The following is a 72,089-nucleotide window of genomic DNA, read 5'->3' on the forward strand; positions in this document are numbered from 1 at the left end:
TGGATGAAGACAATGTTGGATAAAAGCTAAATGGAAATAAGGAGGAATGGATAGAAACAAAGGATACATTGATGGATGAAAGAAAGAAGGATGGATAGATGGAGGATAGATAGAAGGAAGGGATGGATGAATAGAGAAAATGACGAATGATGGTTGGATGGAGAGAAGGAGGAATGGAGGGAGAGAAATGATAGTGTGATAAATGGAAAGAAAATGTGTATGGATGGATGGCTGGATGGAGGGATTGATCGATGAATGGATGGATGAACTGACAGGTAGATGGATATCTGGATGGAAGGATGGATGTCTGCATATATAGGGAAGGAAGGAAAAGACAAAGAACAATGAAGGGAATTAAGGATGGCTGGACAGAAAAGACAGATTAATTAATGGATGTACAAAACTGATGGAAAGAAAGAATGAAAGCAAAATGAGAAAAGCACAGAATGAAGTATGGAGAGAATAAAGGGTGAAAGAATCAAAGGGGGTGGACAGAAGGAAGAAAGGAAATTTAAGACTTTCAGGTTTCCCTCATGTGGAGCAATCCCCTGAATGAACGCTGGGTTTGTTTGCCTGATCCTCTTATGCAGGGCTATATGGGACATGGTACAAAGTGGGGTTATTTTATTTTTCTGACTACTCCCTTGTGGGTATTTAGTAGTAACTGTTCAGAGAGAAATGTTGTTACTGAGTAATAATCAACTTTTACAAATGTTTGGAGGAATGATGAAGATTGGAAAGAGAAAGCAGTTCTCTGCTTTAGAAGGTCTGATTTTGGCTTTTTTGGCAGCACAATATTAACTGCACTTCCGATTCTGAAGGTAAAAGCCCTTGAGAAGGTGGAACTTTCATAGCAGAAGCCCAGTCTACAAAGAACTGCTGGCAGGAGTTCCTTTTCTAAGCCTGAACACTTGCTGTATGTGTCTCCAGATAATGGAGGAAAACAATCTCCTTTTGGATAAGATGGGACAGTTGCTATTTTTTATCACTGGAACTTTTGTTGCGATTACAGCACAGATGTTTTTTATTGTTCTTGGAGAAAGTAAGGGCATTGTGCTGTTGTAAAAAAGGCATAGAGCATCTCACTACACTGTGACTCTTTTGCATTAACTAATTGGATGTTATCATATACATCTTTTTCAATCTGCTGTTTGAGCACTGGGAGCACAGATCAGTTTTATATTCTACTTGTTTCTTTTTAGTTTGGTGTCACACTTTGGCAGTGGGGGTTTTGGGACTGAATGGCTAGAAGCTGCATTTCCTAAAAGTGGTAATTTATTTTCTTGTGGTTGATTACCTTCTGCCAGGGAGTGTGAGAGCACGACACAAAGTAATTTTATTTGCTGGCAAAATTATGCGTCACAAGAAAAGAGTCAACTTGAAAGATAATTATGATATCACTAGAAGACAGAGTTTCCTGATGAAACGTTTGTTCAGCCCCTTAATTCCAGCAGCGTAGCTATCAGTGGTGCCGCTGGTTCAATGGTACTAGGGCTCTGAGGCGGGAGGGGTCCCAGCTTGCCTTTCACTGGCTACAGATAGTGTTCTGAATGCTTTAAACACAGACACTGCTTGGGGCCTGGCTCTGTATTTAGTTTCATGGCAGAGTGGAAAGGCTTTAGAGGAGAGAGGATAGAGGATTTAAGAGGAACGGGGAGAGAGTTGAGAGGAATTAAAGAAAATGAGACGGAGAGAAAGGAGAGGAAAATTGACAGGAAGGAAAACACAAGTGAAGGTGCGCAAGAGGGCATAAGGAAGAATAAGAGAAAAGGGCAGAAGTCAGGATATCAGGGAAAGAAGAAATTAAGAGAAGAAAGGATGGAAGAAGGTGAAGTGATGACGAGATAAAGTTGTGAGAGTAAGAGAGGAAGGAGATAAAACAGGTAGATTAAGAAGATGTTGTGGGACCGAAGGATGGAACGCAGATAGGAGGGAGGATAAGGGTGCATTGAAGGAGAGATGAAAGGGGAAGAGGGAGAGAGGACACGTTTTAAAGGGAGCTAGATGAGAGAATGGAAGGAAGGCAGTAAGTAAGAGTGAGAAAAAGGAAAGAAAGAGAGACAGAGGACGGGAGAGAGAGGAGGGTGTATGAAAGAAGGATGGGCATGAGAAAGGGATGGAGTTAAAGAGAAGAAAGGAAAAGACTGATACAGTAAGGAAATTGGAGACCAGTAGCTACAATTATTACAACAGGTAAAGTGAAATTCAGGCCTGTGGATGTAATGGGCTCACAGCACCCAAAATATGGCTGCGTTTTACAACCACCGTTGGCTCAAGGGGCCTATTTTTAAGTCTCTCTTAGACAGCACATGTGCTGTCTCTTTGAGACATGTTGTATACACTTATAGCACACCCATTCCTTTTAATTTGGTATTCCAAGTGTCATTTGTAAATGCTTGCTTGTATGTGCTCCTTCTCTTGTAAATGTACCTCCTTTTCGTGTGTTGTTCCTTCCCATGGAGCAGGACCCAATTACTTATAGCCTTACACTTTTTGCTTGTAGGTTCGTCTTTCAGGCACTTTTTTCTTTGCTTTCTGCAAGTGTTTCTGCAAGCCTAACCTTATTTGTGTGCCACCTGTAAAGCAAACCTCTTGTTATTTTGCTTTCTGTTTGCAACTTCAAGGTAGTGTGCGTTGGCTATTTATAGCTATTTTTAAAAATATCTTTCCTTTCTATTTGCGGTCTTCTTTATTTAATTTCTGTATGGAATTATTTATTTGCTTTCTGTGTTTCTGTATTCTCTGTACAGCTTTATTTCTGTGTGCATCGGCAAGGCTTCCTAAAACTATCACTTTTCTCTCTCTTTGCAGCATGTTTTGTCTTTTTAAAGCTATTTTACTTATTTATTTGTTTTCTGTGTTTATATATATTCTGCAAAATTTGAAAACGTTTTTTTTTTTTCTTGGAATAGCAGAGTTTACCCTAAGAGAGCCATTTATTCCAAACTGCTTTTGGGGTGAAAAGCTGCAGCCATCTGTTTTGTGGTATGCTGGCCCGTGGAAGGAAAGCACAATCATGCTTCTTTATTTAGTTCATTTGTAGTTACAGCAAAGCAGTCAGATCCTTCTTATGTGCTGCAGTGGACAGAAGACCTCATTTAAAAAGCGGCCCTCTGCTCCCCTCACCCTTGTGCATCTGATTTAAGCCAATGCCGTCCCTGCTTGTTTCATTTTTTAAGATAGGACACATCACTGTCTTCTCAGGATTGCCCACTCCACTTGTCTGCTTTTTGGAAAACTGCACATTGGCTCCCTACCTCGGAATAATCACACAGGGTGCCTTCTGAATTCCTCAGCATGATAATAAGAATAATGATTATTCTTTCTCACGCTTTGCCTTATGCTTTTGATAAATCACTGGAGCTGAGATGTATTTTCTCTCATAAAGGGCAGGAGGAAAAGAGAGCATTTTACAGTTGATATAGCTACCAAGTTTCCCATGTCTACGCATGATGAGCTTCTCCTGTGCAAGTTTTTTCTTTGCATTTTGGAATGTGCAGTTTTACAATGTAATAAACAATACTACATGTCCCTGAAATAAAAGAAACAGCCAGAACTGGAGCAACTGGTCACACATGGATCAGGGAGACTCAGCAGTGCTGAGTTGAGAGTGATACTTAGGAAGAAAACTGAGTATTTCACAGCTCCAGCAATGTTTGTTTGTCTGTCAGTCCGCTGTATCTATCTGAGATGTTTTCTATTGTGCCTTAATTCATGGCTGCAATTTAGGACTACTCATTAATTTTTTGAATCACACACAGAGTAGCACATTTGATTTTAATGCATTTATTGTGAGCACAGAGCAGACATATCCGTCAGGAAATATGCTAAAATAAAGTGTGCATACTGGACGTTATCAGCATCAGGAAAAGCAAGCAAGGTGTTTTGGAAAGGGCCTTTGTGGACACTAGATGACTCATTTCAGCGGATGAAGGTCTTGGCTCTTGTATATCCTCTGCAAGAGAAATACGTTGTTATTAGTGCAATGTGCATAGCTAAGCCCCTCATCTCAATGTGTCTCAGTGAATTTGCTGGAGAGATTCATGTAATATGATTAGAAATGGTTTCTAGCGAATCTAATTCCAGCATGCAGGCATTTAGTTCTACCTTGACAGTGCAGGCGTCTGCAGACCTTTGTTTCCAATTCTTTAAAATATATCTAGACTCCTTCAAGAGGATTATTTCTGTCTCACTCCCATGCTATTGCCTGTTTGGTGTATCATTACACCACTTATGAGTGCTTAGATTGCAAACAGGAGGGACTATTTTTCATCTCAAAAGTACACTAACGTCTCACATTAAACTCGTTCTCTCATATATGCACCATATACAGAAAGCAACAATTGTATTTTTTTCTATTGTAGCTGTGTGTTTTAATATTCTGGTATGGACTCAAAATGCAGGCTGGAACAAGTGGCCTTGCCAATGGTTGTTTGGCATTAGCTTACAAACAGCAAAAGGCAAAGAGGACCTTTTCCGGTTTCAACAGACTAAAAGAGATTGAGGACACCAACTGGCAGTTCTGAGAGGCGAATGGACTGAACCGACCTATTCTCCACAGCAGTTCAGCAAGAGTTTAAAATCAAGTACACTGGCAAATGGACCCGTCTCCAAGCAATGTCATGGAAGTTACGCTTAGGCTGTTAAATCCAGATCTCATAATAGTGGGGGTTGCAGGTCAGGACGGAGGTGCATGAGAGGTGCTGTGGGTGCTAAAGTTCTAGGCGTGCACTATTCAACTTGCATTGATTCATTCTTGCATGTCCTTTCTCCACTCAGCAGCTCTGCCCTTGTGTTGCTACTTTGTAGTGTCATGTATGCTGGTGCTCATGTTCAGGCACAATCCATGCCAGAAACCTCTGCCTTAATTCAGAGGAAATCCTACCAGTTCCAATGCCATGTTGGCACCAGAGTCCTTAAATTGGAAAGTCTTTCACCCATTTCACATATGCGTATTACATTCCTGCCCTTTCCTGGCAATTCTGCCTACCCAGGGGAACACCTATGCCAGCACTTCCTACCCGGACCATTTTTTACTTACACCAATTCTACACACCTTTCAGTTCTGCCTCTGGGAATTCTGCCCACCTGTGCCATTTCTGCATGATCATTGCAACTGAGCCCACCCATAACGGATCTGTTTATTCTTGCTTATAGTTCATACCTTTAAATAAATTTACTTACCCAGCTGTTACTGTCAAAGAGAGGGCATTACTTGTTACAGTTGCATCTACCAGTGCCAGTTCTGTCTAACCATCAGTCCTGATTAAACATGCTAGTTCTTTGTTATCAATGCCTGCTATAATTTTTAATGTCAATTACATACATCATTGCTAGTTTGTTAAGAATCAGAACAAATGCCTGAGCTTTGGGTGTCCTGTTTCTATTCACTTGTGCTTCGTAGGTGCAATCCAGTATAGCGCCACCTGCCATGTAGCATGAACTTACCTAAAACTCTCCAGGGACACAGTCCACTGAAAGAAAAAAGAGCAGCAGCGTTAGGAGTGTTCTGTCTCTATCACCCTCTCCACTTTTCAAACACATAGTTTGTACCTGGGATATTTCTTCCAAGAGGATGCTCTGTGTGCAGGGGGTGAGACTGAGAAGAGTCTCCTGAGCATGGCTGTGAGGGAGGGTGCGAACATGAAGCATGTGTGGTAATGTGTTGCAAGTTACCCATAGAATAATAATTATTTATTTGCTTGATCAATAAAAACCTCTGTAAAACATATAAAACACATATCACCCCACAATGATCACTGATAAAATCTTTACAGGATTTTCTTTTCAAGAAATACAAGTAATGCAAAGACATATAAGCTGGGCCATAATACCTTTATAAACATAGCAATGCCAGTACGCATTGTGGAACCAGTAACGTGCAGTTGTGTCCAGCTCCTTCGTGATGCGAGCACTACAGGCAGCCCAGGATTCAATAGCGGATCATTTTTGGGTCTGACTAGATCGCTTTCGAGTTCAATAGACAATAATCTTTAGTATAAAGTGACATTAATCAAAAGAGAGCCCTTCAAAGTGAGAGTTAATCTCAATAGAAAAAGTGCTTTAGTGCCTAGTGTCCTCCAAGCGCTAATCATGCAAGTGGTTTTTAAACTGCATCAGTGAGGTTACGCATAAAAGGGATCATGCAGAGCAGGAGTTAATCGCAAATCAACAAACACTGCTTATTTCTTTTAGTTAATCATGCTGGTGATCAGGCCCTGCCTTTCCACGCTTGCTAGTTCAAGGTTGTGGCAGCAGTTCACAAAGGCTGCCTGCTGAGCCAGGTATTGCTTAAAAAGACCAAATTTCATTGTAATCTGGGCAAGAGACGTGTATGTTGTTAGTTTACAGATGATACTATAAATCTTAGTTATTGTTTTATCCATAGTGATACTGTTCCACCTCACCTCCATAAATCTGAGTGGGAGAGATCTTTGTTTGGGTGACTTGTAAAGACAGTGTTGGAGGTGGGCTCTTCAGTTGTCGATACAAAGTTCCCAAATCTGCTGTGAGAGTGTAGCCCTCCTTTTGATATCTTCCAGTTTGTTGCTAAACCTTCCATTGGCATTGAAAAACCATTGACATTGGCATTGAATACCCATAGGTATATATACTCGTTGACGGACTCTAGCATATCTCCACCGAGATGCCAAGTATGATGTTTCAACCCTTTTTTGTTTATGGTTAGTTTTTGCTCTTTTTTGTGTTGATTTTCATCCCATTACACTCAAAATAAGCTAGAGCTACAGCCAAAAGTTTTCATAAACCCCCCTTTATTTCTACTGATTAGCACCAAATCATCAGCATAATGTAAGTTGGAAAGTATGATTCCTCCCACTTGTGTGGCATGGCTGTTGATCTTATTTGGTGCTGATGAAAAATCAGAGAGGAGCACATTAAAAAGGTGGGTGCAAGCATGCAGCCCTGCTTTACACCCTGCATTGTTTTTATAACTCTCAATGGGTGAGAGCTGTGCCTCAATTTTACCCGGACGCACATGTTGTTGTGGAGCATTTGTATTGCCCTTAGGAGTCTGGATGGAATATTCCATTTAGCTAGTTTGTGCCATAGATTCTCCCAGTCCAGCATGTCAAAAGGAGCTTTATAATCTATGAAATATAGATGTATTGGTTGTTTGTAAGTGAGGAGGCAAATAATTGTACTCCACTATTACATCATGGAGAATTATATTGTAGGATGTTACATGGTTAAAAGGAAGTAAGACACATAAGCTCTACATAAGGGGTAATTGATGATGAAATAAGGGGAGGGCTACTTAGGTAAATGAAGTTCTGTTTAAAAAAATAAATAGGGGTGATGTTTCCACCCTCCAGAAGATTTAATGTCCCACAATGTTCTGATGACGATATGGGTGGCTACAATGTAGGGACAGTCGGTGTGGTGACTTCTAATACCATCCCGCTGAGGAGACCTGAGAGGTATGGAGTTGAACAGGTGAGCCTTACGAATCTGCCTTCATAGCTGCAGAAAGGGAGCAGACCAAGCACCCACACTAAAAGGCCCGTTCGAGTAGGAACAAAGGATGCCAAGCATGGGGACAACATGCAAAATCTAGGGTAGCAGAGCATAGGCTGGAGCAGGCACTTGTGGAGCCCCATCCACACACTAAGGTATGACTTGTGTAACTGGGATCTACAGATTATCGGCAAAGGAGTCACCAATGGTGCCTGGGTCACAACAACAGCTCCACTTACAACTCCACTTACTGCTAAACAAACTATTAGAGCACAGTAAGTTTTCGCATTTTAATGACACATAGCCCTGCAGGAAGCAATATAAGCTGCATGAAGATCTGCTCTTTAGTGCCCTTGTCCCAGCTTGAGGTTCTTTTGTACATTCTAAAACCGATACATAGGTCTAATTTGGAAAGGGTAGAAACCGATATAGGAGGTTCGCTCTCGGGAAATAGTCCATTGAAAATGGGTTAAGACAAGGCTGTGTATTGGCTCCTAATTTATTTGTCTTTTTCACAGCAGATTATTTCAGACCCTTTCAAAGCCTATATTGTTATCTCTGAAAATGAGTCCAACCATAAAAAATAAATATGGAAAAAAACTAAAATCTTTGCATTTTGGTCTAAAGATAAGCCATTTTAATGGTACATCTAAACATAAAAAGTATATGAGATATATAGGTATGAACTTTCAGAAATTTCCATATGCAATTCTCGTGCTGAACAGGTTAGGATTTATTCTGTTTCAACAATGGCTGTACTTAAGAAGTTTACCAAACACTTTGGTAGATCTTCATTGACAAATCTTTTAAAGGTACATGACGTGGTTGTTAAATCTCAGGTTTTATATAATCAGAAGTCTCCTGTATCAATGGGAAAAGGCCTTGGGATCTACTAGAGGAATGCTGCCTTAAATCTATGTTGTCTTTTCATAATGACAATGGTGCAAGCCGTAATTGTGGAATTAAAATTAGTTCACTGGTAACATAGAGCCATGCTTCTACCATTGATATATAGGAAATAGCTCCTTGTTGTTCTCAATTAAGAATGCTAATTATTGTATTAATGAGGATTTAAAGTGCAAACTAAAATGGTATCAGGGTATAGGAAAACAAATTATGGGAGTGAGGCGTAATGTTTTGGTGACTGAGTAATTAGTAGGGCTGTGCAAAATTCACCTTATTTGCTTTTCTGTAATTATGCAAAAGTATTGAACACTCATGTGAAATTGCAGATAATTACATGAAACAAAAATCTGTCATTTTGCGCTATATGTTTTTTATTTATTTATTTATACAAATTTGCATAATACCAACAACAACAGCCCAGAGAACTCCAAATAGACCGCAAGGGATCCATAAGTGTGTGCACAAGACAAGCCGGGATAACAAGGCAGAGTCCATGAGAACAATGTACTCAGCAGGGTCGAAGCCCTAGATTTAACTACCATCCCATATACATGCAGATAGGAGCTGCAGAAAGCACCCCCCATGGGGAATCTAAATATAGAAGTACTTGGGGCATGAACCAATAACAATCATAACATGAGAAGGACGGAGGCGGGCGAACAGATCCACACAGCAGGAACGTCCAACAAGCATCATTGTCCACACATGCGGGGGCAATATTCGATCCAAACAGATCTGCACGTAACCTCACACCCATCGCAAGGATTCTCTCAATTTTAACCAGTGGATTCCATAAAGGAGCAAAAAGGCGCCCAGATGTCTCTAGGGTGAGAAAGCGCCGGGGCCAACTCCCAGAAGATGGACAGCTGCTCCTGACAGAATGCCGCATCCCGCAGACAATCATCCTTCTGCGGAGCCCTGCCCCTCCCCCAGCAGACCGCCACTCTTCTCTTCTCCAACAAGAGCAACAAACCCACAAGACGTCTCCACTCCGACCGCACCCCATCCTGCAGGCCCAGCAACGCCACCACAGGAGAGAAAGGCAGATCCAAGCCAGTCATGCCAGTTATCGCACGCATCACTTCACCCCAAAAGATGCTGTAAGGAAATTGCTCCCTGTTGCAGTTACCCCCCACTTTTTGCCTGATACTGATGCTGACTTGACTGAGAAGTGTGCTGGGACCCTGCTAACCAGGCCCCAGCACCAGTGTTCTTTCACCTAAAATGTACCATTGTTCCCACAATTGGCACACCCCTGGCACACCGATAAGTCCCTTGTAAAAGGTACCCGTGGTACCAAGGGCCCTGTGACCAGGGAGGGTCCCCAAGGGCTGCAGCATATGTTGTGCCACTAAAAGGGACCCCTCACCTAACACATGTACACTACCATTGCAGATTGTGTGTGTTGGTGGGGAGAAAAAGGCAAAGTTGACATGGCATCCACCTCAGGATGCCATGCTCACAAAATACTGCCTGTGGCATAGGTATGTCACCCCTCTAGCAGGCCTTACAGCCCTAAGGCAGGGTGCACTATACCACAGGTAAGGGCATAGCTGCATGAGCAATATGCCCCTACAGTGTCTAAGTCTATTCTTAGACATTGTAAGTACAGTGTGGCCATATTAAGTATATGGTCTGAGAGTTTGTCAAAAATGAACTCCACAGCTCCATAATGGCTACACTGAATACTGGGAAGTTTGGTATCAAGCTTCTCAGAATAATAAACCCACTCTGATGTGTTGGATTTATAAAAAAAATACACACAGAGGGCATCTTAGAGATGCCCCCGGTATTTTACCCAATTGTTCAGTGCAGGACTGACTGGTCTGTGCCAGCCTGCTGCTGAGAGACGAGTTTCTGACCCCATGTGGTGAGGGCCTTTGTGCTCTCTGAGGAAAGAAACAAAAGCCTGCTCTGGGTGGAGGTACTTCACACCTCCCCCCTGCAGGAACTGTAACACCTAGCAGTGAGCCTCAAAGGCTCAGGCTTCATGTTACAATGCCCCAGGGCACTCCAGCTAGTGGAGACGCCAGCCCCCCTGGACACAGCCCCCACTTTTGGCGGCAAGTCCAGGGGAGATAATGAGAAAAACAAGGAGGAGTCACCCACCAGTCAGGACATCCCCTAAGGTGTCCTGAGCTGAGGTGACCCCTGCCTTTAGAAATCCTCCATCTTGATTTTGGAGGATTCCCCCGATAGGATGAGGGATGTGCCCCCTCCCCTCAGGGAGGAGGCACAAAGAGGGTGTAGCCACCCTCAAGGACAGTAGCCATTGGCTACTGCCCTCCCAGACCTAAACACACCCCTAAATTGAGTATTTAGGGGCTCCCAAGAAACTAGGAAACTAGATTCCTGCAACCTGAAGATGAAGAAGGACTGCTGACCTGAAGCCCTGCAGAGAAGATGGAGACACCAACTGCTTTGGACCCAGCCCTACCGGCCTGCCTCCCCACTTCGAGAAAAACTGCAACAGCGACGCGTCCCCCAGGGTCCAGCGACCTCTGAAGCCTCAGAGGACTAACCTGCATCTAAAAGGACCAAGAACTCCTGAGGACAGCGGCCCTGCATCAAAGAAACTGCGACTTTGCAACAAAGAAGCAACTTTTAAAGACCACACGTTTCCCGCCGGAAGCGTGAGACTTTCCACTCTGCACCCGACGCCCCGGCTCGACCTGTGGAGAACCAACACTACAGGGAGGACTCCCCGGCAACCATGACCCTGTGAGTAGCCAGAGTTGACCCCCCTGAGTCCCCCCCAGCGACGCCTGCAGACGGAATCCAGAGGCTCCCCCTGACCGCGACTGCCTGCTTTAAAGAACCCGACGCCTGGTAAAGACACTGCACCGCAGCCCCAGGACCTGAAGGATCCGACCTCCAGTGCAGAAGCGACCCCCAGGTGTCCCTCTCCCTTGCGGTGGCTACCCAGAGCAGCCCCCCCCTTGCCTGCCTGCTTCGCTGAAGAGACCCCAGGGTCTCCCATTGAAACCTATTGCGAACCCGACGCCTGTGTGCACACTGCACCCATCCGCCCCCGTGCCACTGAGGGTGTACTTTCTGTGCTGATTTGTGCCCCCCCCGGTGCCCTACAAAACCCCCCTGGTCTGCCCTCAGAATTCACGGGTACTTACCTGCTGGCAGACTGGAACCGGGGCACCCCCTTCTCCATTGAAGCCTAAGCGTTTTGGGCACCACTTTGACCTCTGCACCTGACCGGCCCTGAGCTGCTGGTGGGGTAACTTTGGGGTTGCTCTGAACCCCCAACGGTGGCCTACCTTGGACCCAACTTTGAACCCTGTAGGAGGTTTACTTACCTGCAAAACTAACAAATACTTTCCTCCACCAGGAACAGTTGAAATTTGCACTGTCTAGTTTTAAAATAGCTTATTGCCATTTTTGCCAAAACTGTATGTGCTATTTTGCTGATTCAAAGTTCCTACGATACCTAAGTAAAGTACCTTTCATTTGAAGTATTGATTGTAAATCATGAACCTGTGGTTCTTAAAATAAACTAAGAAAATATATTTTACTATATAAAAACGTATTGGCCTGGAATTGTCCTTAAGTGTGTGTTCCTCATTTATTGCCTGTGTGTGTACAACAAATGCTTAACACTACCCTGTGATAAGCCTACTGCTCGACCACACAACCACAAAATAGAGCATTAGAATTATTTCTTTTTGCCACTATCTTACCTCTAAGGGGAACCCTTAGACTCTGTGCTCGCTATTTCTTACTTTGAAATAGTACATACAGAGCCAACTTCCTACAGTTCCTCATTTATTGCCTGTGTGTATGTACAACAAATGCTTAACACTACCCTCTGATAAGCCTACTGCTCGACCACACTACCACAAAATAGAGCATTAGAATTACCTCTTTTTGCCACTATCTTACCTCTAAGGGGAACCCTTGGACTCTGTGCATGCTATTTCTTACTTTGAAATAGTACATACAGAGCCAACTTCCTACAGACCCGTACCGCCTCACAAGTCCACGCCAAATGCAGAAAATCAGCATCCGGGGCAAAGCATCATTCGCAACGCGCATCATCACGCAACCCCATAGCCCGTAGACTGAGGGGTGTATAATACAAGCGGTGTAAGAATTTGAAGTGTATGAGCCGCAGTCTATAATTGGGCGACAGTGCTCTCTTGTGCACACAGCAGCTTCCCCACATAGCATCAGTGATCTCCTCCCCAGCATCTCTCTCCCATTTGACTCTCGCAGCCTCCACCACTACCCGTCGCTGCTTCTGCGCGCATCTATACAGTTTGGTGATAAGCTGACCCAGGGACTGCACGCGCCAAAGCAGCTCAAGCGCCTGACAAGATTGAGGCATAGTCGGAAGACCAGAAAATCGCACCCGGATCATCGCGTACACCCGTAACAAGTACAGCCTCTGCAGCGCATTATCAACCCCATCACGTAGCGCCTCCTCAGGCGACCGCAGACGCTCATTCACAAACCAGTCCCCCAGCAGAGACAGCCCAGAAGCAGAAAGGAAGTCCCGCAATCGCACATCACTGGACATTCTCTCATCCGCAGCCTCCAACACCGGCATCGTAGGGACAAAAGGTTCACATCCACCCGACCAACGCAACAGAGCAGCCCAGGCCCCAGACGTACACGCGACAGTGTTCACACCCATAGGGCGAGTCCGAGTCATACATCCAAGCACTCTCGGCAGCCGGTCCGGCCATACTGAACCACTCTCTGCCACAAGATGAGGTAAATATTGCACCGGGCGGATCCAAAAGTACGCCAAGTGGGCCTGAGCACAGTAATAATACAACTCCAGATCTGGGGCGGCAAGCCCACCCAGCTCAAATAGCAGCGTCAGCTTCTCCCACGCGCTCCTGGGCTGTCTGCCGGCCCACACCAGCTGCACCAAAGCTGATCGAAGTCTCCGCAGAAAGCTCAGGGGCAGCACCAGCGGAAGATTAACAAAAAGATGCAGAAATTTAGGTAAAACCACCATCTTGGCAATGCCAATGAGCCCAATCAACGAAAGTGGCAAGGAGCGCCACATTTCCAGCCTGTCCTCCAACCAGGCCACCAGCCTACATAATTGGCAAGCCACAGGGTCTCAACATCACAGCTGAGCCATACGCCTAGGTAATGGACTGGGCCCTCTGCCCACTCAACAGGATACCGCGACGGGAAGCGCGCCGTACGACTAGTAACAGGAAGCACCACCGACTTAGACCAGTTCATCACTATGCCAGAGAAGGTACCGAAGCGGACAACCTCAGTGAGCAAAATATCCAAGTTCCCACTCGGCTCCCACATTTACAGCGCAATATCATCCGCGTACATAGAGATCAAAATCGGGCACTTCCGAAACTGCAGTCCCCTATGGTTGTGACGTTGCTGCAAATAGGCCGCCAAGGGCTCCATCGCAATAGCGAAAAGGAGCAGGGGCAGAGGGTACCCCTGCTGAGTTCCCCGGGCCACCGGGAAGGGTTCCGAGATGCATCCATTCAACCGGAGCCTCGCAACCGGATCCATATAGAGCAAGCGAATCAACCCTATAAAGCGCACACTCATACCTACCCTGCCCAGCAGCGCAAATAAGTAGGGCCAGGACAGGGAATCAAACGCCTTTGTCGCATCCAAAAACACTGCAGCGGCCTCATCTTCCGCCGTGAGGCTACCCAACACCGCAACAAATGTGCACAAATTGTGCGCAGTCGAACGCCCCGGCACAAAACCAGACTGATCCGGGAGCACCAGCCGCCACATCAATGGCTGCAACCGAAGCGCAATCAACTTAGCCAAGATTTTATTGACAACATTAATCATGGAGAGCGGGCGGTACGAATCGCAGCTGCAAGGATCCTTGCCCGGCTTAAGTATTGTAACGATCAGCACCTCCCGCAGGGAGGCGGGGAGAGAGCCCGCCTCCAACGCCTCAGCATAGAACTCCAACAGGTAGGGAGCCAGAATATCGGAGTACTCCTTCTAGAAGGCAGGGGTCAAGCCATCAAGACCCGGAGCCTTGTCACCAGGCAATCCACTAATTACTGCCTTGACCTCCTCCATCGAGAAGGGCTCATCAAAATAGGCTCTATGCTTGTCATCACAAGAGCAGACTGATGTCAGCGAAGTAAGCCTGCGCCACACCAAGGTTCGACTTAGGAGGGGCCGAGTACAAATCCTCAAAATATTGTGCAAAGACCTGCATAATCCCCGCCGTTCCTGTTACCCGCTGTCCTCCCCGCCCGTCTATCTCAGTGACATACCCGCTCATCCAAGGCTTGCGCAGCATATTTGCCAAGGTACGACCCGCCCTGTCGCCCTCCCCATAGCACCGGCCCCTGGCATATTTCCCCAAAAAACACACTCCGCGGTCAGATGCCTCTTCATATGGGGAAACCGCATCCCGCAAAGCCACCAACGTCCTACCAGCCCAGTCCGTCGCCAATTTCACCTCCAACTCCACTCTCTGAGACTCCAGCTCAGCTAATTACCGACACAAGGCATGAAGCAAACCGAATAAACACTTTAAAGGCCTCCCACAGCGTTCTGGCCGAGTTCACCGACCCATGATTCTCAGCAAAGAAAAGCAAAATGGCTCCCGCACCTCCTCACGAAGCACCTCATCTCAAAGAGCTCCCTGCGGCAAGCGCCAAGCAAACGCGGCCCCCGGAGCCCCAGGTATCGACAGCTGCAGCTTCACCTGAGAATGGTCCGAAAGGGTCCGGGCCAGATGCTCCACCGAATGCGTCCACACCTCCACGTCCCTGGTCCCCAGCCAGCGATCCAGACGAGATCAGCTATTATGGACATAGTTAACGCATGTGCCCTCCCTCAGATCTCCATGCTTAGCTCTCCATAGATCGACCAAAGCACCATCACTCATCACATTCTTCAAAGCAGCAGCAGCAGCAGCAGAATACCTAGGCCTAGTCGAACTCTTCCGGTCCCCCTCCGGATACAGAACCACATTAAAATCTCCCCCCCGATCACAGCGCCACTGCCCAATGATCCCACCAAACGCCACACCTCGCAGAAGAAGCCAGGGTCATCCACATTTGGCCCGTACACTGACACCAACCGGCAGGGCCTGTCCAGCAATGTCCTACCCAGCAGCACATACCGCCCATTTGGATCCACTATCACACGATGCATGCGCCATTGCAGCCCCCTGCGCAGCAAAACAGCCACCCCTCTAGCGTAGTGCCACCAGATGAGTCTCCTGAAGCAGACACACATCTATACGATGCCTTTGGATGTAAGCAGAGACATGACGCACCTTTCCACTGATCATTCAAACCACGCACATTCCATGTAAGGCAACTAACCGTCGTCATTGCCCCCAGCATCCTCCCAGAACCATTTCCAGGCATCCCGCTACCGATCCGAACACCACCCCCAGCCAGCTCCGTCCAGCACAACAGAACAGTAATACAAGTCTAACATCATAAATACAATAAATCAGGACCCAGTCCCACCCCCACCCAAGCGGATCCCCCAAACGGGTCGAAGCAGAACAACCCCCCCTTCCCCAAACAGAGAAGATCTGAACCCCACATCAGAAGAAAAGGACTCATCCAGGAGTCGTAAGGCTAGCCATCCAGCCCATCCGAAGAACAGAAGGCTGGAAGGTACAAAGGGCTAATAAAAAAAAGCAGATAAACTGATTCAGAAGCGCTGAAAAGGAAGTCAGAGGCACCACTGATATGGCACCCGCCATGATTCAGGGCCAGCCGTCATCACAACTGCAGAACAGTCAATCAGTGTCACTGAGGAGTGCCAGCTCCGAGCCCGAAGCTCCAGACTGTTCAGCTGCAGAACACCGAGGAAGCGTCTTGACAAACTTGGCCGCCAGTTTCAGATCCGTAAAGAAATGCAATGTTCCACCATGTTGTATCAGAAGCTTAGCCGGGTAGATAAGCGAAAAACAAGCTGCAGTCAGACTCGGAGAGAGCTTAACCGACAAGAACGCCTTATGCGCCGCCTGCACACTTGGAATGTAGTCCAGAAAAAATTGCAGCTCAGTGTTTCTATACACCACCGTGCGGAGGTCCCGAGCCAGACGCAGCACAGCATCGCGGTCACGATAATTCAAAAGATGAAAGATAACAGGTCGCGGCGGGGTCCCAAGAGGGGGCCAGGGGCCCAGGGACCTATGCTCCACCACTAGCATACGAGAAGCTCACCAGGAAACAAATCAGCAAGCATTTGCTCCACAAAATCCTCCATCCTGCCCATGTCCGTGGTCTCAGGGAGGCCAAGCAACCGAACGTTATTGCGCCAGGATCTCGCCTCCAAGTCCTCTTTCTTGGCTCTGATGACCTCCAGCACTCGCTCCATCTGCAACACGCGCTCTCTCTCACCGTGCCGCTGATCCTCCATCTCTGAAGTGCGCGACTCCAGCTGCTCAAACCGAGCATAATGCTCGTCCACCCAAGCCCTAATGCGGTCTATCTGCTCTGCCAAATGGTCCAACTTTGCGTCTATTCCGGCTAAGCTACTCTTAAGATCCATGAACATGGATTTGACAGAAGCCTCAGAAGGCCCATCCTCCATCTGCACCTCACCAGAATGCAGCGCGGCAGCACCTCCCTTCCGCCTACCGCCCTCGCTGCTCCGCCTTACCCATTGAGGCTTCCACGGAAAGCCCGGCCCCAGACCCTCCCCCAGGTACCCAAAGGCAGGCGGGCCCACAGCAAGCAAAGGGCAGCCGACAACTCACAGGGAATTCTCCAGGCACTGATCAGATCACACCCGCCGACAGGCGCACTCCTCCGGAGGTAATTGTCCAGCAATCGCAGCACCAACAGTCATCTTCTCAAGTGCACGTGGGGTAACCCAAATTCCTCCTCAGCTCTCCACAAGTACCAAGGAGAAAGGAAACAGAAGCTCTCCGGCACCTACAATAGGCAGCAGTAGACAACAGCAGTAGACACACCACCTCCACATGCAGGCCCGAACAAAAGAAAGGCCCCCGCAAGGCTCCCCTCCGGCCCGATCTGGCCGGCGACAATGAAGTGCAGGCCCCCTCAGCTGGGGCCCACTGCCCGAGGTCCAAAGCAAGGCCGCTTCCCACTAGGCCACAGAAGGTGGGCCCTCTCCAGCCTGCATCTCGAGGGGACCCGCACCGCAAAGGTTCCATGCCCTGAGGGCCCCCGCGGACCTCCTCCAAATCGGGCCTCTCTGCCGCCGGTCCCACCTCCAAGACGGAAAAGGCCTCACAGCCGCGACACGCGACGCCAGGCAGCCACGCAGCACCAAGCTAGGCCCGATCTAGGCCCACTACCTCACAGGGGAGGGGGGCCGCGGCCAAGCAAGACCGCCGATGGCCTCTCCTCCTTACTCGACAGGCCGCAGGGGAACTCACCCCCGGGCCCCGCAGCCATCTCCAGGGCGGGAAGGCCCAGTAGCCGCAGCGCGCGCCTCCAGGCAGCCACGCGCCGCAAAGAAGCCGTGTGGTCCCGGGCCAGGCTCAGCCCGGGCTCACAACCTCACGGGGGCCATGGTCCGATAAGACTGACAAGGGCCCCCCCAGCCAGCGCAGCCCCTCACCTCCTGCCGACGGGGCCGCAGGGAGAACCCCTCCCCGGCCCCCACAGTAGTTTCGTGGCAGCCCAGCAGCTCCGAGCGTGCCGCTCCTCCTCTGGCCTGGCCAGACACCGGCAGGGCACTCAGCACCCCACCGGCTCTCAAGGCAGCAAGCCAGCAAATGCACGAACCGGGGGGGACCCGGTCCGTTCGCAAAGGCCTCCGGCCGGGGGGAGCACCTCCAGCACCTCCGAATCAGGAGAAATTAAGAATGTTAGCCCCAAGTCCACCGGAGCCTCACGCTGTGACGGCCATCTTGCCGGCTGGCTACCTCCGCCCCCCCATTTTGCGCTATATGTTAATGTGAAATACATGCTTGCATCAATTTTTGGCTCCAGGATGCATTTAAACAAGTGCACTGCAAAGAACAGCTGTTCACTCTCTGTTCTTAATGTGTGTTCATAGTAAATATTTATAGTGAATCTTGATTCAAAGCAGTCATCAATTCTAGTGTTTTATGGGAAATGGATGCAGTATATACCTTCAATCGCCTTTTTTCTAAGAGTTGAGGAGATCAATTCTCACATTTTGGATAGAGAGGTTATTTTTTTATGCAATACTAGAAACAAAAAAGATGTTTCAGAACATATTCTGTTTGATTGTTTATTTTTAAGGGCTCTCATATTTCATTATCTAAGACCAGTTTTAATTAAAAAAGAAAGGAGAGCACAGGAGGCACCTAAAACAATTTAATAAAATATGTTTTCTTCAGATAGGGTATGTGCAGTGTTTCAAGTTTTAAACGGGATACAAAAGCATAAATATTTTATTGTAATATAATCCTTTCTTGAGCAAATGTTCTATAGATGTAATGATTTTAAACAGTTTGGAATGTTAAGTTCTGTGTTTTATCTATGTATTGGTTATAAAGTGTTTATATAGTATCTTTTAGAGACGTTCAATCTAAATAAACTATTTCCTGAATCTGAATCTATAAAGCCTGATTGGTATCAATGAAACACTCCTGGGCTACGTAAGTCATCTTTTTACTTGGAGACCTTGCATGATTAAACTCAGTAGCCATTTACTGCAAAAAAAAACCTGGGTCATGGGTTTCACAGAGGCTGGTTCTCACACCAATATACTACATATATGTAAATAACGATTGGCCGCCTAGTTGCTGTAAGGAAGTGGTCTGTAGAGTCATGTATATGGAGACAATTTCAAGATCTTGATCTTGGCTGAGACATTGGTGATAGAACTGTCCAGTGCTGCCTGAAAGAGAGGTACCTGCGCTTTATTATACCTGGAGAATAGGTAGTTATGCCTAAAGATTGTATGAAGGACAGCTAGCTGTGTCTTAAGGTGGACTGGCGGTAAGTTGGCTGTACCTTAGGCTGTCTGGCAGACAATCAGCTGTGTATTAGAGATGCCTGGAGGCCAGCTACTTGAGCCTTAAAGCTGATGCTGCCTGGTACACAGCTAGCTGTGTTTTAACACTGCTTAGAAGACAGCTAGCTGTCTCTTAAGCGTACCAGAATCACATCTTGCTGTGCATTCATTCAGCTTGCTTGGAAGTCATCTAGCTGTTCTTTAATGCTGCCTGGTGGGCATCTAGCTGTGCCATAAGACTGACAGTGAGAGGTGTGAGCTTCACGTTTACCTGACATTCATGCTGTTAAAATTCATCATGTGAGAAGCAGAGAGCATGAGAGAGGCTTAAGTGCAGTTGAAAGGGAGGGGAATGTGGACTGGTAGGAGTACTAAGAGAGAAAACATAATATTTTGTAAAATAATCAACATTTTCGAGGACTTTCCAAACTGAGAAGAGGAGAGTGTATGTGTGTTTTAGTCCCAGGTGAAATCCTATAGGCCTTACTATACCCAACTGAAAGTAACTATACCCAACTATTAATCAGAAAATATGTTTACTGGGGGGGTCTAACACCCCATAAACCACCCCCACTGAAACTACACCACTGTTAAGAGTGCTTGCAGGTCAGTTAACTGTGCCTTAAGTCTGACAGAACCGACATTCTCTTTCTTGCTCTGTCCCTTCCCTTGGCCATCCCATCTACTTATTCTCTGTTACCGGACCGTCACACTCTATGTTTTCCATTGCAGAATCTGGGGTGATCTCTGATGTGGACTTCTCATTTTGTTATACTCTTGACAGATATCTTGGATCCATGTATGGAGTAAAACTGATTTGTGGCAAATGGAAGCTTCTCTAACTGTTGGATTGAATATACTTGTGATCTGAGATCTCCCTACGAAGCAGAAAATAAACATAGCAGAAAATAAAGATCAGAAAAAAAAAAAATGGGACTTTTGAAGAGGCATTTTGTTGTCTTTGTCGGAATATTTACTTAAAGCTGCTCACCTGGCGTCTAGTGATTTAAAAGAATATGTAAGATAAAATGCATTTGTAGTGCAGTGAGCCGCATCATTTATATGATAAGTGATTGCACTTTATCCATTTATCTTCTTGTTATGTTTCCCTAACCGCAAGTGTCTGATTGTTGTATATAGTAATTGGCTTCAGTGCTTTAAACCTGTATTTTAATAAATTTTTTCCTATAGTTGCTATGTCGAGGCATAATAATGAATAGAGTGCCCAATTCACCATCCTCAAAAGAATGAGGGGTTGTGTTGGCCTTCAAAGAGCCATCTTTCTTGATTGTATGGCATTTTCCTTTGAATCATGCAATGGCCGTAATGAAACAACCGGCATGCATTGTGCTTACTGTCTCTTGGCAGCTGTGTGGCATCCCCTATTGCGAGCCCGACTGCTGCTATCAGCATCTTGAAGTGTGGTACGGCTTCAGCAGGGATCTCTGGCTTCCTGGCTGCACGCACAAATCATGAAGACAAAACAAACAGTGAGAATGGGATTCAGTCCCAAAAGGTCCAGTTATCACATATTTTAACACCAGTTTACTTGTCTTAGATGGTAACAACCTCACCTTACCAGGGAAAGTCCCTGTAACCCCACTGAGCCTGGCCTATAAACCGCATTTCATATGAAATGGCATACAATATGGAAAGATATATGTAATTTATTACATCAGTGAGATCCTAAATTGATCACTGGAAACTGATCATTATTTTTATCTAGAATTCTTTACACAGTTTATTGTTATCTCACACAGTCCTACCCTTCAATCTATAAACAATTACACATACAAAGTACAATGCAAATTATACATCAACATATAAGGGATATAATACAAAGTATACATCAACATATAAAAATATATATGTATATCGACAAAATACTATTGATAAGAAAAGTCCAGAAAAAACTATATAGTGGAATCACACCCGCACTCCAATCTTTCTGCATTATTTATACACAAAGTGGCTGTAAAGCAGTTTCGTAAAGCACAGCCCACATAGTGCTGAGGTAGTTGGAACAAAAGGGCTCTCCAAAGGAGACCTGTCTGCATCTTTTCCTGGGGCCAGATCACCACGGCTGGGGTGGGAATGTGTCCCCCAGCCTGCTTTGCTGCATAGAAGACGTTTGCTTTGATAGTGGGATAATACAGAGGTTTGAGAACCCTTTTGCAGCGGAAATTAAGGTGCCTGATTAAATGGGACAGTATCTTGAAGCTGTATATATATATATATATATATATATATATATATATATATACACACTATTTACAAAAGAACCCCCAGGGTTAGTCCGCAGACAGATACTACTGTATCTTTATCTTACCGTGTCCTGATGAGGCCATTAATTTGAATGGCCGAAACACGTCGACTTACATTTTGAGGAGTTTTGGTTAGAATAAATGAATAGTACACATTAAAAGGGATTGAACTGCAACAAATGATTTTGAAGGAAGAATATTTTTCCAACTGTGGTTCAAACTACCTCATTACCATGTGGACTGTGCCTTACGAAACTGCTTTACAGCCACTTTGAGCATCAATAACACAGGCAGATTGGAGTACTGTGGTGATTTGCCACATTATTTTTCTGGACTTTTTTGTTAATAGTATTTTGTCTATAAACATGTATGTTTTTATATGTTGATGTAGATGGTAACAAGGCAGCCTTCAGGAGGGGTGGGTGAATAACTGTAATAAAGAGACATTGTGGGTAGTGTCCCACCCTGCTAAAGAACACAAAACTACTACTGCAAAATGCAGGAGTATATGCATTCTTAAGTCAAGCAAGGACATTTAAAACACTTAAAATACACTTTCTGATATGCTTATTCGAAGTAGAATTTCTACCAAATGGAAAATTCACTTGCATATACATTGGTGTGGGTGTTCCAAGGAAATCTAATTTATGTGCATGCTCCCTTTGGATTTCGTTAGATTTCATGAATGCTTGACAAGTTTGAAATTATGGAGATTGTAGAGTTTGATCTAAGCTTTAACAATTGATTAAATTTGAAAATTGTAAAGTGAAAGTCTGTGCGTAGGGCCCAGAATTTAGAGGGGAAAGACAGATAATAGTTCTCTGCCAGAGAAGTAAGGGTTGAATGAAGGGACTGAAGAATTAGGTATGATGGAAATTCAAGACTAAGGGATATGCAATGGAACTGGGAGGAAATGTAACCTACAACGCATGCCCTCTGACATCCACCCTTCATTGTTGTATGTTAAAACATTTAAAAGTGTTAAGAAGCAGCTGTGAGATGACAGCATACAACAACAAATAGCAACAAACAACTGAGGCATAATTCATATGCCGAGTACAGTTGATTGTTTGCATATATTTGGAGAGCTTGAACGTTTGCAAGCAAATTAAATATACAGCCTAGAATTACCTTAGAAAAGCCTTAATCTTGTTAAAGAGGAAATTGTTTAAAGTGGGGGTTTTACCTCTTCTGCAATGAAAGCTACTTTTCTCAGTGACTAACAAGTATAGTAAGTGTTACAATATCATTTTTTCTCTGGCTGTGTGACTGACTGTGCCATAGCTGTGTGTATTACTGGACGTGGAGCTTTGTTATTGATTGGGCTTTTTGCCATTTCAAGGATCTACAACTCAGCAGTGCTAACTCCTGTGCCCTGGAGAATGTTGCACCACTAAGTACCAGATCCTTTGCATTATTTATGAGGTTGAGCTCCATGTCCGAAAGCTACAGCTGACAAACTTCTGGTAGCTCCTGTGCCCTTGTTTAAAGCCTTGTACCAAAAAAATGGTTACTTTGATTTTTTTTAGAAGTCAAAAGACATCATTAGGATTGCTTCTTTCTTTAGTTGGGTTGTAGCAAAATGAAGAAATGCTGTATTTTTATAAAAAGTATTTATTTGAAATGTTTATAATAAGAGGGTGATGAATTATAGTGTGGTAGTAACTATGTGTTCACAGCAGTGAAGGCATATGGGGTAGGAAGTAAGATAGCGCTGAGAAGGAATGGGTGTATTTAATGCTGTTGAAATTAATATCGAAAAAATGCTTTGACCTAAGTGAGGACAAAGGCTGAATACTGGATCACCCAACAAAGAGGTGGGAATAGAACAGAAGTAACAATGTGATTGTGGGAAAGCGTGACAACCAGATTAGCGAGTGGTTCTTAAAAATATAGCTGGCAAAAGTAAGAATCTCTTTGAAAGAGTAAGATATTGGTCAAAACAACAGATAAAGGTATGGATGCTGGTATGGTGAGATAGGATCCCTACAAGGTGTGCATATTTGATCAAGAGAGGAGAAACACCAAAGAGCAAGATGTAAAAAAATAATTCTTATGACCTCTCCATATTACTAGCAAAACCGTAAAAATACTTAAAGGTCATAAAGTTCTGTATGATTTGACTTACCCTTGAAAATCACTATGTTTATGATGCTGTTAAGATTGCCAATACCAGATTTTCACCATTTTGTATTAAATGTAACTTGGCACACCTTTCCCTTGTAAATGGAAAGTTACCTGCAATTAAAAACTACAACAATGTATGCACTTGCTATACCTGAAAGTACCAGCTCAAAGTACTACGCTGTGGCATTGATGAAAGTAAAGGGGGAATCTCCATGAACTATGTGAAGGATAATAATGAGAAATGCAACCACCCGTGAATTTTGTCTTAAAGCCCTATCCACCAAAACCGGACTTTACAGCAAAAATGAATGCCTCTTCGAAGCAGGCAGAAAGTTTCAGAAAAATTTACTTTCCTCAAACACTTTCCAACTGTGCATGTGTGATGCACCATAGAGCACAAACTCAAAATAGAAAAAGTGTTAAACTATGACTAAGCATAGTGTTTGGTACTGAAAGGATATCTTTCTAGTACAAAGTCTGGGGTTGACATCAGACACACGCCCATACACTGTGGTGCATGAGTGTGTGCATTGGCACAAGGCTGCAAAAAGTTTGCCACTGCTAGGAGACTGAACATGGAGTTCTTCTGCTCTCTCGTTTCAATGCAATGCAGTGCCACATTTTAATAAATCTCCTCCCTGAATTTCACAGCAGAAGAAATGAAGGCAAATCATGTCCAGCACCATGAACATGCCTATAGGCTACATGAACTTTGACATTTGTTTTTATATCTTGTCTGGTCTACATTATGTGTGCCTTTAGAGCCGTCTGATTGGCCTGTGAATGTTCATGGGTGTTGACCTAAGAAGATTCCAAACATACGTACCAAACAGTCTCACCATCTTGCAGGCATCACCGCTTTCTGAGACACTTTGGCTGTACTCCAGGAGACTAACGTCAGAGTCCCCCTCAACAAATCTGATGTCACTCTTCTCGGGAACTAAAAATAATAAGGCAAACTGTAAGAAGCGCGGAGAAAATGGTTACTTATTTCATGAAATTAAACAAAAAGTAATTGTAAGGTAAACAAAAATCTGTAAAATAGGTTAAAAAAAATAATTAGCATGTCAGAATTAAAATTGCAGATTTGCTAAACATGCTGAAAATAGTATCATTTATCTACCAGAAACTAAAAATAATTTAGAGAGGTGACAGCGAATTTTTAGAAGTCTAACATTATGTTAATCATGGATAGTGTTGAGGTTCAAAAATGGCATCAAGCAATTATATACTCAACTTATTTTATAATTGTATTAATCTCCGTATATTTTATTGAAAAAGTAGAAAATATATTACCAATCACAACCAAAAGCGCATCTTACAATTTCTTGTTTTAAACAAAAATTTCTGTTGGAAGGACACTGATAAAGTTTATGCTCGAAAGGTATTAATTAGCCGCTGGCTCTGACTAATTTCAGCTGAGCATGAGTGAGGCAGTGCTGGATGGAAGAGGCAAGGCTTAAGCAGGCCTCTGAATTACTGGTTGGCAACTGCTTTCGGTGCTGACCTGGAGAAAGTTTATATGTGGAAGTAATGGGTTGGAAAGTATATACCAGCCCTCAGCTGAAAACAGACCCAAGGTGGTCCTGAGATGAACTGTTCTTAGTGCATGTGGACAAACGTTACTTATGGAATCGAACGAACAATCTGAAATGCTTGTTTATGATCAATTCATAAAACATGTAATCTTGGGATGCCCAGCATTAAGCCATTCTTTTAAGAATAAAGTGAATTAGAATAATGTAACTCGAATCATCAGTAGTTGTATTTCACTTCTTAAAATGGAAGCTGCAGCCCTTTTCACACTATAATGCTCTGTGGTCATCGTGTACAAAGGCTATAGGGGTGAAAAAACATGTCTGTTATCCTATGCCTGAGCTTGCCTTCCTGTACCTCTCTGCACAAAAAAGGCTTTATAAAGTTATGACACAAATAAAAGCCCTTCCTGTTATGAACCACTTACTGCTGGTCATTGCACCAAATGCAGTATCTGAAGGACTGGATACGAGGGGTCACTGGCACAACCATGGGCCAAATTTATACTTTTTGCCACAAAACTGTACTAACGCATTTCACAATGCCAGTCGGGCGCCGTATTTATGGAATGGAGCAAGCTGGCCCTAAACTTGGGCTACGTCTTAAAAAAGGACCCTATGCAGGTGGGGGTGGCGGTAGAGAAGGAGGGGGGTTGATATGATGTATCCAATAACAGGATTGTAGAACGATAGTGGTATTGTTGTAATCCACTTTACGAATTACGCAGAGGCAGTTATGGATTTCCTCACCTTACTTCACGTTTAGGTCAGTGCCGGCACGGGGGGAGAAGCTGGTGCTATTTTTGCCTCCACCTGCTCTTTTCAGGGCTCTGCACAGTCCCTGTTAAATATATTTTGTATTACATAAACCTAGTCTGTTAATTTGATAGATTCTTGATAAAGCAGGCAATGTCAGCTGCCATTAGATTGTGCCAGAAGCTGAAGTTGACTCAAAATGTGTCCCAAGACAACTTTTTTTATTTTTACAATAACGTGCTTATGCTACCAGTATGCCAGGGCCTGCATGTTTATGATCCAGGCTGCTCAAAAGCTTCTGACAAGCCTGTATGAGGTTACAGTCAGAGGCACCGCAGAAGCTTGCAGGTCTACAAAGCTTTAACTAAGAGCCTGTGGTGGAACTGGGTTGGTGGAAAATTCCACACACTGACATCACTCCATGCACTAGCTCACTCATGCAGGCAATCGGGAAGCACAGGCTGCCACAGTTATGTTTAAGTTTCCATAGTAATTTGAGACCATGCTGTTTGATCCCCCACCCCCAATAACAGGCCATTCAGATGAATGCAAAAGTGTATGCAGTTGGTGTGGACGAAATTTAAATTACACTGCGCGATTTGCATTTTAAAAACAAATTACATTATGTTTTACACAAAATTCCCAAAAGTATACAATTTCACCACATTGCAAATTTGTGCTGCTGTTCATGGCAAAAGTATGGTGCAGGAACAACTCAAGCAACCAGAATGCGAGTGGCTGTTGTTCATTGCAGTTGTATTTTCTGCACTATTTTTTAGTCCGAAATGCATCCTCATTTCAAAAATTTAAGCATAGATGCCTTTTTTTTGCTAAAATTTAGCTCTAAATGACAGATTTACATTATGCATAATTATGTGTAATGTTTTATATAATTTTTCTAAAATGTTGCCTATTTCTGCAAAAGGAAATTACACACATTTCTCACACCCATAGTTCAGAACAGACACCCTACAAGTGATATTTACCACTTTGAGTGTAACGGCCAGGTTTGACTGTATGGTAGACCATGTCCATCTTCATGCATCCTGAAGGTCTGGAAAATGACATAAATAAGCATGCATATTATTCAACAAAATATTGTTCTGCAAATTAATGAATAAATAAGTAGGTACCTTGGGCCTGATTATGAGTTTGGATGTCCCAACATGGGACTGCCAAACTCACGGGGAGGACACCACCACCATGGCGGTGGCGTCACCCCCGTCCTATTACAAGATTTCTGACGGTGTGACCTGGCTGACCGGCAGAATCCTTTAAATGGAGTGTTTCTACGGCCAGACCAGTGGGAACAGTGCTACGAGATAGCACTCGGCTCCCTTAAAGAAGCTGATTGCTATCTCGTAGGACAGAGGGGGCCAACCAGCACCCTGGGAATGCCCACTCATTCCCAGGGGGCTGGGCAGGGGTGCTCTGTACTGCCCATGCCATGGGCAGTGCAAGGGCCCCACCTGTGGCCCCCAGCACCTGTTCTCTGCCAGCCTTTTCATGGTGGGGAAACAGCCATTGAAAGGCTGGCAGAAAAAAAGGTTGTAATCAGCAGGGAAGCACTGAGTTCTGAGCCACCCTTGCTGATTGCAACCTGGACTGTTGTTAGCCCATCAGGATCTTGGGTTCTGGTGGAGACAGCGATCTGTTGCCTTGTCCACGTGCTAAACTTATAATGTGGCAGTCAGACCACCACAGCCACGGCAGCCTGACCTCCACCACGAGTCTGGCTGTCTTGTGACCACCAAACTCATACTCAAACCCCTTGTCGCTAGTTTTAGCGCGTGAGTGCTCACCGGTTCACTAGAGATGACTAATATGTTACTGTGAATACATCTCCATGTACTCAATAGTCACAGTGGAGAAGTATGCACTTGCCAATTGTGCCCCGTGGTTAATAGTATACTAGATATACTAGGTCACAGGTCCTGATGCACTTACTCAGTCCTCCTGAAAAGTATTAGTGTACTTGCTGACTAATCACATAGGGAAAATTAGCACTTACTCACCACCTTTAGTGGATTAGCGTGTTCATGGTCCATCAGTACCTGTAGATATGTGTGCATGTGCTCATTAATTTAAGTAAATATTTTATGTCCGTCTCAAAAATCCCACAAAATAATTGTGCATCTGCTCATGAGCACCTGAGGTTAAGTGTACCCATGCTTATTAATAGCAAAGTATAGTGGCCACATTCTTCCTAGAGCTTATGCTTGTGTGTGCATATACTCGCTGCATGTGGTTTATCTGGGCCAACTCACTATTTCCAATTGACATAGATGTTTCATGTAACGCAGACAACACCTGGGCAGGTTCGGAAGTACTTTAAATCGTATCATTTAGAAGACTTGGTGAACCAAGTATACAGAAACTTGAAAGGGTGTATGCACTTGTAATGCTTCTGGAAAATTATACTTGCTAAAAAGCTCTACGTACAAGTTTCATTTAAAACACTTCTTCAGCCATCAGCCTTCAGTGCAGAAGAAAAGTACAAATATTTACAACAAAAAAATCCCAAAGCAAGAAAGACACTAACATAACACAGATTCATAAGATAGGTAGGACTGTCCAAATCCAAGAGGACAAACGTACCATTCCATGGATAAAACTCTGGAATGGGCTGCATTCTGAACATTAGGCTGATCACCATGTCTACTTGCCTGGTAAATATTGCACAGGAGAGAAAAAGGGAGTGTTCACCTAGAAATTCCTGTGTGGGGATTTAGGGTGACATGTATGAACCTCAGGTTTTGCGACTCGCAATTTGCGAGTCACAAAACCTGATGTACAACAGTGTCCATGACATTGCTTGCGATTCCCAGTGGGGTCGCAAATGACCTACCTCATGAATATTCATGAGGGAGGTCCCAATTTGCAACCCCATTGAGAATGGCCACCCTCACAGGGATGGTGGCCTGCTGCAGACAGCAGACCACCATGTCTGTGTCTACTTTTAAATAAAGCAGTTTTTTTTTTTAATGCAGCTCGTTTTCCTTAAAGGCAAATGAAATGCATTCCAAAAACAAAAAATGAAAAGTTTACTTTTCATTTTTTCAGAACAGGCAGTGGACCATAGGACCACTGCGTGCTCTCCAAAAAATATTTTTGCTGCCATTCACAGAGGGGAAGGGGTCCCACAGGGAAACTGGTGCTAACTGAGATTGTTTTGCGACCGCATTCGCAGTCACAAAGCAAGCATACGTGGGACTGCGACTTGCAATTAGGAAGGGAATACCTCTTCCTAATTGCGTCAAAACCCCTTTTTTGCAATTCGGTAAATAGTTTTCTGAATCGCAAAAATGGGTCTGTACATCCCGAACTGAATTTTGCGCATCACAATCGGGCCGATTCGCTGTTTGCGACGTGCAAAATGCTTCGTACATGTGGCCCTTAACCCCTTAGCTGCTGGGCCTTTTCCCCCCCAGTGCTGAGCCCTTTTTTGGCTATTTGGGGTAGTTCGCTCTTAGGCCTTCATAACTTTTTGTCCACATAAGCTAACCATGCCAAATTTGCGTCCTTTTTTTCCAACATCCTAGGGATTCTAATGGTACCCAGAGTTTGTGGTTTCCCCTAGAGGAGACCAAGAAAATAGCCAAAATACAGTGAACATTTCTTTTTTTCCAAAAAAATGGGAAAAAAGGGCTGCCGAATAAGGCTTGTGTTTTTTTCCCTGAAAACGCCATAAACAAATGGTTTCTGGTGCTGAAATCACTATCTTCCCACCTTTCAGGAACGGGCAGACTTGAATCAGAAAACAACATTTTTCAACACAAATTTGGCATTTTACTGGGACATACCCCATTTTTACTATTTTTGGTGCTTTCAGCTTCCTTCCAGTTAGTGACAGGAATGGGTGTGAAACCAATGCTGGATCCAGGAATGCTAAAGATTTTTGAAAACTAGACAAAATTCTGAATTCAGCAAGGGGTCATTTGTGTAGATCCTACAAGGTTTTCCTACAGAAAATAACAGCTGAAATAAAAAAATATTGAAATTGAGCTGAAAACAACAGCCATTTTTCTTTATGTTTTACTCTGTAACTTTTTCCTGCGATGTCAGATTTCCAAAAGCAATATACTGTTTTGTCTGCTGGACTCTTCTGGTTGCGGGGATATAAAGGGCTTGTAGGTTCATCAAAAACCCTAGGTACCCAGAGCCAATAAATAAGCTGCACCCTGCAGTTGGTTTTCATTCTATACTGGGTATACAGCAATTCATTTGCTGAAATATGAAGAGTGAAAAATAGGTATCAAGAAAACCTTCGCATTTCCAAAATGGGCTCAAGATAAGGTTTTGAGGAGCAGTGGTTATTTGCACATCTCTGAATTCCGGGGTGCCCATACTAGCATGTGAATTGCAGGGCATTTCTCAAATAGACGTCTTTTTTACACACTCTCTTATATTTGGAAGGAAAAAATGTAGAGAAAGATGAGGGGCAATAACAATTGTTTTGCTATTCTATGTTCCCCCAAGTCTCCCGATAAAAATGATACCTCACTTGTGTGGGTAGGCCTAGCGCCCGCAACAGGAAATGCCCCAAAACACAACGTGGACACATCCCATTTTTTTGACAGAAAACAGAGCTGTTTTTTGCAAAGTGCCTAGCTGTGGATTTTGGCCTCTAGCTCAGCCGGCACCTAGGGAAACCTACCAACCCTATGCATTTGTGAAAACTAGAGACTTAGGGGATTCCAAGATGGGGTGACTTGTGGGGCTCTGACCAGGTTCTGTTACCCAGACTCCTTTGCAAACCTCAAAACGTGACTAAAAAAACACATTTTCCTCACATTTCGGTGACAGAAAGTTCTGGAATCTGAGAGGAGCCACAAATTTCCTTCCACCCAGCGTTCCCCCAAGTCTCCCGATAAAAATGATACCTCACTTGTGTGGGTAGGCCTAGCGCCCGCGACAGGAAATGCCCCAAAACACAACGTGGACACATCACATTTTTTGACAGAAAACACAGCTGTTTTTTCCAAAGTGCCTACCTGTAGATTTTGGCCTCTAGCTCAGCCGGGCACACAGGGAAACCTACCAAACCTGTGCATTTTTGAAAACTAGAGACCTAGGGGAATCCAAGATGGGGTGACTTGTGGGGCTCTGACCAGGTTCTGTTACCCAGAATCCTTTGCAAACCTCAAAAAGTGGCTAAAAAAACAAGTTTTCCTCACATTTCGGTGACAGAAAGTTCTGGAAACTGAGAGGAGCCACAAATTCCTTCCACCCAGCGTTCCCCAAAGCCTCCCGATAAAAATGATACCTCACTTGTGAGGGTAGGCCTAGTGCCCGCGACAGGAAATGCCCCAAAACACAACGTGGACACATCCCATTTTTTTGACAGAAAACACAGCTGTTTTTTCCAAAGTGCCTACCTGTAGATTTTGGCCTCTAGCTCAGCCGGCACATAGGGAAACCTACCAAACCTGGGCATTTTTTAAAACTAGAGACCTAGGGGAATCCAAGATGGGGTGACTTGTGGGGCTCTGACCAGCTTCTGTTACCCAGAATCCTTTGCAAACCTCAAAAAGTGGCTAAAAAAACAAGTTTTCCTCACATTTCGGTGACAGAAAGTTCTGGAATCTGAGAGGAGCCACAAATTTCCTTCCACCCAGCGTTCCCCCAAGTCTCCCGATAAAAATGATACCTCACTTGTGTGGGTAGGGCTAGCGCCCGCGACAGGGAATGCCCCAAAACACAACGTGGACACATCACATTTTTTGACAGAATACAGAGCTGTTTTTTGCAAAGTGCCTACCTGTGGATTTTGGCCTCTAGCTCAGCCGGCACATAGGGAAACCTACCAAACCTGTGCATTTTTGAAAACTAGAGACTTAGGTGAATCCAAGATGGGGTGACTTGTGGGGCTCTGACCAGGTTCTGTTACCCAGAATCCTTTGCAAACCTCAAAAAGTGGCTAAAAAAACAAGTTTTCCTCACATTTCGGTGACAGAAAGTTCTGGAATCTGAGAGGAGCCACAAATTTCCTTCCACCCAGCGTTCCCCCAAGTCTCCCGATAAAAATGATACCTCACTTGTGTGGGTATGCCTAACGCCCGCGACAGGAAATGCCCCAAAACACAACGTGGACGCATCACATTTTTTGACAGGATACAGAGCTGTTTTTTGCAAAGTGCCTACCTGTAGATTTTGGCCTCTAGCTCAGCCGGCACATAGGGGAACCCACCAAACCCGTGCATTTTTGAAAACTAGAGACCTAGGGGAATCCAAGATGGGGTGACTTGTGGGGCTCTGACCAGGTTCTGTTACCCAGAATCCTTTGCAAACCTCAAAAAAGTGGCTAAAAAAACAAGTTTTCCTCACATTATGGTGACAGAAAGTTCTGGAATCTGAGAGGAGCCACAAATTTCCTTCCACCCAGAGTTTCCCCAGGTCTCCTGATAAAAATGATACCTCACTTGTGTGGGTAGGCCTAGCGCCCGCGACAGGAAATGCCCCAAAACACAACGTGGACACATCAAATTTTTTCATAGAAAACAGTGCCTACCTGTGGATTTTGGCCTCTAGATTAGCCGGCACCTGGGGAAACCTAGCAAACCAGTGCATTTTTGAAAAGTAGAAACCCAGGGGAATCCAAGATGAGGTGACTTGTGGGGCTCTGACCAGGTTCTGTTACCCAGAATCCTTTGCAAACCTCAAAATGTGGCTAAAATAACACGTTTTCCTCACATTTCGGTGACAGAAAGTTCTGGAATCTGAGAGGAGCCACAAATTTCCTTCCACCCAGCGTCCCCCCAAGTCTCCCGATAAATATGATACCTCACTTGTGTGGGTAGGCCTGGTGCCCGCGACAGGAATAGATCACACAACGGTCAATGTTGGTCCTTACATGAGGCAGCTGTTGACCCTGGGGTGATCCATTCCTGACGCAGGCACTAGGTGTAGGCACTCAAGTGGGGTAGTGTTTTTATCAGGACAGGTGAGGAGTCACTGGGTGGTAGGAATTTTGTGGATCCCAGCATATTCCTTTAGTTTGTGTAACAGAAATGAGAGAAAAATAGAGTTTTTATTCAACATTTCAGATTTGCAGGGTATTCTGGGTAAGAAAACTTTGTGGAATCCATACAAGTCATACCTCTGTGGACTCCCCTGAATGTCTAGTTTCCAGAAATGTTTGGGTTTAGTGTTTCTCTCTATATGGCCACCGAATCCAGGACCAAAAACACAGGTGCCTGCATTACAAAACCAGTTTGTTTTGCCATAGATAATTTTTATGTCTCCACAATACGATTTGGGTGGTGGAATTTGGGGCTGAACTAAATTGGGGAGCTCCCAAGAGAGCACTCTCTCTCTCTCTGCTTGCCGCCGCATTCACCTGCTCTCTGGGTTGGGCTAACCCACTATTACCCAGTTGCACAAACAGCTTGCGAAGGGACAGCAGGACTGTCCTTATCACCTCCCTCATAATGTACTGGAAGAGGAGTTATCGAATGGGACTCCTCCGACTGAAAAATCACTCCCAGAGTCTGCGCCATTGTCCTATCCCTCAGATGCTGTCTCAGTATCTGATGTCTCAGCCTCTGATCCTATGTCAGAGCGGTCCTCTATAACCCGAGTGCAGGCAGCAGTCATCCATCAAGATGCCATCTCTGCTATTGGCTAAATGGTTGCTCTAAAACACTAGCATACGTAGACAGTCACAAAATCGATGGTGTGTGTGAGATACGTGCAACAGTAGAGGCCACCTTACCTGCGCTTCTTCCCTCAATCAGCACGTTCTTTCAAGACACTCAAAAAACACCTTGTCACATACCATTCGTCACAGTCTTTAGCACCTCCTGCGCCCAGTCCAACAATCATTATTGGTGCTCCCACTCCCTCCTCGTAGGATTCCCTCATTACCACCCAGCAAAAGTGCCCTTCATCTCTCCATAGCCGCCCTCCACCCCGCACATACATTTCATTGGTATTATAGCACAGGTAATGGCTGACTTTACTAATGTACTCAGCTATTTACATAAAATACAGATTTGCTCTTTGCAGTAGGCATATAAACCTTTTGCGCTTCTTTATGGCACTAAAACTGCCACTAGACAAGTCTGACCCTTCTCCCCCCAGGGAAACCACACACATATTGACAAAAGTGATATATATATGACAGCCAACCACCTGAAACTCAACTCAAGCAAAACCGAAATAATCCTCTTTGGCCCACACAAAAACACCTGGGACCCCTCATGGTGGCTCACCACGCTAGGCCCTGCACCCACCCCCACCAACCACGCATGCAACCTCGGCATCATCCTAGTCTCCTCCCTCTCGATGACCTGTCAAATAAACGCTCTCACCTCCTCATGCTTCAACACACTCCGTATACTGAAAAAAACATTCAAATGGATCCCCACAGAGACCAGAAAAACTGTCACTCACGCACTCATCAGCAGCAGACTTGATTACGGAAACGCCCTCTACGCCGGCACCACTCTAAAACTCAAGCGCAAACTACACGCATCCAGAACTCAGCAGCACGACTCATCCTCGACCTCCCCGGACACGAACACATCTCTCCACACCTCAAATCCCTCCACTGGCTCCCCATTGACAAAAGGATCACCTTCAAGATCCTCATCCTCAAACACAAATCACTCCACAACACAGGCCCTGCCTACCTCAACGAGAGTCACCTTCCACACCCCTACACGTAACCTCCGCTCAGCTGACCACTCTCTCACCTCTGTCCTCAGCATCAAACACACCACCACCGGGGGCAGATCCTTCTCCTACCTTGCACCCAAAACCTGGAACGCCCTCCCAACCCACCTTCGCAAGACCCAAAACCTACTTCTTTTCAGGAAGGGCCTCAAAACCTGGCTTTTCGAACAGTGAACCTCCCAGCCCCTTTCCCTCCCCCCACCCCAGCGCCTTGAGACCCTCACGGGTGAGTAGTGCGCTTTATAAATCTCTTTGATTGATTGATATATATAGATCTACCTATCTATATATATATATATCTACATAGATATATCTCTAGATATATCCATGTACATAGATATATCTACATAGATATATCTATATATATATATATAGATCTATATATAGTTCTTTTTTTTTTTAGTTGTTGTATGGTTCCTTGGGGGCCAAAATGGCCCCCAGAGAAACCCTACAACATCTAAAAAAAATATTGCCCCCACAGGGGGTCACCCTGCCCACGGGCGACCCCCTGTCTTTTTAATTTATTTTATTCATTTTTTTTTTTTTTAAATAAAATTTCCACGGGGGGGGCGCGATTGCGCCCCCCCCCCTCCCCCAAGGGGCACCTACTACCTTTTTTTTTTTTTTTATATATGCCCCCGGGGGCTGTTTTCTGATCGGGGGCCAGGAAACAGTTTAAGAAGGCCTCGTAAGAAAGGGGAGACTCCCCCCTTTCTTACTAGGCCTTCCCGAACGTGGGGAAGGCCGTTTTCCCCATCGAAGCAGGAAGCGGCCGCAAGGCTGGGGCGCGCTGACGTCACAAAGGGGCGGGTGGTGGGCGGGGGGGAGACACGGAAGATCTCAGCTGTGCTGCGATGGGGGGCCAGGAAACACTTTCAGGAAGGCCTCGTAAGAAATGGGAGACTTTCCCCTTTCTTTTGAGGCCTTCCCGAACGTGGGGAAGGCCGTTTTCCCCATCGAAGCAGGAAGCGGCCGCAAGGCTGCTTCCTGCTTTGATGGGGAAAACAACTTTGTAACGTCGCGGCGCGCTGACATCACAAAGGGGCGGGTGGGGGGCGGGGGGGAGACACAGAAGCTTCCGTGTCTCCCAGGGAAAGGAAAAATAAATAAAAAATCCTCGGGTGCGACGCACCCGAGGATTTATTAATACCATTCCTGGTGTCGGCCACTGGTCGTGACCCGCACCAGGGAGGGAGTGTGGGCGTCGGCCAGTGGCCGACGCCCGCACTAAAAAGTTTGCTGCAGTATTTTGGGGAACTGTTTGAAGTACGTGATGAGGTCAACACTATTCATAGTAGCAAGCTTTTTGTCATCAGTTCTTTGCTTCATTTTAGGGTCCTTGCTAGGTTTCCTGAGGCGCATCCGACAATTGCATAGTCCGCTAATGACACCAACTCGTTAATGATTCTTTCATTGTCAGATGGAATAGGTCTTATCTATGGTTAAGGTTTGAGTTTCTGTTGATAGTGGGAGTTGCTCTGGAGTGGTAGAAGTGATTTCAAGTTTACCATAATTTTTGATTGCAAGCACATAAGTTACTACTGACACGCATGGATACAACTCTTTGTCTTTCTTTTCACCTTTATAAATTGACAATTGACATATGAAAGTCCACATGGTATGTTTATTTTATCAGTCTCCTTTACATTTTGCTATACTTGTACCCTCAGATCTTTGTAAGCCTATATACCAAAGTTGATGCCACTAGACTTCTTGTATTGATGTATGCAAGAAATTGAGAATCGCTTTATGTGAGATGGTATGCAAACACAAGCCGACAATTGCTAAGATGGAAGGAGTTGCAAGCATAGCATTGCGATTCGTTATTGAAGATCATAAAGAGGTCAAGAAGGATGAGAATTGGAGTAAATTGACTGTGATGTGCGAGGTAAGAGATTAAAGACATGCACCTGACTATGGAGCTGCAGTGGGTTTATCCTATTGTGGGATAGTATGTTATGTGAACACTGATCATTCTATTTTTTTTTTTTAAATGACAGTTTTTTGCCGGATGGTATGGGACCACAAAATGACTGTCAGACTATGGTCTGGCATAAATGGTGTGTCCTAAATACCTTTGCAAAAATACTAGCCTACTGAAGTTGAAAATAGAAAATCTTTACCCCTCAGGATCCAAACAATATTTAGGATGAGGGCTGAGCAATGTTACATAATGTTTTCTCACAAGATTTTGTTAAATCCCATGAAAACAATCATTAAATTGGGCTTTTGTTGTGAAATGTGATTGGTTGGTATGTCGCATCACTTTTACAAGTCTTATAAAATGTCCAGTGCTTAATTTGTAAAAAATTTGTGCAGGGTCCTCGTCAGGAGGCCTCTGCAAGTTTCACAACCCATTGCTTCTACCTTTGCTGCAAATAACAGTGGCAACACAACTAATAACTATCACAATCCTACAAGCGTGATAATTAGGACTATTCCAGGCCCAGAAAGGTATATGAATGAACTGTGCAGCTGGTATTAATCACTTTCAATGTATATTGAATGGATCAACAACTATTGTTGTGTTCTTATTGAAAACAGCCAAACAGCACCAGCATGTGGCAGACTGTCATAAGTGCCTGTGTTGACAATTAAGTGCTGGTGCTGAGGACCAGAAACCACTGGCTCAAATTAAGCACCGTAGATACTGACAGGAGAATCTTTTGTCTAGAAAATCTTTTCTTGGAGAGACACTTTGTCTATGAGCCAGTCTCTAGCTGGTATTTCACTAGATTTTAGAATGAGGGATACATGCGCAGGTAAAAAAATGTCTTGTAATGAGTAATTTTGAGAAATGCCATTAATTTCTTATAACAGAAGCTTCATGAACTTCACCTTTGTTATTAGCATTTCTCCCAGGCCTATTTAGAACACAATATTTAAGTCAAAAAATATTTTGACAACAATATTGAGACAATCCCAGAGCATGTGCATTTGGGTTTTACAGGAGATCAGCGAGCAGTGAAAAGGAAGGTGAGATATGTTTGAATAAGGAACTTTCAAAATGTTTTTGGGCGGAGACCATTTTGGGCACTTGGTAAATGGGAATCAGTTATGTAGGAGATGTGAGAAGGAAGGATGTATGTGGAACTCTCTCTGTCTTTCTATATGTGTGCCCCTCCAGCGCACAATGTAATGTCTGACTGGGTCTCAGAGAACTGTAGACAACACACACACTTTTAAGCTTATACCTTCAGCGGAAATCACATTGGTAGGTAAACAGCCTTCTTTTTTTTTCTTTCTTTCTTGCACCAGAGGTCAGTTATCTAATTAGCACTGACACCAAGAAGAGTCTACTAAATGGCACTATCAGGACAGGGTGCCAACCTCTTTCAGAGGAGTTTAACGTGGGCCATTTTACATTTCCTTTAATACAATGTTATGCTGTCTTATGTGTTGGGACAAGTTCCTGCTTGGCTCCTTCATTGTTTTAATTTCATATTTCAATTAGCTCATGCTTTGCACACTGTTATTTTAGTTTGTTTTGTTCTTGTCAGTTTATATTTTTACTGTTCATTAGTTATGTTTTTGTTTCCAAGTACTTGTCGCAGAAGTCGATGAAGGGTTCATCTTGGCCCTGGTCTGATTTATTAGTAGCCCCACCTCTGTCATAGTTCTTTGCCTTTCTTTTTTATACTGGAGGTGGATCAGCTGACTTGGGCCATCACTTACAAGGCTTTCTTAAAAGTCCTGCCACCACAGTTGCACAGCCGATGCTCACAGCGGGCATGCTGCCACTCAGTCCTTAATTTGAGCCAGTGGTTTCCGGTGCTCGGCACCAGCACTTAATTGTCAGCACCAGCACTTATGATAGTCTGCCACATTGTGCAGCTGTTTGTTTCATTTAGAGACTAGCACAATAACAATTGTTACATATTTAAACCTACACTATGAATGTCTAATACCTGTTGCCAGAGCCATTCTTTTAGCTTTGGGCACCTGGAATTATCAGAACTGTCACAGTTTTAGGAGCATGGTGGTTATTAGTTGTGTTGCTACGGTACGTGGCAGCACTGATAGCAGCAACGGGTGATGCAAGTAGAAGCGGTCTCCTGACTAGGGCCCTGCCACTTATAATTTTTATAAATTAAATGCTGGGGCCACTGTGCCAAAGGCCAGCCCATCCACACTCATTCGCACCTGGATAGTGTGGTGCAAATGCTGCCAGTTATTGTAGTCTTATCCATATCCTATTGCAGGCTCACTTTATTCTAACTGAATCCCGCTGCATTCTCACTAACAAAAAAAACAGATATGGCAAAGCCTATTTTCCTTTTGTGAAGGTAACTTTCATTAAAGTATCAGTTGTATTTCCTTTTCTCATACCTGACAGACTCTCCCACCGACATAGCACTAGCCACTGGCTTTCACATAAGACATTCCCACCATTCTTCAGCCTTTGGAGGTGGTGTTTCTCTTCACGTGCATGACTCAATTAAAGTATCTACTTCAATACTCTCTGCTTTTACTGTGATCGAGAGAGTAGCTATTTCTAAACACTCACTGCACTATATTGTGAATCCTGCTTTGTCAGTCCTATGTTACATTTTTGAGAAATCCTTATATGGCCTGTCATCCCAGGTGATGTTATTGAGAGAAAGAGATAGTAATGTTTTGAGCGACTATCCTAAAGAGGGTCAATTCACAAGACATGAACAATTCATTCACCATAACTATCCTGAACCATGTTTCTTCTGAGCCTGTTCACATCATGGGAAACGTCTTAGACATAATTTTGTCTTGTCCCTATACCCCAGTGGTGTTGCAACCATATTCAGAGTATCGGTGCTGCTCACTAGCATCAGATCAAAACAACATGTTACCAAATTTGCTTATGTTAAAAAATGAGCGAGCCCAACAACTAGGGCTAACCCCTTCAGCAGTTGAGTGTGGCGGAAGTATTTCTCCTGAAAGCATTTTTCTAAGAGTGGGACCCACACAATAACGGAACACTAGGGAATGATCAATAAAACTGAGTCTGTAACCTAAAGGTAAAGACACTAGTTTAGTTTCATGTTTTGATCTCAACTCTTCATTGAGCCTTGTAATCACTTTCTTCCTGGCTCTTGTGTCTACCAATATATCAGTTGCTAACGGCATAACCGTGAAGATGCCATGTTTGCAAAACACTATTACGTAAAATCTAGTTTTCAAACAATTAATTTGAAGAATAAGGAATGTCCATTCAAATACTTTGGATGTTCTTTTTTTATACATAAAAATAAAAAAAACTGATGACTGCAGGGTAGAGTTCTGCACTGATGATGCTGACTGGAAGCAGCACATGTGGTAAATGTGAGTGAGTAGATGGGTTAGTGTAGAATGCAGAGATTTCTGTGCTGTTTTGTAGGTCTGAAGATGATGGAGAGTGTAGAATTGTAACCATTTGTCAAGGTAACTAGACATTTGTCATAAGAGAGCAGCTAGGCTGATCTGATTGTGTCTTAATAACACTTCCTACACTGTTTCCTGCAGGGCAAACAAACTTCCAGCTCAGATTTCCATAACAGGTTGTTTTGCTTTTGTATCACAAGGACCCTGCATGTCTCCAATGAAATGGTGAAATACTTAACATTTAGGTGGAGGGGAGCAGTAGTTTACTGCTAAGCATAAAGGCAGATTGGATATGGCCAGGTATAATAAATGTAAAAAACGGAAAATGAACCTAACAATTCTGTATTCAGGGCAAAAGGTTAAATCACTATTCAAGTGACAGAGTAAAAACCGGTCCCAGAAATGTCCACCAACACATGTAGGGCAAAATTAATTTTGACATGTATGCACACGCCTTAAACCAAAATAAAATAAGCTTTAAACGAAATCACCGTCCTATCCCATGTATAGTTCATACCCATAGCTCACTTTCTTGTCAATATGCTACTAGCTCTGTTCAGTGCTTTAGCCAACACTTACCCAGGGACACCTGTGGCAGCATATAGGTCCCCGTCATCAAGTAAGCTGAAAATGGTGATAGGCATCTTCATCATTGACTTCATCTGAAGAAATTGTGGACAGTCTGATGCCACTGCAACAGCATACCACTGCCCTAGAAACTAGACGGGAAGGGACAATAAATGACTACAGAATGAAGATATGCTAAAGCTGGTGGGTGAGAACCACCTCTACCAGTGTCCATAAAACAAGCAGGAAAATTGCTTCAAACCAAGGGCATGGCAGTATTCTGAACTGGCAGCACTCTGAGCACTGGCTCAATAAAATAGCACCAGAAACATCTGCCTTTTTCACAGTTCCTTTAAATGATCCCACATTGATGCATCTGCTCAAAATTTGCCATGCAGAACCCGAATCAGAAAAGGATTGCTTTTCTAGAGTTCCCTGCAGATTTGTCAAAATGTCATCTAGGTTATTGAAAAGTAGACCTAACTATACGTTTAAAGAGACTAACACAGTCACTGTATTGTGTACACATAGAGAGAGGAAAAGAGAGTGAGGGGGGCAGGTGCAGAAAGGGAAAGGGTACATAATGGTTAACTGTAATATGGTCCCAAATTCCCATTGTGTAGTCTATGCACATCATATTCTTTACTCTTACACTTTTGAGTAATTCTACACTCTGATTTAGTATGTAGCCAAAAGTAGTAGAGTTACTCAAAAGCGTAAATGTAATTTACCCATCTAAATTACTCACAAGTTTGTTACTTTTGTGAATAAAATCTGCATTTTGTGAATACCCCAGGGCCCTTCAATGTGGTGGAGGCATGTACGTTTCACATTTGAAATTAATTTAGAGTATAGTTTTGTGAATGCCCAAAACGTAGCAAACTTACTCAAAATTGTAAATTGCTCAAAAGCGTAAGTTATCTTTCTGAATCAGGCTCTAGGTTTCTAACTGGAATGGATGGAAACAATACTGGCAGAGATCAATCCACATAAGCTGCATTTTTTACACATAATTTAAGAACTTTGCCAAATAATGTTATTATCCATGATCCACAATCCTACTAGACACAAGAATGATAAAGCTCTGAAAAATGGTTTAGTGCCGTTATTATGTTGATGAGATCCATTTTTCTTGGTAAATGGTTACATTTGTTCCAAATTTTGTAGCTCCTTGTGAAATATGGATAGTCATACCAACGCTTTTTGTGCAATAACAACAATCAATCATGCAATACATAGTACTTATGCAGATGCAAGGATTGTAATATCCCGTTCCTTAAACAATGGCAATAAACTGCATGTTAAACTCTCTGCATCTGCATGTACAGTTTATCCTATGCTATTTTCCTCTGTACATGCAAAACAAAAAAATGTAATTGATTTCCCCAAAATATTTATAAGTACTTCTTAAGTGAAAGAGATGTTCTGTATTGTAAATAAGACATTGTAGTGCTGCCATGGATTCTTTGTTAATCTAAATTTTCTTATAAAGGACTGGGGATTAATGGCCCAGTTGTTTTTCTCTGTAAAAAGTTGAATCCATGAGAGCAGGAGTGTTTCTATTCTTTCATTTTCCTTTTGATTTGAGATCTTTTTGATTAGGTGTCAAAACTTCTTTTAGTTTCCGAAACGGAACATCTGTAGGCAGAGAAGTAGAATATTGTTTTGATTTAATATACACTTTAATATGTACTATGAAGAAAATCACCTGAGTATCAGCAATTTGTGATTTGTCACTTATCATTTTCTGCAATAAATTAATAACTAATAAAGATAATTATCTAGCGCACATTGTCTTTGGTCAGCGTGTGCTTGCCCTGACCTCTGATGTGCCCTTTCATAACTTTTTCATGACTTCCCAAACAAGTCCACTCATTTGGTCTTTAACCTTTTCTTTTGAATTCTTGGCTCCAGGGATATCCACAGATCCTTAAATGTGCAAATGTACTCTACCTACTTCTCAAATTAAACCAATTCATGAACATCCTGAGCTCTTCTTGAAGCAATAATTTCCCAAAAACTACTAAACAAATTTACACGAAAAGAAAAAAGGCAATTTCCTTGAATAAAGTTCTACTTTTGTTCACAATTTGGTGGAATTCCATTTGTTTGCATTTACTGCATCAAAGAGCAAAACTTTGTATGGGAATTAAGATGGCAGATGGTAATGTTGGAGCCCCCGCTTTTTCTTGGGCCCTACTTGATGGATCAGCATGGAACTTGCCAAGAAGGACCCTAATTAGATGAAGGTTTTTAAAACTTTTGTGCAGGTTAGACTTGACATCCTCAACGTGGTAATCATTGGAAACATGTATTAGATCTCATAGTAGACTATTGAAGGTGACTGAGGGTGGGGTTGCTTTGCCCTGCAGATAAAGTTCTAAATTGCTGCACTAGAATATCATAGTGATGCAATTTCGATTAAACATGCATTGGAGGTTGCACATTTAAGAGTAAATACTGTGTACCGCCATTATTCCTCACAGGCCTCATGATTTCTGTGCAGCAGATTAACAGAGTTATGACCTTTACCTTCTCAGTGTCAAAGTTGGCCATCACTGGAATTTCCATAGCCTGCACCTGAAGCAGGCCTGAGAAGAGCAGTCCAAGACTTATCCACATCACAGACATGATGGTCTTCAAGGTTTCACACTGTCTGTGACTTTGGGTCTCTTGTGGCTGTAGGGCTCTGTGTCTCCTGGGGCACGGATGATTACTGGGCAGTGTGCTGCACATTTATACATCTGACTACAGGAAGTAAAGCAGGAAGGTTATGTGCTGCCAAGACTTTCTTATGCAACACATTGCACCACTGGAGATACAAGAGATAGTTTGATGCTCTAATGTCACTTTGATGCTGTCAGAAATCTCATCCTACTTGATATCACTGGCTTACTTACTCAATGTATGCGCTGATTAAGATAAGAAGATGTCATACAGCTAAGTAGTTTCCTTTATTGCTTTTTAAACATGGCCATTCCAGCTTGTCTGCTCCAATTGTGGTAGCATGTAAAGCACAAGCTTATTGTATTGTCATGTTGTGATCTCTAAATATTAATTTGCGGCCGAATGTAGACACATGCGTACGCGGCAAGAAACATAGGAGAGCAGCGTGTGAGTTTCAAAAAGACCATCACTCACTTCACAGCGCATCTCTCGCTAGGCCCAGCAACCACTGCAAATGTCAATTGAGGACAATAACAATTCTAGAAAGGGCCTTGGATCAAAACTCCTGTACCTGTTTCCCCTCACATCTCAGCATTAACACTTCCATCAGGCATTGTAATGCAGTGTTATGTGAATTTAAAGAGCACAAAATCGACCAAAGGAGGCATCACAGCACACTACTCAGCAGGACCCAAGTGCAAATATATAGCGAAAAAGGCTCAAGAAAAAAGCAACATGTTACTTTTTTTCTGAAAAATACATTAATTAGTCTAGCTAGAAAAACTTTCACAAAGTCTGGATGGTAGAAAAGAAAATGAGCAATCTATGATGCAAGTCTTGCGTCTTGCAGAGTATTCTTTGCAGGGGTGTTACTTGGTCAGTAAGATTGGGGGGTGTGAGCTTCAGATTTTCCGACAATCAGTCTGGCATATAGGCCCTCATTCTGACCCTGGCGGTTTCAAACCGCCAGGGCCACGGGCAACGGAAGCACCGCCAACAGGCTGGCGGTGCTTCCTGGGCTATTCTGACCGCGGCGGTAAAGCCGCGGTCAGAAAAGGGGATCCGGCGGTTTCCTGCCGGAATACCCCTGGCCCAGGGAATCCTGCATGGTGGCGCTGCTTGCAGTGCCGCCATGGGGATTCCGACCCCCTTCCCGCCAGCCTGTTCCTGGCGGTAAAAGCCGCCAGGAACAGGATGGCGGGAACGGGTGTCGTGGGGCCCCCTAACAGGGCCCCACAAAGATTTTCACTGTCTGCTTAGCAGACAGTGAAAATCGTGACGGGTGCAACTGCACCCGTCGCACCCCTGCAACTCCGCCGGCTCCATTCGGAGCAGGCTTCCTTGCTGCAGGGGCTTTCCCGCTGGGCCGGCGGGCGATCCTTTGGCGGTTGCCCGCCGGCCCAGCGGGAAAGCCAGAATGGCCGCCGCGGTCTTTTGACCGCGGTGCGGTCATTCGGCGGTAACCGCATGGCGGGCGGTGAGAATGACCACCATAATGTTTAAATATATTATACGACAAGCAGGGTGCATGAGAGGTGCCCAAGGTGCAGTAGAAAGGGAGAGGAATGTGGATTGGTAGGGCTACTAAAAGAGAAAACACAATATTTTGAGGAGTGAGATTCCAAGTGATATCTCACAATACCCGACTGAAAGCACACCCAACTATTTACCAGAAAATACACTTATTGGGGGGGTGGGGTGGAAGCTACGCCCCTGATTCTTTGGACATGATGAGGTAGATTGGAGGGCACATGTTGGGCTGTAAAAAGAGAAATATGTTTGACAAAAGCGTGGCAGGATGCTAAGAATGGCACAATAACATAGACAAAGACTGCAACTGCAGACTTTTGGCAAAAAGGGAGCACTGTAGTTTGCAAGATGAAAATGAAAAGATTCCTAATAGGTCAGACTCAGGAGTCGAATGATTTCATTCCCGATCACCTGCAGATGGCCTGTAAGGTAGTTGGGTATCCAATACAGGATGCCTGTCATACATCAGCCTGGATGAAATAATTCCTTCTGCGACAGGGTAAGCAGGTCAGCACGAGTTTGATAATCTGTGGTTTAAAAGAAAGCTGATCAATTGATAGCGGCCAAAGGTTATATGTGATGCTCAGGTCCGGTGGACAGGTAGGGTGCCCAGGCAATGAGCCTCCAAAAGAGGGGAAAGAGAGAGAGAGAGAGAGAGAGAGAGAGAGAGAGAGAGAGAGAGAGAGAGAGAGAGAAGGGACTATCACTGCTGCCAGTTAAATAAGGGCCCCTTTTGATTTTTGCACCATGCCCTGAAGTCATCATTCTAACACTTAATCTAGCAGTTCTGCTAGGCCTTTACAATTCTTCCAATTGAATATGGCATGCCTACACATTTTCCCCTTAGATAGAAGTCAAATCTTGACTAAGTAAGCTTTTCTATTTTCACCTGACAGGTGATGGTGCTCCACAGTTGGTGTTATTGAACTATATCCCACAAACTAGGTTCCTAACAGGAAATATCTTGAACACAAGGTTCCCCTGCATGACTCTTATGATCAGTGTATTATTATACACAATCCTTCCTTCAGCAGAATCATATGCACTTCTCCTCTCAATAAAGGGGGTGGGCTAGGGACAGCTGTGCAGTCATCTGTTGACCCCACAAAGGTTTACCCCCATTAGATGATCCTCTACACAGTTTTCCCCTGATTAGGTAATGTGGCACTGTCTTCTTCTTAGTATTTGCTGGCCCAACGAGCAGGTAAGTGACTTGACTGGAGCACGAATGTCCAGCTTAGGGTTACAACAGCTTGAAGAGTGCTAGGTTTTCAGGTTATCTACTGACTATTTGAAGAATTGCTATTTACATGAATTGTCAGGCAAATGAATTCATGTTAGATTTAATGAAACTGTGCCCCGGTGTCAGACCTTATGGGCGAACATTATCCATCCCTGGTATAACTATCAGTGCAATCTGGTTAGAACAAGCTGTAAGCAAGTCTCCCGAAAAGCAGGGTGAATGTTCTGTGAATCTGAAAACCAAGCCCAGGTGTGTAAGCCATGTTGTGCTCACAAACCCAGTGATTCACGTCTTTTGAAATAGACATACAGCTTTTGGGTATTACGAAAACAATTTTGCAAGTTGAAATGCATTTCTCGCTTACAAAATGCGTTTAGCAACCTATTCCGAATCGGAATTAAGGAGGTGCATTTAGTGTGATATTTTGCATGCTATATATCATTGGTTTTTTGCTGCAATTGTAGTGGGAAATCATTGTAACAGTTACTCTCTCCTCAAATAACGTGGTGAGAGATGTGCAAAGGTGAAGTTGTCCCCATTAGGTGGCCTACCCTTTGGGAATCGTTCTTTGGGGGCAGTCAGGGAAAGAAGGTAGTGGTCAGCACGACCAATGCCTGCTTCATCATTTGTGTTCTCTAGCTGGATATTTTTTAAGCAGCATCAGTTCTTTTAAGGAACATGGATACTTAAAAAAAATGTTTCTTGTTCGGGAATGTAAAGACAGGGAGGATTTTCTACTGTTCATTGCAAGCCACTATCTCAGTGTCATTGGCTCACAAATATTGATATGACTAATTAATATTTATTAGGCAGATCATTCTGCGACCCTCTGTGACCAGACGTTTTGTGATGCAACCTATTAGTACATAGGCCACATCACAAAATTGCAAAAAATGCAAAGATTTGGTGTGCAATTCGCTACCACCTTTTGCAACCAGTCGTTTAGAACAGAACGTCTGGATTAGAACCTTTCCCACAAACATTTTCTAGCATTGTTAAGTGTACTGCTGTTAATGTTCCTATTCCAAGGGGGATCAGGCACACCACCACCAAAATACTAGCTATGCTGATATGTCAGTCTAATCCCAGAAGGGTTTGGGGGATGGGAGTTATGTCTTCGTGGCCTTGGTGGGAGTAGTTTTCTACTTCAGAGCATCAAAGAAGCCATGGCTGGTGTGGGTTCTTCTAATGAATATCAATTACTGTAGTTAAAGCATTATTAAGTAGAAGCATTTTGCTCAGCTCTTTTGGAGACCAGCCCAATCATCGATATTAGATACCTTTAAAAGCATTACAGTATGGGTTATACACAAGGAAGCAGAGGACATATCTTTACCTGGTGTCTACATTGTAATCCAGCTCTTCTTAGCCATATCTGATAACTGCCAGTTGCTGGCAGGGGCACAGGCCTTCCCTTGTTCGTTGCCTGATACAGAGTCTGCCTCTTGGCCTTCTCAGATGTAATTCCAGATTATCACACCAAAACTTTCATGGGATGTTCTGGGAGATATGACATTCAAGTCGGTTTGATCAGCTATTCTCTAGAGATAATCCACTTCTAATCTAATAAAGATAGGAAGAAGTTTAACTTGTGGCGCCATCTTTACTTGGTCCATATACCAGTTAACACAGCTCAGATGAGAGGTGGTGGTGGGGGGAGAGGGGTATACATTGGAAAACAAAAGTACAGACTACTTTATTGTTAGTTCTGGTGTGGAAGGTTGATCTGGATGCATTGCATGTTCAGACATAAAAAAGCACAATCTTGAGCCTTGTCTGAGCCTGAGATTGCATTTGAACTTGCCTTACATGTGCTCAATCTAGTAAAAAACAGTACTTCTTCCAAGAGGTGTCATCCCATAGGTGCTGAAAGCCACTGGTGTAGCAAGGGAGCCGTGGGCCCTTATGCAAAGAAGGAAAATTGGACCACAACTGCCTATTCAGTAGTAAAAGACAGTAGTGTAGTGTTCTCCCCAGCCTATTTACCTGCCAATGAATACGCCACTCACAGAGCTATGTATTACACATCTTTATTCTTCTGCCTGTAACAATGAACTCAACATTCTTAACCTCCATTCACTTCACTACGTTCTAATACTTACATCACAGTTCTACGGAGTTCTTAACGAGCCTAAAGGGTTCCATCATTCACACTCCCACAACACTACATCCCCCCCTTTGTTAAATAAAAAAATAAAAACAATTATAAGAATATACACAATCATAGCAATTCAATGAACCTTCTTGGTGCTCTGATTACTCGTCGCAATCGTGTCTTAGGAAGCAGTGAATCAGCAACAGGAGTGTCTGTGGTGTGTATTAGTGATGTAGGGAAAACAGCAGTATAGGGATTCCAATTGTCTGTTCTGAACTAGTCCCTACATTGACACAAGCATCTGACGAGTGGTGAATCACATGTATGAAATGCAAGGAAGCTCACGTAATGGATTTTTAAGTATGTTAGGCAATCACCTTGTGTCCTTTGCTGGTTATCACATGGAATGGCTCAGCATCAAATGGAGCATTGGATTTACATGATCTCGGCTGATAAAAGAGCACTCGATCTCCTCTTGTGAAGACAATGGGGGTGATTCTGACCTCGGCGGTAAAAGGCCCTTACCGCCGGTCAGAAGTCCGCCATTATACCGCCGCGGCCGCGGTAAACCGCCACGGTCATTCTGACCTCCAACTGGCAAACCGCCAAAAACCCGACATCCACGGAAGGCCGCCTCATCAGCGGGCAGCGATAAACTGGAGATGACGAAACCTCCACCGTCACGCCAACACAAACACGCCCATGCCATTACGACCCACGAATCCACGCGGCGGTCTTTCAACCGCGGTATTCCATTGGCGGTACACACCGCCGCGCTCAAAATACACACACCCATACAAAACACAGCCACATTGGACAATTCAAAATACACACACCTGATACACATACACACACCACTCCCACACACCCATCACCATATAAAACACACACCCACGTCACCCACAAACCCCCACAAATCGAAATTCAGAGACAAGGCGCAATACACAGAGAGAGAGCACAGGGAACGCAAACCACAACACACACAGGAACCCAACATCATCACCCACACCACATCTACGCACACATCACCACACACCACCACTCACATCACCACAAACAGCACCCCACACCTCATCCACACCACCCCATGGCACCCCAAAGACACCCCAGGTTCTCAGACCAAGAACTCAGGGTCATGGTGGAGGAAATAATAAGGGTAGAGCCCCAGCTCTTCGGCACACAGGTGCAGCACACCACAATAGCCAGGAAGGTGGAGCTATGGCAAAGGATCGTAGACAGGGTCAACGCTGTGGGACAGCATCCCAGAAATCGGGAAGACATCCAAAAGCGCTGGAACGACCTACGGGGGAAGGTGCGCTCGATGGTGTCAAGACACAACATCGCTGTGCAGAAGACTGGCGGCGGACCCCTACCCACTCCACCCGAATTCACAGCATGGGAGCAAGAGGTCTTGAACATCCTGCATCCTGACGGCCTCGCTGGAGTACCCGGAGGAATGGACTCTGGTAAGTCTAATCTCAACTACTTCACACCCACCAACCACCAGCATGCCAACCCACACCCCACCCTCACCCCCAACCCCCCAGCACACATCCTCCCTGCCAATGTTTCACCAGCACAACCCACCCAACCCAACCCCAAACCCTGAATGCCAACACAAACCATGGACACCCATCACCTATGCATGTCCACTGCACATACCCATCCCCCCCCCACAAACCACCCTCACATCTCCTCCCACAAGGGAATGCCAGCACTGGGGGGCAAGGGCACCCACAAATCGCACACCATGGCACACACAGAAGCAATAACCATACTCTTTTACCCCTGCAGGGCCCGAACGCCAACAAACCGGCCAGGAGGGTCCAGATTTGTCCATCCCACCCCCAGAACAGGCCCTCAGTGATGACAGCAGCTCTGTCGACCTAGAACCTGATGACCAGCCCGGACCATCGGGGACCTCGGGACAGTCGGTTCCCCACACACAGACACAGGCCACAGCAGACCTAACCCCCTCTGGGAATATCAGCACAGCTCCCACCCAGCGGGCCCATGCCTCTGTCTCCAGGACGCGTCAATCAGCGGTGTGTCCGCCACTACAGGGCACCCAGGCTGACCCACCACCCCAACAACAACAGGGACCTGGGGGCAGTGGTAGTGGGCACACCGTCCAGGGGACAGAGGCCCGGGGAAACAGGGGAACTAGGAGGGCTGCTGTGCGACGGGGGGGGAGGACAGGCCCAGTGAACCCACTCTCCAAGAGGCCCTCACCACCATCATGGGAGCATACCACCACTCCCAGGAGACAATGGCGACGGTATTGGCCAGGTTCCAGGAGATCCAGGCACAGCAGGAGGAACGCTACATGGGGTTCAGAGACGAACTCAGGAACATCGGTTCCGCAATGGGGACCATAGTCCTGGCCCTCAACCAGATAGTCACCACATTGCGGGACCATGTGGCACCCCAAAGGGCCCCTGTCACTAGCCTGGACCAGGAACAGCCTACCACCTCCGCCGGCGCTAGTGGACAGGAGGCCCCCACACAACTACAGGCCACCAGAACCCCACCTCCTGCTGAAGAACAACCACCCCGCAAGCGGAACCTGAGATCACAAAAGAAGACAGAGTAGGATGCCAAGACCCCCGCCAGCATAAGATACCCCCTGATGTCATCCCACTGTCCCACATTGTCACCCTGTCCAACCTTAAACTGCCCCTGCTCCATCCTTCCACAGGCATATGGACAATGCACCTGTGAGACTGAGAACTGGACTCTGCCATGGACATTACTCCACCCCCATCCATCACCGTTTTACTATCATGGACCTATATGTAGCACTAAAAATAAATCACTAATTGCACTTCAAAATATCTGGAGTCTGTTTGTATTCTTAACAAATGTATTACACATAACGGTTCAATAATGTTCAGTTACATTGTGATGAGAACATACCAATGTCAATGAGCTTTAGTCCATGGGCAAACAAAGCAGAAGTCACACAGTGGGTCATACAGCTCTGAAAAGGGAAGGGAAAGTCAAGAATCTGTTAAAAGGAACTGGGTGGAAACACAGAAAGTAGAGATGCAGGAGGCCTGAAGTAAATGTAAAATGGCGTGGGTGATTCTTACCTGTGTGCTACGTAAAATACTGTTGGATAACTGTGTCCCTGTTGTCCGTGTCGTCCCCGTCGTCTTCCTCCTCTTCACTCTCCACAGGATCCACAGCTGCTACAACACCACCATCTGGACAATCCTCCTGCAGAAAAGGCACCTGGCGTCGCAAAGCAAGATTGTGAAGCATACAGCAGGCCACGATGATCTGGCACACCTTCTTTGGTGAGTACATTAGGGATCCACCTGTCATATGCAGGCACCTAAACCTGGCCTTCAGGAGCCCGAAGGTCCTTTCTATGATCCTCCTAGACCGCCCATGGGCCTCATTGTACCGTTCCTCTGCCCTGGTCCGGGGATTCCTCACTGGGGTCAATAGCCAAGGCAGGTTGGGGTAACCAGAGTCACCTATTAGCCACACACGGTGTCTCTGTAGCTGTTCCATCACATAAGGGATGCTGCTATTTCGCATGATGTACGCGTCATGCACAGACCCAGGGAACTTGGCATTTACATGGGAGATGTACTGGTCAGCCAAACAGACCACCTGCACATTCATTGAATGGTAATTTTTTCTGTTTCTGTACACCTGCTCATTGTCATTTGGGGGTACTAAAGCCACATGGGTCCCATCGATGGCTCCAATGATGTTGGGGATATGTCCAAGGGCATAGAAATCACCCTTCACAGTGGCCAAATCACCCTCCTCAGGGAAAACAATGTAGCTCCGCATGTATTTCATCTTAGAAAACATAGGCTGTGACATCCCTGATGACATGGCCACTGTTGTCTGAAAAGACCCACTTGCCAAAAAATGGAGGACTGACAGAACCTGCACCAGAGGGGGAATTCCTGTGGGTTGGCGGATGGGGGACATCAGGGCTGGCTCCAGCTGGGCACACAGTTCATGTATAGTGGCTCGGTCAAGTCGGTATCGAAGAATAATATGTCGTTCTTCCATTGTCGACAGGTCCACCAGCGGTCGGTACACGGGAGGATTCCTCCTTCTCCTCGCAAGTCCCAGCGGACGGTGCCTAGGAAGGACAACATGGAGTACAGAGTCAAGCAACCCACAGGTACGTAACCACAGCTTGCACAGTACACGAATCGCTATGCATTGAATGGCTTGTATGTGTGGCAATGCAAGGCCTAGGCCTGTGTGACGCAGTAGAAATTGAGCCATGTGGGCCCTTGAAATGGCGGCTGCCTGACCTGGGAAGTGTGACAGTGGGATGTGAGGTCAATGCGCTGGCGTGGCACACCGTGGCGGTAGGCGGTCGAAGACAGCTGTGCGAAGCCGCATTGGTTAACATTGAACCCTATGGGTTTCAGGAGCCAATGACGAGGTGCGCCGGCGGTCGCGGTACGCACCGCGGCGGCACGCACCGCCGCGGGCGTAACCGCCATTTTCTATCTGATTAATCACTCGAGACCTGATCATCCACAGGAGAGGACCTATACTGCAAGTGCTGCTGTGACCTCGGTCTGGAAGAGACAATGGCTGCTGCGACTGGGGAAAGGGCCCCTGCCTTCACTTCTGAAGAGTTGGAGAAACTGGTGGATGGGGTCCTCCCCCAGTATGCGCTACTCTACGGTCCTCCAGACCAACAGGTAAGTACACTGGGTGCACGTTGAATGGGCTATGCCTGGGTTGTGTATGGTGGATGTAAGATGGTGGGGTGGGGAGAGAATGAGTAGTGCAAGGCACGACAGATGAGAGCATGTGCCACATGGCAAGGTTGGGGGGGGGGCAATCACATCTAACATGCAGAAAAATGATGATATTTCCTATTCCACCCTGTACATGTCAAATAGGTCAGCGCCCATCAGAAAGTCGACATTTGGCGTGCCATCGCCAAGGAAGTCCGGGCCCTGGGGGTCCACAACAGACGGGGCACCCACTGCCGGAAGAGGTGGGAGGACATCCGCCGCGGGACCAAGAAGACCGCCGAGTCACTGCTGGGGATGGCCTCCCAACCTAGGAGGGGTGCCAGTCGTACCTTGACCCCCCTGATGTCCCGGATCCTGGCGGTGGCCTACCCCGATTTGGATGGGCACGTGAGGACATCACAGCAGACACAAGGGGGTGAGTACCAGCACATTCTGCTATCTTTACACGCAGTGGAGGCGTCTGGGTGGGGGAGGAGGGCTGTGGGTGACATTAGGCCAGGGCGCTTTCTGTAGTGTAGTCCCCTCCTTTAGGCATGGCCCTGACCCCCGCCCCCCACCTCTGTAGGGTGCCAAGTACATCAAACGATGGTCCAGCATCACCCATGTGCGTATTTGTTGTCCATAGACCTGTAGGCCTAGTCACAAGTACTGAGTAGTGTACCCCGATTGCGCGGCGTAGTGCATGAGGCTCCTGTGTCTGTCCTCTCCGCCAACGGTGTTCACAATGCATGCACTCAACCTGTTTTTCTTTCTCCCCCCACCCTTTTTCTTTATGTTCTTGTGCATGTGTGCATTAGCATCATCAGGCGGAGGAGAATTGGCATCGGAGCACGAGGGAGCTGCAACTCACAAGGCCCCGGTGGGCCATGGTACAGACACCGAGGGCACCAGTGATACGGAGGGCGAGGGGAGCACCACAACGGGGACCCGTGGTGACACCAGCGACACCGACACGTCCTCGGAAGGGAGCTCCGCCCTCCCAGCAGCCCCTCAGCCTTCGCTCCGTGCCCGCTCGCCCAAGAAGGCAGGCATCTCCTTCGCCCCAGGCACCTCAGGCCCGCCCCTGTTACCCCTGCTGCCCTCAGTGAGGAGGTCATTGACCTCCTACAGACCATCATTGTTGGGCAGTCTACCCTTTTGAATGCCATCCAGGGGGTAGAGAGGGAGGTGCATCGGAGCAATGCATACCTGGAGGGCATTCATTCGGGTCAGGCTGCCCATCAACGATCGTTCAATGCTCTGGCCTCAGCACTGACGGCAGCCATTGTCCCTGTTTCCAGCCTCCCTCTTCTAACTGCCTCCACCCTGTCTCTGTCTCCTGTTCCTCAGCCTATCCCATCCACACCATCAGACCAGCCTGCACACACCTCAACACCCAAGGGCAGCTCATCCAGACATAAGCACCACAGATCACACATGCATTCACCCAAGCAACACCCAGATGCAGACATGGCAACAGTCACTACCACCTCTGTGTCCCCCTCCTCCTCGTCTCCCTCCTCCCTCCCTGTGACGTCTCCACTCACACCTGCATGCACACCACCATCAGCCAGTACTTCCATCCTCACCACACCCTCCAGTACAGTCCGCACACGTGCAGTCACCACCCCCACTGCCATTTACACGTCCCCTGTGTCCTCTCCCACTGTGTCTGTCACCCCCTCTTCCAAGACACTCAAACGCAGGCAGCCACCCACCCAACAGCCAAGCACCTCACGACAGCCTACGTCACATGCACCTGCACCCAAAGACAGCACACCTGACTCTCCTACAACCACATCCTCTTCCTCCACTCCCATAACCACTACACCTACCCTTTACATTGGTCCTAAAAAACTTTACCTCTCCAAACTTAACCTCTTTGCCCCACCTGACCCACCCCCTCCATCTGCTAAGAGTCCCAAGAGCACCTCAGCCACCACCAGCCCTGCTTCAAGTGTCTCCATTGTGCACGGGTTTTGGAGTCCACCCTTTCCCAGCACTGATACATCGGCCAGCAGCAAGGTGACAGCCAGCCCCCCCCCCCTGGAAAGAGGACCCGTAAAATCAAGGGCCGCCGCGAAAAGACTGACACGGCTGCCCCCAAGGAGCAAAGTCCTGGCCCGTCACCTGCCACAACATCCAGGGGAGGCAAGGGCCCGAGGGCCTCATCGAAGGAGGGCAAGGGCAGCAGGGCGGAGAAGTCAGCCAGCAGGGGCGCGGAGCAGGAGGGCCCCACAAGCCCCATCCCGGGTGTGAGGGAGGACACCCACGGGCCCAGGACTCCGTCACAGAAGGGTCCAGCAACTGCGCGGTCGGAGGGCGACTAAGCAGGGAGTCCTGGCCAGGTCTGGCTCCCTTGAATGACTGGACAAGCACCGCTGAAGAGGGCCCCGCCGTGAAGAAGGCACCGCTGAACAGGGCCCCGCCGTGCAGAAAGGCACCGCTGAAGAGGGCCCCGCCGTGAAGAAGGCACCGCTGAAGAGGGCCCCGCCGTGAAGAAGGCACCGCTGAACAGGGCCCCGCCGTGCAGAAAGGCACCGCTGAAGAGGGCCCCGCCGTGAAGAAGGCACCGCTGAAGAGGGCCCCGCCGTGAAGAAGGCACCGCTGAACAGGGCCCCGCCGTGCAGAAAGGCACCGCTGAAGAGGGCCCCGCTGTGAAGAAGGCACCGCTGAACAGGGCCCCGCCGTGAAGAATGACACCGCTCCGCTGGGCCCCGCCGTCTCAAGCACCGCTCCGCTGGGCCCTTCCTGTCAAGCACCGCTCCGCTGGGCCCTTCCTGTCAAGCACCGCTCCGCTGGGCCCCTCCGTCTCAAGCACCGCTCCGCTGGGCCCATCCTGTCAAGCACCGCTCCGCTGGGCCCCGCCGTCTCAAGCACCGCTCCGCTGGGCCCTTCCTGTCAAGCACCGCTCCGCTGGGCCCTTCCTGTCAAGCACCGCTCCGCTGGGCCCCGCCGTCTCAAGCACCGCTCTGCTGGGCCCATCCTGTCAAGCACCGCTCCGCTGGGCCCCGCCGTCTCAAGCACCGCTCCGCTGGGCCCTTCCTGTCAAGCACCGCTCCGCTGGGCCCCGCCGTCTCAAGCACCACTCCGCTGGGCCCTTCCTGTCAAGCACCGCTCCGCTGGGCCCTTCCTGTCAAGCACCGCTCCGCTGGGCCCCGCCATCTCAAGCACCGCTCCGCTGGGCCCATCCTGTCAAGCACCGCTCCGCTGGGCCCCGCCGTCTCAAGCACCGCTCCGCTGGGCCCTTCCTGTCAAGCACCGCTCCGCTGGGCCCCGCCGTCTCAAGCACCGCTCCGCTGGGCCCCGCCGTCTCAAGCACCGCTCCGCTGGGCCCATCCTGTCAAGCACCGCTCCGCTGGGCCCCGCCGTCTCAAGCACCGCTCCGCTGGGCCCTTCCTGTCAAGCACCGCTCCGCTGGGCCCTTCCTGTCAAGCACCGCTCCGCTGGGCCCCTCCGTCTCAAGCACCGCTCCGCTGGGCCCATCCTGTCAAGCACCGATCCGCTGGGCCCCGTCGTCTGAAGCACCGCTCCGCTGGGCCCTTCCTGTCAAGCACCGCTCCGCTGGGCCCTTCCTGTCAAGCACCGCTCCGCTGGGCCCCGCCGTCTCAAGCACCGCTCCGCTGGGCCCATCCTGTCAAGCACCGCTGGCCCATTGACAGTGCCGGTTCTGTGTCGAGCTAGTGTTCACGCTGCACTCGGGGCACCCTGCCTCCTCCATTACCTGTGGAGTCTGTAATCCACCTGATGGCCTGTGTCTCTGCACTCCCCAAGATGGCACAGTGGGCAGACCACCCACTGTAGAGACTTAAAAGACTGTGGCTTTGCACTCCCCAAGATGGAACAGTGGGCAGACCACCCACTGTAGAGACTTGAAAGACTGTGGCTTTGCACTCCCCAGGATGGCACAGTGGGCAGACCACCCACTGTAGAGACTTGAAAGACTGTGGCTTTGCACTCCCCAGGATGGAACAGTGGGCAGACCACCCACTGTAGAGACTTGAAAGACTGTGGCTTTGCACTCCCCAGGATGGCACAGTGGGCAGACCACCCACTGTAGAGACTTGTGAGACTGTGGCTTTGCACTCCCCAGGATGGCACAGTGGGCATGGTGGACCCTTCGTGGATCTGGCGACGTGGACTCATGTGGCTGAGGTGCCCCCCCTTCCCTTCCCCCTGAGGTGCCTGTAGTTTTGTCATCTGATGCCCCAGCAGTGTTCTCTCCAACGGACTCAGGTCTCCTGTGTGGGCTTTGCCCATGTGTTGATACACTTTGGCCCACGGACAGTGGAAATTTAAGTGACTGTGCAGGACTTATTGCCTATGTTTGTCGATTTCGCAATGTTCTTACTTGATTTTTTACGATTCATATTGCTATTTTGCCATGACTTCAAATTACCTATTTTCTACTTAAATTTTGTTTCTCACTTTAATTATGTCTTTGCATTATTCCGGGGGGTTTGGGTGGTGTCACTGTGACTTGCTGCTCTGCATTGGTGTGTAGATAGTTGGGGGGGGGGTGGGAGTGGGTGTGTCGCGTATGTGTGTGGCCGTAACCTTTTCATCTCCCCCCTCCCCTGTGTCGTAGGTGCAATACTCACTGTTGTCGTCTGCGCCGGCGTTCGTACTCGTGGTAGATGAGCAGGTAGACAATAGCTGGTAGGATGTTTAATTCGGGTTCCATGCTGTTCTCTGTCCTCGTGGAGTGCGTATAGGTGAGCGTTTTCCCGTTCGTACTCTGTTTCCGCCGTGTTTTTATCGGCGGTGCTCCCGCCCCGGAAAAGGTGGCGGATTGGTGAGTTGTGATAGTGTGGGCGGTACATTGTCTGCCGCCTGCCTGTTGGCGGTGACCGCCGCGCTGTTTGTGTGTCCCGCCGTGGCGGTCGGGTGGGTGTTAAGGTGGCGGTCTGTGTTGGCAGTTCCCGCCAGGGTCAGAATTCCATTTTTTAGACCGCCAGCCTGTTGGCGGGTTGGCCGCCGCTTTATCACCGACTGCCAGGGTTGGAATGACCCCCAATGTCTTTTGCATGTAGCCTCTTGTCTGCAAAGGCCTTAATTTTCTTTTCACAACCCAAGTCTTTTCTACGAGTTTCTTCCTCAGTTCTTGGTCTTGTGTTGGTCCATTGAAGTATCTTGGTTTTCATTTCTCTCCCAAACATCAATGTTAAACAGCTTTCACCTGTGGTGGGGTGAGGAGTTGAATACTAAGCTTGTAGGGTAGAATTCAAGACAGTCTTGAGGTTCAGCTTTTCCAATGCAGCACACTGAACAGCTTTCTTTAATCTGCTCATGGAACATTCAACAAGGCTGTTAGCCAGTGGCCAAAGAGGAGTAATTTCTGACGCTTCACATTAAGGAGATTGATACAATCTCTGAATTCTTGACTATTGAATGTTGGGCCATTGTCAGATTTTTAAATCGCATGAATTACCCACGTTGCAAAGATGTCATCAGTAGAGATCTTCTACAAATGGAAAAAAGGAGTATTCATCCACAATCACCTTTCGGGATGTCCTTTGTCAAGTAAACAGAAAAAGTAAACAGCAATTATTTCACAGTTATACTTTGACAATTCTGACATGCTTAAGTGGTGATGAGTGATTCTCGATGAAAGGTAGTTGCATAGATGGCAAGCCTTTAATTCTCTTTCAACTCTTTCATTGAGATGAGGAAACCAAACTCAATCCCGGAGAGCTTGTTTTGTGGCACCGATTCCACAAGGTCTTTCATGGGGCACTTCCATTATCTGTTGTCGCAGACTCTCAGGACAATTCTCTTTCCCCTCAGGATATTGCCCTCTATTTGACATTTTAAAATGTCTTGTGTCTTTCCATTTTAACACGTCACTATCTTGACTCATGGCAGTGACAATTTCTTCCAATGAAATGGTAGAAGGCATGTTTGATTTCACAATAAACTTTATGTACGCTTCAGCTGTCTTAGAAAGAGTACCTTGACACTTCTCAGGGACTCTGGAGAAAGAAGGGTTTTGATACTTCCCTGGATGATGTCAAATTGTGTAGTTGTACTCATGTACTAATAGGACACAATGTTCAATTAGAGGAGGCATCTTGGCCTTTGGATTGTCAAGGATAGTCAGCAATGCTTGATTATCTATCACAAGTGTAAAAGGTTTACAGTAAAAGAATACGTGGAAATATTCACAACCACACACCACTGCTAAAATCTCTTTTTCAGGTTTTGAATAAGGATATTCAGTCTGGGGCAAACATTTGCTTGCATATGCCAAATACTTCTTTCAGCATTTGGGAGTCCACTGTGCACCGTTGAGCATTTGGGTGTAGGATTGCGCCTAACCCGACCGGGCTAGCGTCAACAACAAATTCTGTGTGGGGCTTCAGATCAAAATAGTGCCATTTCAGTAGCATTTTAAATAGCTTGTTTGATTCTCTTAAAACGTTTCTCACATTGATGTGACCAGTGAAATGAAAAAAAATTTTTTTTTGCCAAGTCTTTCAATGGAGCACTTACAGAGGCAAAGTCTCATAGATATCTGTAACAGTAACTTGCCAGGCCAAGGAATGATTGTAAAATGGGAACATCTTGTGGGAGACTGGCAGTTAGCAATGCTTCCACTTTAGCTGGATCCAGTGTTTTGCCCCCATTAGAAAAGATATGGTCAAATAATTTTAGCTTTGTCTCATTGAAATCACATTTCTCAGCATTCAGTGTAAAACCTGCATCAACAAGTAAACCACACTCCTGCCGGAGAGTTTTATCGTGCTCCTTCTGTGTAGCTCTGAAAACTAATATGTCATCGCTATACTTGAAAGCATTTATGACAGGCTGTATGATACTTTGAATAACATCTTGAAACATCTCTGCATCTGATGATATACAGAAACCTAGTCTTTTTTATCGAAAAGGTAGTAATGTACCTGCACTTCTCCTTGAGTTTCAACTGATGATATCCTTTATTTGAATGTAGGCAAAAAAATACTTTTGCATCATTTAATGGCATTCATGTCGGCAATATAGGGGCCTGGTTGTCATTCTCTTTCAGCTGTCTTGTTCTCTTCACGCATATCCATTCTGATGCTCACAGGTCCTTCACTGTCCTTTTTGGGCACTACCACAATAGGAGAAACCCATGGCTCCGGACCAGTAGAATGCTCAAAAATGTCATCTTTAAGTAATTATTCAAGATCCTTTCTAACAGCTTCTTGTAAATGAAATGCAGTCCTTTGGTGCCTTTGAGCAACAGGGCGGACATCCTCAATATTACGCAATTGTACTTTCATAGTCTTAAGTTTTCCTAACCCATGAAACAACAAAGGGAACTGATTTACTATTTTGTGATGAGCATTTATGCATGGTTCACTGAGATCATCCCATATCAATAGCTGTGCTGAAAATAAGTAGACAGGTACTTGACGCCATACTTTGAAGCACTTTTGTTTGCTTCTGTTTCATCGCTGCTGTGAATAAACCTTTACTTTTCAAGGGATCGATGAATCTTATGTGTACGCTTTAGTTATTGATGGCGTCAAAGGTAACAATGAAGATATTTCATTATATTTCTCCTCAGGCATAACTTTTATCGGCACACCCCTGTTGGCAATGAAAGGTATTGAACAGCTGTTCATTTTCAGAGTAATATTCGGACAGTGTTTGAATGACTTTGGTGCTTTTTCATACCGACTTCTTTTTGACTGGTATTTTTCATCACATGCAGCCAGTACAGCATACACACATTTTTCCAAAGTGAACATCGACATTGTGCAACCATGTGATTCACTTTCCCCTAATGTTTATAATGGTGAACTTTTTGATGATGACTCAGATGAGATGAACTTCATTGGCTGTTTATTTGTCTCAACTGATGTTGTCCCTTACCTTGTGGGCTTGCACTGAATGTTGCTTCTGAGACAATTGGTCGGCAATTTTGTTTTCTCATTGTGACACACTTACTTTTTCCTTCTCCTTGCAAACCTTTACAAAATGGTTTGCTTTTCCACGGCCTTTGCATAGCTGTCCAATAGCCGGTCATTTACCTTCATGTAGAAACGACAATCCACACCTGAAACAAAACTTTTTTTTCCCTTAGAGATATTACCTAGTGTCCTTCAGCTTTATGTTTCTGCTTGCTTTTCATGTTCATGACTGACTTTGTGCACATCTGGCCTCCATGTCAGCAGCTTGTCGAATCACGTGTTCTGAAGCTCTGGCAGCCATGAGAACTTGCTTCAGACTGAGAGTTTCTCTCAGCATTCGTCGCCTGAAGAAATCTGACAGACATCCATCAATACCTCTGAGACATATTGCTTCCACATCATTAAATTCATTGAACTTACAGTGTTTGAAGAGCGCATCCAGTCTCTCAACAAATGAGTCTATGGTTCCAGCAACTCTTTGTTATTCTAGACTGAGAATGTACCTTTCGTAATCCACATTCGGCATTGGATTGAACTAGAAATTCAAGGCTTCCTTAATTTGACGGTACGCAACTCCATTAGCTCACAACATTTTCATTATGACCTCTTTTACACCATTACAAGCACGATTCTTCAGGTATCTGATATTCTTTTTGTTATCTGTTTCTTCTAGCACAATTATTAAATTGTCAACTGTCTCTATCCAAGCAGTCCTTCTATCACCAGTATTTTGCTTTTTGGTGGTATCAAACGGTGGTGGTTGTTTCAGGAAGGTGGTGGCAGTCTAACTGTTAACAAGATTGGAGTTCTCTCTAACTCCGCGTGCTGATCTTGGTGAATTTGTTCATGCGCACCATCTCTGAGGCCTTTTGACGTGCTGACATCTCTGTCATCTTGGAAAGTCAGTAGAACTCTGACCTCTCTCTCTTGGTCTCCATTGGAGCTCTTCACTTTCTGGAGACTTCTAGATTTGTGATGAGCTACCACCAAGCAGTTTTGGTGGTTTGGTGCTTCCGGCATTGAACAGCTCAGTGAGCTCAAGCTTTGTGCTTCTTCTTGGGTCTTCTCGCCCACCACTGAGGTCGTCGAGCTCTTCTGTTTGAGGCTCTGGTAAGAGTTACAACAGTATGCTTTGTTATCAACTGTTCTGTCAGCTACCACTATTTTCTGTATATGTTTGTGGTCACCTTTAGAGTTATCACTCTGTTCACTGTATAGCTTAATATTGTGTAGCAGTGCTGTACCTCTCTGTAGGACCTTGTGTCAGGGAGACCAGATCCTCGGGGCCTGCGCACGTTCCCAACATGTCCACCACTAGACAGCTCCAAAACTCTGATAGAAATATCACAGAGCTTGAGAGAGTCTGAGTGGGGGAAAAGGAGATTAGGTAGGGAACAGCTGGGAAGGAGACCTGTAGGAAGCAAAAGGTTAAACAACACAATATCAAGATATAATCACATTGACTATCACTAGACTACGGTTCTAAGCGTTGTCTTATTGTAACCATGGATAACCTAAGAAGTGACTTTAACTAGACCTCAAGAACTCTGGGTACCTGGAAAAATCAAGAATGATTAATGCAATGTTTCATATGAGCTTTTCATAAAAGGTCACAAAATATCTAGAAATACAAGAACCTTCTAGAATAATGTTTCAGAACAAACACTGCATCTTTAGCATGAGGACAAAAGAGTAAAAGCTTCTAGAAGGTCCTAGAAAGGGACCACACCCTAACACACTCAGTAAGTCTGCAGCAATACCTTGCAAATGAACAGTTATTGCAAACATCATGAATAGTGTTTTTCAACATTAAAGTCTGCAATGCAAAAGGTTAACATACTGCATATAAACACAATGCATGAATTATGCTCTTGCATGAAGGCTGGGTTTTTGCATTTTTGTCACCCGTAGAGGGCGCACTGTCCTGATGTTGACACCTTGTTAGTAGGTTCTTGGCCACCGATGCATAGACTTCTCAGTGAAGCTTTCTTTATCTTCAAACGCTTCACGCCGGCTGGAGTTGAGCTTTGACTTCACACACGCCAAACATTGATTCTGCACTTCGACGGAGGCACACATGGCACACACAAGCAGTTTGCTTGGACAACTGCAAACTCTCTTGAAGAGTGCTGCCAAACTTCGGGTTACTTACCCCCTATCTCATTGCCAGTTGTACCATCCTCCCCAGCATGGATACCCGCCAATGAATATGCCACTCACAGAGCTATGTATTACACTTCTTTTTTTCTGATTGTAACGGCAAACTCAACATTCTAAACCTGTATTCAGTCAGTCACTTTCTAACACTTACTTCACAGCTCTACGGAGTTCTTCAGGAGCCAAAAGGGTTCGTCATTAACACTCACACAACACCAAAAGTAGTATTGGGGGTGCTGTGATGCCATTTCAATTGTGCTGCTACACCTGCTTTAAAATGATAGCTACACCCCTGCAAGAAACACCTCCGTCAAAGCAAGTTACTGGATATTTGAACTTTGATTATTACCCCATTGAGTGTGCTGTTGAATTGTTATGATACAATTATATTAATTTGTTCAAACTTAGTAGTGATTGAATGTTCTTCTGTTCCAGCTATTTATTCTTTTTTACATCCAGAAACCGGCCATACTATTTACATTTCCTCCAACATTATGACACCCATAAACTGTGTAAACTAATCTTCACAAATAAATGGAATCACATTCAGAAATTAATAAAACGTTGAACACAAGCCTGCAGTACACAAAATAAATGCATACCAGCATCTATAAAAAGTAATTAACACAAAGGATGAGATTTCACGAGCACAGCAAGAAACATGTGAATAATTTTGTCAATATGAGATATTTTTGGAAAATAACATTTGTACCCCCCATAGGCGTGCAATTGTGTAGTTGCCAATTTGGTTAATTTGTGATTCCACCAATTTCATGAATTAATTACTAAAGGAGCAAATCAGGAGTAAATCAGCAGCTCTCCCAGCCCATCAAATTCACGGTTCCAACCACTCCTCCTTTAGATCATGGTAACCACCCTTTGACTACTGCTAGAGCTAATGCCAATCAAAGGTGATGACCCATCTGCCACAGAGTCACCATCATTTATGCTTTCGAGAATTTGCCCTAATTGTGGCAGCACCCCAGAATCATATTTGTTATATCTCGGTTTGCCATTCATCTTCAGAATAGAAATTCCTTCAAGGCTGGCACAGAACTCTAGGTGTAGCAAGAAGTCATTCAATAGGGGATGACAGTCACAGAGACCGTCAATTGGGTACATATGCAGGCTAATTTCTTGTACTTAAATGCCCCCTCAGATTTTTATTGCCACTTGCTTTATATGTTTCTGATTTAACAGCATTAGTGAGAATTACAGTCAACTTACCACCTTTATTTTGAGGGTATGTCCTGTAGGCATTAATTACCTTCTGTCAAACTTAAATAAACCTTCACAAAACAATTTCCAGTTAATTGTGTTGGGTTTTTGTGCCTAAAAAGAGAACCCCACTGTGCTAATTTAACAATCCCTTAGGAATGATCCATAATGTTCTCATGCATGCATAAGCAATAATGACTAAGCATGTGATATGCCAACATGAAACATTAATATGGGTCGTAGCCATGTATATCTTTCCACTCATTGACAAGGGCCAATAGTCCCAGCCATAATATGAAAGGCCTAGATCAGTAATAAGCATCACTGACTACAAGAAATGAGTGCCAATGGCAGCAGCATCACTGGCTACTAGTAATGAGTGCGAATGAGAGCAGCATTAAGAAGCATCATTGACCTCAGCATTACAGAACATTATTGGCCAATGGCAATAACAAAGACCAGTGTCCCCAGAGTGTAGTGACAATGAAAGGGTGTAGATGTTAATGAGCATCAATAACCCCCTGCTGTAGTGAGCATTAGTAACCTATGACATTTAAGAACATTAATTCCTAAAGAGTGTAATCAGCATAAATATATTCGGGGTCTCCACAACCCTCATAGATGTTTCCAAAAAGATTCACAATCAATTCTATGGTGTTGCCACACAAAGTATTAACACTTTAAAGGAGACACTAAAAATAGAGGTTTTTTTCTTTAATAATCACTCCCACTGTTTGTGAACACTTAAAGAGATTTTTTTAAAGTATCTTTACATTTACATTCCATTCTAAGTGTTTTGAGGGGAAAGGAAGCCTCCAGAGAGCAATGAAGGTAGGGCAAATAGAGTACACCTTCAACTCCCAAATAGATCAGGGATTGAAGGGAGACTTAATTATTTTTTCTAACTTTAGTTCCACGGTCAATGATGACCACAACATCTCACGGATGCCCTGCTGCTTTGGGGATTCTTGTCATCTGGTTTGGTCCTACATCAACCACATTTCTTTGAAGGTCATAATAGAGTAGAAACTATGACTCATTTGAGCAGAATAAGTAGGCAGTACAATGCATACATTGTGACATAATCGGAAATTTCTTGAAACCTAACTCCTGCTCAGACCTTACTAAATAAGCAGGTTTGAGGAAGACATTTTACAAATCTCTTGTTAGCAGTATGAGCAATTGCAGGCATGCCAGGTTGGAAAGACACTCATCCTGGAGAAGATGAAATGGGATATTCCTCTCTCAAGAAATCATGCAGTAGGCTGTGAAATCAACAACAACAGATATTTCCAGCCCAGTAAGCCATCCAAGGAGGAGGCTCTAGTTTGTCTTTGCCTGGTCTAGCATACTAGATACAGAAATCAAATATACACAATGTGCACTCTGCAGTGTAACATGTGTAGCATCAATTAGGAAATTAGGGCCAGAAGTAGGTAGGGAAAAAATAGCGACTCGCAATTTACGACTCGCTAACTGCAATGCAGGAAGAAAATGCAAGGACAATTTGCGACTCGCAAGTGAAGTCGCACCGCAGATAGCAAGTCCGCTGTTTGCGAGGTCGTTTTTTGCGACCGCGCAAAAAACGGACACGCAATTTGCGAGTGGGTATCGCAAATTGCAACTGTGCCGAAAATTGAATGCAGGTGCTGCAGAACACTCTGGAAAACACTTCCTGGCACATGATGATGACATCACAGCCAGGAAGTTTACAAAGAAAAGAAAAGAAAAAGAGTTGGAGGTGTTGACTGAGGAGTGTTGTCAGCACCATGACCAGTTGTTTGGCAGGGCAGCCCTCACCGTGCCAGAGACAGAGAAAAGGAGACTGTGGATGGAGATCCAGGAAAAAGTCAACTCCCTCTGTGTCAGCCACCGGAGTATTGAGGAACTCAAGAAAAGGTGGTACGACCTGTGCTCCTGGACCAAGGAGAGGGTGGCAGAGCAGCTCCGGGAGATGAGAGGCACAGGAGGGGGACCATCAACAGTACCACCACCCACACCCCTGGAGGAAAGGGTAGAGGAGACCCTTGAGCCTGAGGCTGTATGCGGGATGGGAGATCTGGACACATCTGAGCCAGGACCATCAACCGGTGAGTACCATGTGACATGCATGTACCCTCATTAATGCCATACCCCCACCCACCTTGTACACAGGAGTTTGCACAACCAAAATAGTTCAATTTCAGAGTAGCAAACGCCAGAATGGTTCATTATGGGCAATGTAGTCAAGTGGGCAGTTCATAGGCAACAGTTTATTAGGAAGTTGATAACAGATAGTAGATACTGACAGTGTGTTTCCTATGTCCCACAGGTCTCCCACAAGACACCCCCACCAGCCCAAGCAGCCAGGGGCCACTGGTCAGCCAGCAGACACATGAGGGAACAGGACCAGCCACCACTGCGACCTGCACCACCGACACCATGTCCCCTCACGAAACACCTGTTGCAGTAGTGGTGTGTGATCCTGCACCAGGTACCAGCCAAAGTGCCACGGGAGACGTCACAGGGCCCCCACCGCGTCGCAGGCGACGTGGAACTTCATCCTCACAGCGGCAGGCAGAGTCAGGGGATGCCTCCATATCACATACTGAGGCCGCACACCTACTGGGTCAGCGCCTGCACACACAGGAAATCAGGAGGATTACCGGGGCATTGCGGCGCATGGAGCGCAATCATGGAAACAGCATGCAGCTGGTACATTCAGAGTTGCAACTGATCAGTTCACACATGGGCGACCTTGCACTCTCCATGCGCCAACTAGTGGCAGGACTGCTAACGCAGACAGAGAGTGCACGGCGTCGGGACCGCCAGCTGCTGAACCGCCTAGACAGGATGTCATCCTCAATTGTAAGGCTGGCCGTGAACACAACAGGCCTGTCTAGGCGCACGGTCAGCCTCCAGGTGGACATGGGCCACTTTGCCAGTGACGTGGCACGTGGACTAGGTCGTCTCAGCTACGCTGTAGACTTAATGGAGGCACGGCAGGTGGCCAGGGGCACAGGCGACACGCAACAGGATAGTGAGGAGGGCTCCACTGTCAGCAGTGTCCCTGCCGGTGACACCAGGGTGCTTCGCAGTGGAAGCACAAGGCAGGGCACTGCTGACCCCCCTAGTACCAGCCATGCTGGCCGAGCCCACCATAGGGTTTGAGCTCCACACAGTCCTGGGTTTGGGGCACATGACGTCAATGTGTCCCATGCCAGGTAGACTATTGAAGCCCCTGAACTGTTCCAATTGTAAATAGTTTTTGTGTTTGCACTTATTAAATCACTTGTTCTTTCCGCTTAACACATGGACTCTTTGTGTGTTACATTGGTGAGTATGGTGAAAGTTAGCACGTACTTTCCAAAGTATTGGTTTGCAATGTGTTCCCGTCTCTGTCTGCCTTGATTTGCGATGCTCCTATCCCCATGATGGTGATGTGGTAGCTCTTGCTCTTCATCCTCAGAATCTGGGTCTTCAGGAGTGAGAGGTAGCCCACGTCTGGTGGCAATGTTGTGCAGTATTGCGCATGCGACAACGATTTTGAAAGCTGTTATTGCGGTATACTGGAGGGCACCTCCACTTCGGTGGAGGCATCTGAACCTTGCTTTCAGCAGTCCGAAGGTACGTTCAATGATATTCCTGGTCCTCTTATGTGCACTGTTGTATCGCCTCTCTGACTCATTGCTGGGTGTTAGGTACGGAGTTAGTATCCATGGTCGTAGTGCATATGCACTGTCACCTGTTTGGCACAAAAAGTACAATGTAAGCTAGGCATGGGTGGTTTCCACTTTGACCTGTGTGAATGTCTGCAAGGTGTTATCAGCTCTACCTAGGAGGTATCCGTTCCCAAACTCCCCACGTTCTAGGAGTTGGTGTATCCCACTGTGCCTAGAAATGTAGGAGTCATGAGTACTGCCTGGAAATTTAGCAACCATGTCAGTGATGACATAATGGGCGTCACATACCACCTGAATATTGAGTGAGTGGGTACACTTCCCATTGCAGAACAGATATTCCAGGTTTGCAGGAGGGCATATTTGTATATGTGTCCCGTCTACACACCCTATGACATGGGGGAAGTTGGCAATCCTGTAGAATTCCAACTTGGTGCTGTTGATTTCTGCCTCATTCCTGGGTAGGTATATGTAACTGGACATGTGTGTGAGTGAGGCGTCTAGGAATGCCCTAAAGAACCTGCCACAGCAATGACCCCCTGATAGCTACCCGAGGCCAAGAAGTGCAGTGAGCATAGCACTTGCACATGCGTAGGGATGGCGCAGCCGCGCACAGTCTGGCGTTGTAGCTGTGGTTTGAGTAATTATATTAAATCTAGTATAGTTGCGCTGCTGAGTCTATATTTATCATAAATCTCCTCCTCAGTTTGTTGGAAAAGTGTCTGCCTTGTTCTGTATATCTTCTCCTGTCTCTGGCTCCTCCTCCTCCTCTGCTGGGCGGCGTGGGCTCTCCTCCTCACTGCTATCACATATATCTCCGCCATCTTGAGTAACCCAGATGCCTTCTGAGTCTCCTTTTATACTTTGGTAATGGTTACCACCTGCTCTGAGTTAGTGGTAAATTGGAAGTGCAAAATGGGCTTTTTGCGACTAGTCGCAATTTGCGAGTTGCTATTGCATATGGTTTGCGACTCTCGAATTGCGACATCCTATTTGCGGGTCGCAAAACGGGGTTGCAAATTTTGCGAGTCGGTAATGGCTTGCGTCGCATTTTGTGAGTCGGAAATGGTATTTTTGCATCCCATTTCCGATTTTGCAGGGTCGCAAATTGCAAATCGGGCCATTTGCGACTCGCAAAAGTTGGCTACATGTCACCACTAGTGTCCTACAGCAGGTAATGTAATGATTTCTCAGACTTCATATATCCAAACATACTCCAATCTTAGCTTACATTCTTTAGTCTTGTTTTTATATAAATTATTCTTCATACGTGTACTTAATTGCATCCACAAATTCTCAACAGGTACAGCCAGCCTGCACGTGTTTCAGGGACTATCCCTTTATCAAGGCAAAAATACGTTTCTCTAATTTATTCATCCACTTTTTTTTCTCCAACAAAAAACTCTCATTTTATTGAAAATGATGCTCCCCTACACACAGTGGCATCAGGATTCACATTTTTTTTTTTTGCTGAGGGGCATTAGTTCTGGAAGTTAAGACACCAGACAATTAATTCCTTTCGACCCCGGATTTTGATTTGTGAATAAGGATCTGCTGAGGATTTAGCACACATCTTGCTACACTGGTGCAGGCACAAAAGGTTACAAAAACGTTCCTGTGCTCCTCGCCGGTTTTGTGTCATTCAATTAGCCACGAAGAAATGACAAATAAAAGGTTACAACGACGTTCATGTGCTCTTCAACCGTTTCGTGTCATTCAATTAGCCATGAAGAAATGGCATTCTCTTTGCCTATCAGTGGAGTGCTTAGCAGTGATAAATCATGCGGCTTCTTTCTGTTCTGTTGGAGACTTACCGGATCAGGAAGTGGCAGACAGTCCCAAGTAATCCTCGATGATTAAGGCACACTATGGTGCTGTTGTGCAAGGCATGTTGTAAAGTGACTCCCAGGTGAGAGACTATGATTAGTAAAACTACATCAAAACATAATCCCTTGGAGAGCAATACCCAGTGTGCAGTGCTTAATTTGTAAATAAAAGGTGCCCAAACAAGGCCAGCTTTAGGACTGGTGGCGCCCTGTGCTGCAATTTTTTGTGTTGCGCCCCCACCCTATGACCTCCTCCTCGGTTTCACTCACTACCACCAGGCAAATGTGCCCCTCATCTCTCCATCGCTCCCCTTTCACATACATTCATGTGCTTTAAAGCACTTGTAAAGGCTGGCTTTACTAAGCCACTCAGCTAGCCACATAAAATATAGGGGCATATTTAAGAGCCCCTAGCACCATTCTAACGCCACATTAGCACCATTTTTTTTACGCTAATGTGGCGCTAGAAGGCCAAAACCACTGTGCCATATTTGCAAAGTGGCGGAATGCATGCATTGCGCCACTTTGTACCCCTTTGCACTACATTGTGGATCTGCCAGGCATTATGTATGTGAAGGTGGCATTCCCCCATTGGGGAGGGCCAAACAAATAACGCAAAGAAATCTGCGCCATTTTTTTCCAGCACTTTTAATGCCTGCTCTGAGCGTCTGTTGGTTACAATGGGCCTTGTGGTGCTTTGCAGGATTAACATCAACATTTGTTACGCTAATCCTGCAAAGCGCCAGACTAGCATCAAAGCTTCTGACACTAGTCCCTTAACTACCTCCATGTTGCGCCATATTTTAAATACTACGCACACAAGGTGGCATTAGGGGAGCGCTAAGGGGTGCAAGAAAAGTGGTGCAGCAGTTAGTGCAGTGCCACTTTTTTCAAATATGTCCTGCAGGGGCATCTTTAAGAGCCCCTAGTGCCATTCTAACGCAACATTGGTGTAATTTTTTTTAAGCTAATGTGGCGTTAAAAGGCCAAAAACACTGCACCATATTTACAAAGTGGCGCAATGCAGGCATTGCACTACTTTGTAGCCTTTTACACTACATTATGACTGCACCAGGCCATAATGTTTGCAATGGGAGCATCCCCTCGTTGGGGGCGGGGGCAAAATATGGCACAAAGAAATCTGATAGATGTCTTTGCGTCATTTTTTTCCAGCACTTTTAATGCCTGCTCACAGCGAGCATTAGAAGGCGGCTTCCATTGATTACAATGGGCCTCTGGGTGTTTTGCAGATTTAGGGGGTCATTCTGACCCTGGCGGTCATGGACGGTACAGCCGTGGTCAGAAACGGAAAACCGGCGGTGTACCACCGGTTTCCCGCTGCCCTGGGGAATCCTCCATGGCGGCCCAGCTTGCTGCGCCGCCATGGGGATTCCGACCCCCATACCGCCATCCTGTTCCTGGCGGTTTTGGCCACCAGGAACAGGATGGCGGTAAGGGGTGTCGTGGGGCCCCTGGGGGCCCCTGCAGTGCCAATGGTATGGGCACTGCAGGGGCCCCCGTAACAGGGCCCCACCAAGATTTTCAGTGTCTGCCATGCAGACACTGAAAATCGCGACTGGGGCAACTGCACCCGTCGCACCCCTTCCACTCCTCCGGCTCCATTCGGAGCCGGCATCCTCATGGAAGGGGGTTTCCCGCTGGGCTGGCGGGCGGCCTTCTGGCGGTCGCCCGCCAGCCCAGCAGGAAACTCAGAATAACCGCGGCGGTCTTTTGACCGCGCAGCGGTATTCTGGCGGCTCCCGCCGGCCCTGCGGTTACCGCGGCCGGCGGGAGTCAGAATGACCCCCTTAGTGTCAACATTTTTCATGCTAATCCTGCAAAGCGCCAGACTAGCATAAAAAATTCTGACGCTAGTCCCCAAACTACTGCCATGGTGCGCCCTATTTTAAATATGACGCACACATGGTGGCATTGGGAGGGGTGCTAAATGGCGCAAGAAAAGTGCGCAGCACTGTGTGTAGCACCACTTTTTTCAAATATTCCCTATAGGAAAGTGCTTAATTTTTAAATAAAAAGGTGCCAGTGCCCAAAGCGCTCCTCTTAAACATGCCACTGTTGCAACTAAAATGCGAACACGGAATACAGAGGCAGCGTAATCCTGAAGCCATCTCAGGCCTCTTTAATCCATTTACAGCCGCTCCCTGCCCCTTCAGCTCACTCTTGCAGCTTTCTGCTTTCTTCTGTTGTGACGCTTTTTCATTTTTCTCTTCCTCCGTCTTTCCCATATGCGTGTTTTGCGGGCAGTAAATGCTTGAGGCAGAAAAAAAAGCCCCAACCCTCAAAAATAAGCACCGGAAACAACAAGCACAAATGAAGCACTACCTGCTCAAGAATGTGTTCCAAATCATAAAATTACATCGCTCCCGCACAATGTTAAGTTGCTTGGACACAGTCTTTATATAGCTGAGTAATCAGTAGAGCTGTGTTGAAAGTATACGTGGTATGATTTGTACAAGCACTTTTAGAGATTATTCAACTTCATACACAAAGGCTAAACTAAAAACTGACAACAAT

At 45.9% G+C, this 72,089-nt stretch overlaps 1 protein-coding gene across 1 annotated transcript; it reads right to left on the bottom strand.

Moving 5' to 3' along the window:
* Nucleotides 1-3,776: 3,776 nt before the first annotated feature.
* On the bottom strand, nucleotides 3,777-43,237 carry LOC138302179 (olfactory protein-like). Its single transcript, XM_069242527.1, has 7 exons — nucleotides 43,073-43,237; nucleotides 40,553-40,692; nucleotides 26,947-27,014; nucleotides 24,496-24,609; nucleotides 20,634-20,735; nucleotides 5,449-5,474; nucleotides 3,777-3,955 (listed from the first exon to the last, which is right to left on the bottom strand). Exons 1-6 carry the CDS (start codon nucleotides 43,169-43,171, stop codon nucleotides 5,449-5,451), a joined length of 549 nt encoding a protein of 182 aa, XP_069098628.1. The 5' UTR covers nucleotides 43,172-43,237; the 3' UTR covers nucleotides 3,777-3,955.
* Nucleotides 43,238-72,089: the final 28,852 nt, after the last annotated feature.

Source organism: Pleurodeles waltl, chromosome 6 (genome assembly GCF_031143425.1).
Source record: "Pleurodeles waltl isolate 20211129_DDA chromosome 6, aPleWal1.hap1.20221129, whole genome shotgun sequence".
Lineage (NCBI taxonomy): Eukaryota > Metazoa > Chordata > Amphibia > Caudata > Salamandridae > Pleurodeles > Pleurodeles waltl.

Excerpts from the sequence above, each read along its gene's own strand:
- LOC138302179 (XM_069242527.1), bottom strand. The coding sequence starts at position 43,171 with ATGTCTGTGATGTGGATAAGTCTTGGACTGCTCTTCTCAGGCCTGCTT. Across the intron at positions 27,015-40,552 it reads GCTGCCACAGGTGTCCCTGG|ACCTTCAGGATGCATGAAGA; the intron begins GTAAGTGTTGGC and ends GTCATTTTCCAG. Across the intron at positions 20,736-24,495 it reads CAAGATGGTGAGACTGTTTG|CCAGGAAGCCAGAGATCCCT; the intron begins GTACGTATGTTT and ends TTGTGCGTGCAG.